Below are 71,141 nucleotides of genomic sequence, written 5' to 3'. Positions count from 1 at the left end.
TGTTCCGGGATTCCTCCGATGGCATTGTAGAGTACACCACATCAGTCATTGGCTTCATCAATAAGTGCATTGATGACGTCGTCCCCCAGTGACTGTACGTACATATCCCAACCAGAAGCCATGGATTACAGGCAACATCCGCACTGAGCTAAAGGCTGTAGCTGCCGCTTTCAAGGAGCGGGACTCTAACCCGGAAGCATTTAAGAAATCCCACTATGACGAACCATCAAACAGGCAAAACATAGTTCACCGGCTCTGACGCTCGTCGGATGTGGCAAGGCTTGCAAACCATTAGACTACAAAGGGAAGCACAGCCGAGAGCTGCACAGTGACACGAGCCTACCAGACGAGCTAAACTACTTCTATTCTCGCTTCGAGGCAAATAACGCTGAAGCATGCATGAGAGTACCAGCTGTTCTGGAAGACTGAGATCACACTCTCCGCAAGCGATGTGAGTAAGACCTTTAAACAGGTCAACATTCACAAGGCCGCAGGGCCAGAAGGATTACCAGAATGTGTACTGCACTGACCAACTGGCAAGTGTCTTCACTGACATTTTCAACCTCTCCCTGTCCGAAGAACCCTTTTGGACCCATTTTTTCTAAGAGTGTACTGGTGAATCACAAATATCATTGCTCAAGAAAAGACCATTGGTTCTCTGATACTTCTCATTATAGCTGTGCTGTAGTTTCAGAAAACATATAGAGAGCATTGTGGTGGAATTGAACCCCTAGTTATCTCCAGCAGCAGCTCCCTCACCGAGTCATGACAGCATAAATTACACAGGCTCCACCTTTCACCCAGACAGGCCCTTTGAAAGTGTTGCCCGGGCTTTGGTTTGCGTTGGCACAGTGAAACTACCTCCCTGGAAGACCGAGCGCGAGGGGACCGGGACGGCTGCCAATTTCACTCCCTTGTACAGCACAGCACAGCTCAGCATACACACACAGATATACACTAAGTGTACGAAACATTAGGAACACCTGCTCTTTCCCTGACATAGACAGGCCAGGTGAATCCAGGTGAAGGTTATGATCCCTTATTTGATGTCACTTTGTTAAATCCACTTCAAGCAGTGTAGTCGACGGGGAGGAGACAGGTTAAAGGATTTCAAGCCTTGAGACGTGGATTGTGTACGTGTGCCATTCACAGGGAGAATTGGTAAGACAACAGATTTATGGGGTAGTAATTGCACACCGGTTTGACTGTGTCAAGAACTGCCACGCTGATGGTTTTTAAACACTAACAGTTTCCCGTGTGTATCAAGAATGGTCCACCGCCCAAATGACAGCCAGCCAACTTAACACGACAATGGAAATGATTGGAGTCAACATGGGCCAGCATTCCTGTGGAACGCTTTGGACACCTTGTACAGCCCCGACGAATTGAAGCTGTTCTGAGGGCAAAAGGGATGCAAATCAATATTAGGTAGTTCTTAATGTTTTGTACACTCAGTGTACACACACACACACACACACACACACACACAGAAAAGCTCGAATAAAATCTAATTTGATTTGATCAGAAAAGGAGCCTCAGCAACAAAGGGGTTTTTCATTTTCAGCGTTTTTCTTGTGGGAGCAAATTCCACTGGCTTCTCTCTATTTCCTTGCCTTGTGTTATGAAACAAGAGTTGGCTTATTTTTTTCAGATCTCCACGAGGGCTAAGCCCCCCCCAAGCCTCGTAACACAAACCCCTTGCTTCAGTATTTACTTAGGGGGGTTTTATTAATGTAAAGGCCTCAGCATTTTAACCGTCTGTGAAAATCTAGATCAGCAGCGTAGTACTGTAATCACATGGATCTAACGAGGAGATGGAAGCCACATAAAACCTTTGAACTCATCATTAGTCAAAGATCCAGCAAACATTAAACAGGTAGAGAGAGAGAGAGAACAGAAAGACACAGAAAGACTGAACAATCATTACAAACCTGGCTGTTATGACAGGTTCTGGCATCTGCTGACAATATGTCAAATCAAATCCCTTCAATCCAATGATCTCTCGGAAGGATTTGTATGTATCGTTAGATACTACTGCACGTTTGGAGCTGGGATATGTGCTCCCCACCAATAACATCTGCTAAATATGTGTTCGCCACCAATAACATTTGATTTGAACAAAGTTCTGAAGAAACTGGTTGAGGTGAAACGGTGCGTGAGAGTGAGTGAGTGAGTAGAGAGAGAGAGAGAAGAGAGTGAGTGAGTGAGTGAGTGAGTGAGTGAGGAGAGAGGAGTGAGTGAGTGAGGAGAGAGGAGTGAGTGAGTGAGGAGAGAGTGAGAGGAGAGAGTGAGAGGAGAGAGTGAGGAGAGAGTGAGAGGAGAGAGTGAGGAGAGAGAGAGGAGAGAGTGAGGAGTGTGTGTGAGTGAGTAGAGAGAGAGTGAGGAGAGAGAGAGGAGAGAATGTGTGTGTGAGTAGAGAGAGAGAGTGAGGAGAGAGAGAGGAGTGTGTGTGAGGAGAGAGAGAGAGGAGAGAATGTGTGAGTGAGTAGAGAGAGAGAGTGGAGAGAGAGAGGAGTGTGTGTGAGTGAGTAGAGAGAGAGAGTGAGGAGAGAATGTGTGTGAGTGAGTAGAGAGAGAGAGTGAGGAGAGGAGTGTGTGTGAGTGAGTAGAGAGAGAGGAGTGAGTGAGTGAGGAGAGAGAGAGTGAGGAGAGAGTGAGAGGAGAGAGTGAGGAGTGTGTGTGAGTGAGTAGAGTGAGAGAGTGAGGAGAGAGAGAGGAGAGAATGTGTGTGTGTGTGCCATGATTCCTTTCTTCCAGTTGTCGACACCGCTTAGTTTATTTAACACATATATTTAAATGACAAGTTCAAGACAAACAAGCTAAAACTTGAACCTGTAGACATCCCGACTTCCCATCCCAGACAGTAGTTGACTGGAAGTCATCTATAAGAAGCCCAGCCCTGTATTACAGTAGCTATCCAAACAACACGCCTCCGTGCTCTGAACATTCACCAGTGTCTCAAAGTTCTAATGCGTAGAATACCAGAGCTGTTCACATTATAAATACCCAACTTATTATTCAAAAAGGGGTTTTACATTATCTGCACCCCAAATGGGACCCTATTCCCTATAATACAGCAAGTAGTGCACTACTTTTGATCCATTGAAATGGATGTAAACATCTATTTAAAAAAAATGTCTTCCTCAGCTGTGGAGAGGCAGGCGTGCATCGTGGTCTCTGTGAAGAGGACAAGAGAACAGAACATTAGAGGTTGTGCACTGCCCTGCAACAGACGCCAGGTCTGTTCGCTATGGTGTCAATAAACAAACAAACAAATATATTTTAAAAATACAGCAGGCTAGCTCTGTTCTTTTAGTTAGCATCCCTGAACTTTCAGAAGTGCTAGAAGCGTATAGCTTTATAAAAATATATGCTTTAATAAGTAAACTGTTATTTAAATATTCATACACAGGACTCATATATTATACAGCGCTAAGCTAAACCGCCTGACTCAAGTCATCTTACGTACCCTTGCTAAAACAGGAACTAGCTCACACAGCCAGCAATAAAACTACCCCCCTAAAACTATCCCCTCAGCTTGGGTGTCTCCCGACCCCAGGAAACAAAGACATTCCATCGCATGAACACATACACCCAGCCATAAAAAAACTGCCCCTCTACCTCACGAACCCCTGACACAAACATCTCCTAGTATAAACACATCTCCCCCCTCTACTGGTCGGGGGCTCAGAGAACAAGACTCTGTTCTGTACCAATGGGGCTCATGCTCTGGATTAGAGCAGGTCCGCCTCCAACTTTTTGGGACCAATCAGAAGACAGAAACGACAAGACTCTACCTACTTTATTCTATGTATAAAAATGAATGTAATCTTTGTATAAGGCCTCTTTTTCACCTGACTCCTTGCCGAGTTATATGAACTAGATCCGTGCACGTAAAACTGCGGGACAAGATATCTTTGACTCATTAAAACTGCCTTTTGTTACAACTGAAATCCACTCTGTCCAGCGTCCGTGATTTGGTCTCAACTCTCCAATATATAAGACACCATACATAACAAAACCCACAAACTACACATAAATACAATCTCAGTTCAGAAAAACAAGCTAAGCTAACTGTAGCGTATGGTGCGTTTACCATCACGTCGATGCCGAGGGAAGCTGGTCCCAGCACCAACTGGTATGCAGTACGACACAAAGTGCAAATGGCACCCCCATTTACTTTGTAGTGGACTAATTTAGAAGGCCCTATAAGGAAATAAGGTGCCATTTGAGACACATTCAATGAAGCAGCTGCTCATAAACATATTCTCACTTCAGATTGACAAGCTAAGCTAACTGTAGCGTACAGTGTGCTGCGTTCACTACCACTTTGACACTGAGGGAAGCAGCCGGCTACACACAGAACATCATAAAATGACAGACACAAGCCAACAAAAAGATCTGCCTCATTAAGCTCGACTGAAAATACATCAGGAGGATTGGATTGTAATACATCTGCATATTCATGGTGCTGCAGTCAGAACTGATTGTTTCCCCCACTGGGCCCACCCAGGCAGCATCGCAGAGGATACTGCAACGTCAAACCTCTTGTGCTAGGGAGCAGACGTGCGTGTGTTATATATATATATATAGATAGGAAGAGGAAGTGTGTACCACAGGTACCTCATTATGATACATACGTACGACTTTCAGGAGGTTGACGTCAATACCGGTGTTTCCACTGAACCGAGAACAAGCCTCATTAATCAACGTTGACTGTCAAGTCCTCGTTTCCTGACTGGTCGCTAACTCGCTAAGTCTAAAAACAGGTCAAAGGCGAAACTAATGGGAAAAACAAGCATCGCTTGACCAGGATATCAACGCTTTTAAACTAACCCTGTAACGAGCGTTGTTTCGTGGCCTACTGCACGTTAAGTCACGTGACTCAAAAAAAAATGCGTGTGTGTTTTTGATCTACTTGGTGTGTGTGTGTGTGTCCTTGACTGACAGAGTTAACGAGAGCAGCAGACCTGATGCGACCTCTGGCCACAGAATTAGAACACTACTAATAGTAATTTAATAGGATCACTATAGTCACTAGGTTGTGGTACTCGGACGTGTGACCTCCGACCCCACCAAATCTCCTCCCAGACTGGGACCCGGAGCGGTTCTTTAAAACGCTTTCCTTCCCTCTCACACCAACACATTCCAGACTCATCTGGACCAGCCCTGACGACAGCGGGTGTTTTTTTTTACCTCAGCACAGGGCAAGCAATTCTGCACAAATACATTACATCATGTATACGTTATATGTTATTATAACTAAAATGTCCTGTATATATTTCAAACTATTGAAGTGAACCTTTAATATCCCGGTGATTCCAACAGGTTGAATTAAGCGACGTGCAGTGCATACCACCATATCTCAAAGCCATCATACCCTTAGGAATTCAGGGAGGCAGTTCAAAGTGAACTAAGAGGTTTTACGTGATCAGAAGGGCTGAATCTGTGCATGAGTTGAGACTGTCTCTGGGGCTGGGCTCTCTGTGTGTGTGTGTGTTTTGCTGGGCTTGGTGTCCCTGTGGTTACTTCCTGCACAATGTGGAATGTTAGAGGAGTTTACAGGGAGCCCGAGGGAGACATTTCTTGTCCTGACAGACAGACAGACAGCACCACAGAGGGCGATATCCACAGTGACGTTCGTTACGCCCAGGATAAAACGTGTTCCTGACCTGACTCATAATGGGTGTTGTAATGTTACCTGCTGCGTCAACCTGAGGGCAGCTGACAACTGTAATAAATGAGGATTCACTGGTGAAGAACCTGACTGACATAGATCACAGCCACCCCCTGTCCCCTGTGATCTTTTAATGACACTTTATTAGACGGGGAAACAGGAAATACATGTTCCACATCAACACTTTACAGGAAGTACTGTACAGGTTCCTATTGTCCTGATCTGCTTCCCAAATTAAGCACTATGGGGCTCTGGTCAAAAAGTAGTGCACTACATAGAGAATAGGGGTTCCATTTGGACAAGCCGATACATTAAGTACAGCTACCTGTCATGCTGATAACACTGACAAGCAGATGTCAAAACAGAGTGAAATGGAAAATTAGTTTGACAACAATACACACTTTTCCATTAAACCCGAAGATTGATTACACTTCTGGAAAAATGTGACTTTATTTGGATGAGCCGAGTTGCTGTTAGACAAAACATACAACTTTATTCTACCGGCGGACAACTGAGAGTCCAACACATGACCTCAAATCAATAGGGTTTGTCTAATATGGGTTGGGCCATCCTGATATCTTTACCCCCAGGTGAATGGGATTGTGTTTATAAGGGTCTATATCCTGACATCTTTACCCCCAGGTGAATGGGACTGTGTTTACAAGGGCCTATCTCCTGATATCTTTACCCCCAGGTGAATGGGACTGTGTGTTTATAAGGGTCTATATCCTGACATCTTTACCCCCAGGTGAATGGGACTGTGTTTACAAGGGCCTATCTCCTGATATCTTTACCCCCAGGTGAATGGGACTGTGTGTTTATAAGGGTCTATATCCTGATATCTTTACCCCCAGGTGAATGGGACTGTGTTTACAAGGGCCTATATCCTGATATCTTTACCCCCAGGTAAATGGGACTGTGTTTACAAGGGCCTATATCCTGATATCTTTACCCCCAGGTGAATGGGACTGTGTTTACAAGGGTCTATATCCTGATATCTTTACCCCCAGGTGAATGGGACTGTGTTTATAAGGGCCAATACACTGCTGTTTAGCCCTGCAACCATGACAACTGGCATCTTGTCTAAAGAGCCAGCTAAGCTAGGGGGTTTGGCAGTGCAGGACCGAGGACCCAACCACAGAGACACTTTAGTCCACTTCCACAGCTGTCTGCTCTGGCAGCCCACGTAATCTTACCACACCTCCAGCCAACACAAAAAAAAGACGCTCTCTCGATCCAGTGATGGGTCAAACATGACAAAGAGCAGACATTGGGTATCTCTCAATCAATATATCACAAATTTGACCTTACTTCATTGTCTGTTGCTTCTCTTCTGGTTTCGACTGAGATCTTAGGAAGTCCTCTGGAACGGCACTTTAAAGGTTTTACTGACGAAGAGATAACAGAGTAAATGTGCCAGGTATAGACATGCCCTTCGTGGTGCTAAGTGTGGGTGTTTCAGTGGGTTGGCTTGGTTAAGGGAGAAACATTCCCAAGCACTGATAATTGGGCCCGGTAGTTAAAATAACACAGGAGACCAGCAGATCCAACCAAAAAGGGAGTTTCTGTAGCGACCGATTGTACGAGAATAAATACATGTCACATTAGCAGAAAGAGGGTGAATTAGTGAAACACACAAGACAACCTCACTTGCAGAAGATTATTAGACTCTTGGGAAAGATTAAAGTTGTGGTGTGGTTGAGGAACAGACTAGTTGTTGTGTTTTGCTTCAATATTATTGGTATGAATGATGAGTCTCCGTACACCAGTAGGCTTTTCTCACAGGGCAATTGGACATGTTTGAGCAATAATAATGTAAGCCTACAGGAAAAAGATATAACGCCTCATATTTGAGTACATAAAACAGGACACATTTTACACAACACTTTGAAGAGGTTTGTATAAGCAAACACTAAGATCATTTCATTTCAGTGGCTCAATATAGTTCAGGAGAATATACACTTCACCTACACTGACTGAAGGGGATTTAACAGGTGACATGAATAAGGGATCATAACTTTCACCCGGTCAGTCTGTCATGGAAAGAGCAGGTGTTCTTAATGTTTTGTACAGTCAGTGTAACTCAAGAGGATGTGGGCAACAATAACATGATCCTATAACCTTTTAAAATGACTAGATTTGCCTAAATTAAAAAGGCAGCAGAGTGTATCGCATACATTGGTCATCACTGTATTGCGATTTTGAATTCTAGTATTGGGGGGGCTTGACAACAATAATGTACTACTCCACTCAGAGAGAGAAGCATAAACATTCCATTAACTTCGACTGCTTCAGTGAGACCATCTTACCTGGTAGAGTTTCAGTACTGCCCAGCAGAGCATATATGCTGATAAGGTGAATTTAGCCATCCCGTATCACTCCGGTAGAGATGCATTAAAAACCTCTTCCAGATCTCCTCCAGCATTGTTTTCTGCTGTTGCCCCACTATCAGCTGACGAGTCGCCCTGGCAGTCAGACCACTTGAAGCGAGCGTTCTCACTGGTTGTGATCATCCATGTTCCTCGACCTGTCGTATTCTAGGACATTTTCAACAGTCTACTCTCGAGGCATCGTAGCCATCACCTGCCACCGATTCCCACGTTGTGCCCACACATGGAATGCAAGTTTCTAAATTGTCAACATGATTGTTGTAGCCTACTTAATTAGAAGCTGTTATCATACACAACGACAAACGTTCACCAAACCATACTTGTCTCCTTGTATGCAAAACCAGAATACAGTTACAAAATGTTCACCCCTATTCCCATCCATATGGAGCACGGCCGAACGGAGACAGTGGTGTACTGTTCATTACAGGGTACTCCGTTAACTAGTCCCCTGGGGGTAACTGCCCCGCCCATCTGTAACTCACATTAACAAGATGGCATCATATTATTTCCACAACACTTTCCCTGGCTGCCACTGCTCTTGCTCAACAAAAACATGTCCTCTGTGTCATCACAACTTTTGGAGATATAAATTGAATCAAAAAAAAATTTGGGGAAAAATTTGAGATATATTTATATATATGAAGTTAGAGCTATATGTTTCCTAAAAGTTTGTGGGGGTTTTAGGGGCCAAGATGAATTTCTTCAGCCTCCTGAGGTTGAAAAGGCAGTGTTGCGCCTTCTTCACCACACTGTGTGTGGGTGGACCATTTCAGATTGACACTGATGTGTACGCCGAGGAACTTGAAGCTTTCCACCTTTTCCAAGTCCACGATCAGCTTCTTCATTTTGTTAACATTGAGGGAGAGGTTATTTTCCTGGCACCACTCTCCCAGGGCCCTCACCTGCTCACTGTAGACCGTCTTCGTCATTGTTGGTAATCAGGCCTACTACTGTTAGTCCCTGGGAGCGGGCCGCGTCGGTGGCACTGTGTTATCCTCAAAGCAGGCGAAGAAGGTGTTCAGCTTGTCCGGGAGCAAGACGTCGGTGTCCGCGATGTGGCTGGTTTTCCCTTTGTAATCCAGGATGGTCTGTAGACCCTGCCACATTTGTCTTGTGTCTGAGCAATTGAATTGCGACTCCACTTTGTCTCTGTACTGATGTTTTGCCTGTTTGATTGCCTTACGGAGGGAATAACTTCACTGTTTGTATTCAGCCATTTTCCCAGTCACCTTGCCATGGTTAAATGAGGTGGTCCGCGCTTTCAGTTTTGCGCGAATGCTGCCATCTATCCACGGTTTCTGGTTTGGGTAGGTTTTAATAGTCACACCTTGGGAACAACATCCCCTATACACTTCCCGATGAACTCAGTCACGTGTGTAAGAATCAATGTTATTCTCAGAGGCTACCCGGAACGGGTTTGGCGACGACTATGAAGCGAGGGCCAGCCAACGAGAGTGTACAGGTCGCAGTGGTGGGTAGTATATGGGGCTTTGGTGACAAAAAGGATGGCACTGTGATAGACTGCATCCAATTTATTGAGTAGGGTATTGAAGGCTATTTTGTAAATGACATCACCGAAGTTGAGGATCGGTAGGATGGTCAGTTTTACGAGGGTATATTTGGCAGCATGAGTGAAGGATGCTTTGTTTCGAAATAGGAAGCCAATTCTAGATTTAACTTTGGATTGGAGATGTTTGATGTGAGTCTGGAAGGAGAGTTTACAGTCTAACCAGACGCCTAGCTATTTGTAGTTGTCCACATATTCTAAGTCAGAACCGTCCAGAGTAGTGATGTTGGACAGGCGGGCAGGTGCAGGTAGAAATCGGTTGAAGAGAATGCATTTAGTTTTACTTGTATTTAAGAGCAATTGGAGACCACGGAAGGAGAGTTGTATGGCATTGAAGCTCGCCTGGAGGGTTGTTAACACAGTGTCCAAAGAAGGGCTAGAAGTAGGCAGAATGGTGTCGTCTGCGTAGAGGTGGATCAGGGACTCACCAGCAGCAAAAGCAACATCATTGATGTATACAGAGAAGAGAGAAGAAATAAAGGTGATTTAAAAAATAAAACGTTTTAATTGTTGCCTTTACTAACTGGAAGCAGAGCCGATTGTGCTTTAATCACGAGACAGAGAGGCGCTCTTTTACTACTACAAATAAAAGACTCTGTTGCGTAAATTAGTTTTTAATCTTTGTTTGGAATCTGCATTCAATTGTTAGCGGAATCTACTTTGAGCGTATATAGAGGGGGTAGATGGGATGCCAAGGTAATTATTTACTTCAGGAATTAGTTCGATAACTTTTACAAAGTCGTCTATGACTTCTATCACAACAGATAAATCCATCAATGTGTTTTATAGCAAGATGCTTATTGGTCTAGTTTACAGTCTATATACATTATCAAGACCTTGCTGGTCGGAAAAGGAATTCTGATTATTCTGTGTGTGTTCCATGTTCTGTTATTTTGGATTGTTTTTAATCATTTTGAAGTGCCTTTGGTGTGAGAAAAGCGCTTTACAAATTAAATGAATTACTATTATAGATCATACAAGGGGCGGTAAGTAGCCTAGTGGTTAGAGCGTTGGACTAGTAACCAAAATGTTGCAAGATCGAATCCCCGGAGCTGACAAGGTAAAAATGTGTTGTTCTGCCCCTGAACAGGCAGTTGACCCATTGTTCCTAGGCCGAGAAAAGGTCAACAACATTAAAAACAAACGAGTAACACAATACAGGATTGTTAGAAGTCTCTAGAATTGTGAACCTTTAAAGCAGCATCACACTGTCACCTAGTGGATATGTAGTTGAATAAAAACAAGCTGTGTGCCAGAACGTTCTGGATATCAACTTCTATACCATTACTCGTGGATATATCCCGGTTCCCTCAAGTGTAACCAGAGTAGATATTTATTCAAATGTACTTATGTAGACCATGACAACGGAGTAGCAGAGGTCACCATCTGATGTAGTGTCCATATATCCGGCACAGTGAAAGCACGGACACATCTATGGACTATACACCCAGCGGGGAATGAACTCAACCAACTTTGTTTAACCTTGAAAAACATTAGGGCCTCCCGGGTGGCGTAGTGGTCTAAGGCCAACAGAGATTCTGGGTTCGAGTCCAGGCTCTGTCGCAGCCGGCCACGACCCGGGTGGCTCATGTGGCGGCGCACAATTGGCCCAGCATCGTCCGGGTTAGGGAGAGTTTGGCCGGCAGGGATATCTTTGTCTCAGCGCGAACTAGCGACTCCTGTGGCGAGCCGGGCACAGTGTACGCTGACCAGGTCGCCAAGTGTACGGTGTTTCCTCTGACACATTGGTGCGGCTGGCTTCAGGGTTAGATGGGCATTGTGTCAAGAAGCAGTGCAGCTTGGTTGTGTTGGGTTTTGGAGGACGCATGGCTCTCGACCTTGAAAAACATTTAAATCGACTTCCAAACTTTCCCGCGTTTCCACCACTGTCATTACAGACTGAGCAAGAATCTTTGTCTGTTTGGGGTGTCCTCAGGAACAGAACAGCCATATGTTTAATACCAGCGCTGAACATATAAAGTGAGGGGAAAAAAGTATTTGATCCCCTGCTGATTTTGTACGTTTGCCCACTGACAAAGAAATGATCGGTCTATAATTTTACTGGTAGGTTTATTTGAACAGTGAGAGACAGAATAACAACAACAAAAATCCAGAAAAACGCATGTAAAAAATGTTAAATTGATTTGCATTTTAATGAGGAAAATACATATTTGACCCCTCTGCAAAACATGACTTAGTACTTGGTGGGAAAACCCTTGTTGGCAATCAGAGGTCAGATGTTTCTTGTAGTTGGCCACCAGGTTTGCACACATCTCAGGAGGGATTTTGTCCCACTCCTCTTTGCAGATCTTCTCCAAGTCATTAAGGTTTCGAGGCTGACGTTTGGCAACTCGAACCTTCAACTCCCTCCACAGATTTTCTATGGGATTAAGGTCTGGAGACTGGCTAGGGCACTCCAGGACCTTAATGTGCTTCTTCTTGAGCCACTCCTTTGTTGCCTTGGCTGTGTGTTTTGGGTCATTGTCATGCTGGAATACCCATCCACGACCCATTTTCAATGCCCTGGCTGAGGGAAGGAGGTTCTCACCCAAGATTTGACGGTACATGGCCCCGCCCATCGTCCCTTTGATGTGGTGAAGTTGTCCTGTCCCCTTAGGAGAAAAACACCCCCAAAGCATAATGTTTCCACCTCCATGTTAGATGGTGGGGATGGTGTTCTTGGGGTCATAGGCAGCATTCCTCCTTCTCCAAACACGGCGAGTTGAGTTGATGCCAAAGAACTCCATTTTGGTCTCATCTGACCACAACACTTTCACCCAGTTGTCCTCTGAATCATTCAGATGTTCATTGGCAAACTTCAGACGGGCATGTATATGTGCTTTCTTGAGCAGGGGGACCTTGCGGGCGCTGCAGGATTTCAGTCCTTCACGGCGTAGTGTGTTACCAATTGTTTTCTTGGTGACTATGGTCCCAGCTGCCTTGAGATCATTGACAAGATCCTCCCGTGTAGTTCTGGGCTGATTCCTCACCGTTCTCATGATCATTGCAACCTCACGAGGTGAGATCTTGCATGGAGCCCCAGGCCAAAGGAGAGTGACAGTTATTTTGTGTTTCTTCCATTTGCAAATAATCACACCGTTGTCACTTTCTCACCAAGCTGCTTGGCGATGGTCTTGTAGCCCATTCCAGCCTTGTGTAGGTCTACAATCTTGTCCCTGACATCCTTGGAGAGCTCTTTGGTCTTGGCCATGGTGGAGAGTTTGGAATCTGATTGATTGATTGCTTCTGTGGACAAGTGTCTTTTATACAGGTAACAAACTGAGATTATGAGCACTCCCTTTAAGAGAGTGCTCCTAATCTCAGCTCGTTACCTGTATAAAAGACACCCGGGAGCCAGAGATCTTTCTGATTGAGAGGGGGTCAAATACTTATTTCCCTCATTAAAATGCAAATCAAATTTATAACATAGATTTTTGTTGTTGTTGTTATTCTGTCCCTCACTGTTCAAATAAACTCACCATTTAAAATTATAGACGGATCATTTCTGTGTCAGTGGGCAAACGTACAAAATCAGCAGGGGATCAAATACTTTTTTCCCCTCACTGTAGACTATACTACCTTACAGGAAAAAATATAGACTATACTACCTTACAGGAAAAAATATAGACATTAGGATTCCTGTGTGTCAGAAAAGACTGTTTGATCTATTATCTGTTGAACTTCTTAACAGAACTTAACAGGGGGGACTTCTACGACTTGTCTGAAAACGATTTGCGTTGCAAAAAGTTAAAGGACAAATTCTATTTTTTATTATGAATCCTTTTTATTAATTTGTGGAAAAAAAAGGAAAGGATATCATGAGGGGAATAAAAGACTACATCATCACACTGGGAGTGTGGTCTACTACAAGGATTAACCCCATTGGGCGGTGGAAGAGTGGGCAGGACACATATCCAGCTCATATTTTCTTATTATTCAGGTTAGATCCATTCTGGCAAAATGTATTTAGTCCCAACATGGCAACCCTGCTGGATCCATTTAGTCCCAACATGGAAAACCTGCTGGATCCATTGAGTACCAACATGGCAACACGGCTAGATCCCAGACACACATCACCTGGCAACCAGGCTGGATCCATCGAGACCCAACATGGAATACCCATTACTCCTCTTCATCATCCTCTTCTTCACAGGAACATTCAGGCAGGGAACGGAGCTGCCACTCCAGTTCATTCTTTTATTTATCCATCACGGGAGAGGGTGTGTGTAGTGGAGGTTGGGGGGGGGGAGGGTGTATAGGGGAGGTTGGGGGGGGAGGGTGTATAGGGGAGGTTGGGGGGGGAGGGTGTATAGGGGAGAGTGAACAGGGATGTGAGGGTGTATAGTGGAGGTTGGGGGGGGAGGGTGTATAGGGGAGAGTGAACAGGGATGTGATTTGTTAGTGTTTGCTCTTCTTTGATTTCTTGTGGGACCGATGCGGAGACCGTGATTTTGACCGTGACTTCTTAGCGGATTTCTTGGGTGTTCTGGAGCGCGATCTCCTGGAACGTTTGGGCGTGCGGGGTAAAGAGGGAGACCTGGGGAGAAAGCACACACACAGGAGAGTTAAGGAGAACTGGAGAACCAAGCTGTAACGGCCTTTAAGGACGTTTTCTGAAAGTTATCCACAAAGATAGAAGGATCAGATATTTGATTGGCAGTTGTTCTTCCTCTCAAAGTAAAAGGAAAAGCAGAACAACATACTTCTAGAAGAATGTTTTGAAGACGTCTAAATGCTTCCTGACCTTTTGGACAACTTCTTGCTGCTGGTGACGCGAGGGGAGTCTTTGTGGGAGGAGCGGGATCGTGACGACGCTACGTCCTTGGAGTAGGAGCGGTCCGAGCGTTCGGAACGTTCTGACCTCTCCGAGCGGGGGGACGGGGAGCGAGCCCGTCTGCTGCTGCTCCTCGGGGGGCTGCCGGGCGAGCCGCTGTGACGCCGTTTCTTAGCAACCACAGGAGACACACCGCGCCTGGCAGAGATGATGAAATTGACAGAATAATCGTTTTTTTTTGTTGTTGTCATAAAACGACTGGCTATCGGTTTTTTAATTTGAATCCCAGTGAGATATGAATCTCTGTCAAGGAAGCCCTGAACTGCCAGTCTTTTCAAGGATGCATATGAATGGTATTTAATCCCAATAGGGAGTGCTTTCCTAGGATCTGATAGGAACCCATCACATAGCGCTATCACTAAGTTTGCTCTTGCAATCCAACCATTATTCATTTTAGATTTGTATAGAAATGTTTTGTTTCATATTTCTCACCTCGTTTTATTTTTATTTCATTAAGCACTTTGAAAGGCATTTGTTGGAAGAAATGTGGTCTATAAATAAAGCTTGATTGATTAATAGAGCCACTAATGTCATTAAGTCTAATGAATGCATCATGAAGACTAGGAGGGACTAACCTGTCTCTCCTGGTCGGAGTAGACTCCTCCTTCTTGGCGTCTTTTAACCGAGCTTCGCTTTTCTCCTTATCCTTTTTCTCCCTCTCTTTCTCCCGCTCTTTCTCTCGTTCCAGTTTCTCCTTTTCTTTTTCCTGAAAGAAAAAAAAGAGGCTTTAAGTTATATTACTGAATGGAAAGCGACATGATCCATATTTTCCTTTATTCAGCTATGATAGTACACCCAGTAACAATTGGAACTGTTCTCCAGGGAGTACTGGGCTATTAAATATGTCAATATCTGAAGTATCCTCTAGGATATGTCCTTCAGATGTAAACTTCAGATCATTTGAGGTAAATAACAATGACCGTAATTAATGTAATAAATTACATTGGCAAACTATAGTACAGCTCCGAACTTGCATTCGTAAAGGATTCAGACCCCTTCCCCGTTTTCCACATTTTGTTACGTTACAACCTTATTCTAAAATGTATTAAATTTAAAAAAAAAATCCTCATCAATCTACACACAATATCCCATAATGACAAAGTGCAAATGGGTTTTTAGAAATTTGTGCAATATATAAAAAACATAAATACCTTATTTACACATATGGATTCAGACCCTTTGCATGAGACTCGGGTGCATCCTGTTTCCATTTATCATGCTTGAGATGTTTCTATAACTTGATTGGAGTCCACCTGGGATAAATTCAATTGATTGGATGGGATTTGGAAAGGCGCAGACCTGTCTACATAATAAGGTCCCACAGTTGACGGTGCATGTCAGAGAAAAAAAAAACAAGCAATCAGGTGGAAGGAATTGTCCGTAGAGCTGCGTGACAGGATTGCGTCGAGACACAGATCTGGGGAAGGGGGTACCAAAACATTTCTGCAGCATTGAAGGTCACGGAGATAACAGGGCCTCTATCATTCTTAAATTGAAGAAGTTTGGAACCGCCAAGGCTCTTCCTAGAGCTGGCCACCCGGCCAAACTGAGCAATCAGGGGAGCAATCTGACAGAGCTCCAGAGTTCCTGTGTGGAGATGAGAGAACCTTCCAGAAGGACAACCATCTCTGCAGCACTCCACCAATCAGGCCTTTATGGTAGAGTGGTCAGACGGAAGGCACTCCTCAGTAAAAGGCACATGACAGCCTGCTTGGAGTTCACCAAAAGGCACCTTTAGACTATCAGACCATGAGAAACAAGTTTCTCTGGTCTGGTAAAACCAAGATTGAACTCTTGGCCTGAATGCCAAGCATCACGTCTGAAAGAAACCTGGCACAGTCCCTACGGGGAAGCATGGTAGCAGCATCATGCAGTTGGGATGTTTTTCGGCGGCAGGGACTAGGAGACTCTAGTCAGGATCGAGGGGAAGATGAACCGAGCACAGAGAGATCCTTGATGAAAACCTGCTCCAGAGTGCTCAGGACCTAAGACTGGGGCGAAGGTTCACCTTCCAACAGGAAACGACTCTAAGCACACAGGGAAGACAACGCAGGAGTGGCTTCGGGACAAGTCTCTGAATGTCCTTGAGTGGACCTGAAAATAGCTGTGCAACGACGCTCCCCATCCAACCTGACAGAGCTTGAGAGGATCTGCAGAGAAGAATGGAAGAAACTCCCCAAATACAGGTGTGCCAAGCTTGTAGCGTCATACCCAAGAAGACTCCAGGCTGTAATCACTGCCAAAGGTGCTTCAACAAAGTACTGAGTAAAGGGTCTGAATACTTATGTAAATGTGATTTCATTTGTTCAAAATATAACTGTAGGAAAAAAATACAGACCTGTTTTTGCTTAGTTGTTATGGGGTATTGCGTGTAGATTTATGGAGGAAAAAAGCAATGTGATCAATTTTAGAATAAAGCTGTAACGTAACAAATTGTGTAAAAAGTCAAGGGGGTCTGAATACTTTCAGAATGTACAGTATGTTCCGTCAGGAACCAAGAGGATTTGGTTCATAGGTAATACCTTGTGTAACAGTTTGGTTCATAGGTAATACCTTGTGTAACAGTTTGGTTCATAGGTAATACCTTGTGTAACAGTTTGGTTCATAGGTAATACCTTGTGTAACAGTTTGGTTCATAGGTAATACCTTGTGTAACAGTTTGGTTCATAGGTAATACCTTGTGTAACAGTTTGGTTCATAGGTAATACCTTGTGTAACAGTTTGGTTCATAGGTAATACCTTGTGTAACAGTTTGGTTCATAGGTAATACCTTGTGTAACAGTTTGGTTCATAGGTAATACCTTGTGTAACAGTTTGGTTCATAGGTAATACCTTGTGTAACAGTTTGTCTCTGTAGTGTTCCACCTGTTCTTGGAGACTCTGGCCAGACTTCTTGGGCCTTTTCCCAGACTCCAGCTCGTCCTGGAACTTCATCACTTTGACCTGAAGAAGAAAACATATTATTTTTTACATGTAGAAGAAAAAGGGTCAACTTACATGATGTGGCCATTGAACACATGGAGGAAACCAAATGTCTTGGTTTCCTTACTATACTATTAAAATGAACAACTCCGAGCCTCATGTGAGTTGTACTTGTTTGTCTGTATATTTCTGTTTATCTGATAATAATAATATTATATGCCATTTAACAGACACAGTCAAGCGCAAATGTGTTATTATATATTTACATATGGGTGGTCCCAGGAATCGAACCCACTATCCGTGTGCTCCACCAACTGAGCTCCAGTAAATTGCTGCCATGTTTACCTCTATCTCCCGTAGCTTGGTGCGTCTGTCCTCATTCATCTCAGAGTGCTTGGTTTTGGAGTCCAAGTCGTCTCTGATGGGGTTAGAGTAACTGGGAGGCTCCTCTGAACGAGAACTCTTGGTGTCCTCATCATCACTGTCGTCCTCGTCCTTATTCTCCTCCTCTGGCTGCTCAAAGATCTCCCACTTTGAGGTGGTCACGGCTGAGGAGGAAACAAATACACAATTAAAACAAAATCATAGCTTGATAGAAATTGCCACAAAAAAACAGGTTCAGGATACTTTCAAGAGGAATCCTAGCTTGGTAGAAAGTGGAATCCTAGCTTGGTAGAAAGTGAAATCCTAGCTTGGTAGAAAGTAGCCTATTCAAGTGGAATCCTAGCTTGGTAGACAGTAGCCTATTCAAGTGGAATCTTAGCTTGGTAGACAGTAGCCTGCAGTCGTGGTCTCACCCTGTGCCTCCAGCTCAGATTCGTCCACTGCTTCCCATTTTGAAGGCGCTACTTTAAAGGATTTGGCCGCAGCACGATCCACTGAAAGACAAGGAGGTTGATTAGAAAACTGTCCTGTTGACGTTCGGGTTAAGTCCATTGACCTCTTCCAAGGTAAGGAAACAAATATGAAGTCTCCCTTTAATAATCAACGTGTCCGTATGTGGATGTGTAAAGGTTCAATGGTCACCCACAGGGCAGTCCGTCTATGTCCTCCTCCGGGGCTTTGATGGGCACTCCATCCAGATCATCCAGCCCCAGGGAAGCTCCGTCTAGAGGGGCGCCGGCCACCACGGCAGCCCCGTCCAGTCCTATAGGAACCCCATCTACGTCCTCCAGTGGGGCCCCATCCATGTCCTCCCCAATGGGGGCCCCGTCAATGTCCTCCACTGGCTCATTCTGGGCCAACAGACTAGGGGCCAGATGTTCAAACTGCAGTTTCTGTAGTGAGGAGAAGTGGAGCGGTTTAGGGATTAAAACATAAAAGAAGCTTCCAGAAGTTATTAGTGCTGAGTGGATGACATTACACATCACCAACATTATCAAATCGTAACATTTCCAATAGTCACACAATATTGTCAAACCACGGCAACATTTTCAAATCGTAACATTTCCAATAGTCACACAATATTGTCAAACCACGGCAACATTTTCAAATCGTAGCTACGTAATAATAAGATTAGCAAGCATTCGTTAGCAGAACCATGAGAAAGAGGACAAGACGGGGAAGGTAGGCTAGCTGACCTCTACTGTGATGGGAGTGGAAGCCGCCTCCTCAGCTGACAAGTTGACTAGACCCAGGAAGACGTTCTGTAGCTTGATGAGGAAGGGATCTGGGTACACGGCCCAGTCCTCCCACGCACGGAAACACGACATCACTCGTTGCTGTGGACCAAGAGAAAATACTACTTTAGAAATTTGAAACGGTAAAACCCTGTCTAGAAGCAAACCCTATAGCCCCTAAAACCCAGGTCCTACACCCTAGCCTAGGCCCTGTGTAGTTCTGAAAGATAGGTGTAGGTAACATGATTAAAACTGAGAGGAAAAATGGATACAATTGAATATACCTTAAAGTTCTCTGACTGGAGATGACCCTGTGTCGACTTGTATGTTGCATTGAGGTCCGAGAAGACCTGGCAGAGCTTGGCCTCAAAGCTGTGTGAGGGACACGTTCAGCATATTAACTTGTGTTGGAAAACACCAATATATACACTGCAAAGTTATGCAAACCAAAAGCAAGCAAAGGTCCTTGACACCCACAGTCACAAGCAAACATCACAACCACCGAACCCAAACTCAACTACTTACTATTTTCTGTAGTACGACGCGTTGGCTACTTTAGCAGACGAGTTGTACAGCACATCAGACACAAGATATAAACGTGCAATCTGAAAAAAACAAGGAATAATAAATCAAAAACAACATTTCAGACAAACTGGCCAGTCCTCCCTGATTTAAACGAAATAACTACGATAAAGAGGACTCATTTTACGGCACGTTTTACACAAGCCACTCGAGGCTCTTTCAGAAAACCAAACACCACGAGGCAAGAAAGGGAGTTACAAAGAAACAAACCTGGGCGAACGCAAATAACAAAGTTGTGCCTACGACTTTATATAGTATCTTTATATACCCATTTACATGGAAATTCATTTTGGTGAGGTAAGCATACAAAACAATCTAATATACATGCAATAGAAAAAGGGAAGATGTCTATTTCACATAGTATGTCACCTAACAGACGCCAGGATTTCATCCTGTTTACCTTCTTGGGGAGTGGTGTCTTGAGGATGGAGAGAGACTCTGTGACACACTCTACGATCTCCTCTGCAGCCTCGGCATGACTCAGACAGAACAACATGGCCTCTGCTATGTCACCCTTCCTAGGAGTCAGACCTCTCAACAGCTCTTCTAGCTGATCACGCTCTCTGGGGGGGGGGTAAGTAGTTCAACATCATTTTTTATGTTTAAAGTTAGTAGCCTTGTCCGACCCCGAATGACGCGCAGAGGAGTCTATCTCCTGTTTCTGTAGTGTGAGGCAACGTGATGTACCAGTACACCCACTGGACAGGACACTAGTCTATCTCCTGTTTCTGCAGTGTGAGGCAGCGTGATGTACAGGACACCCCCTGGACAGGACACTAGTCTATCTCAGTGTCTTTAGTGTCAAGGTGCGAGTAACTTCAACCACATGCTATTGTGCACAGCACATTTAAGCCTGGTACATCAAGAAACTGAAAGTTAGCCTTAGTGAACATTGAATTATATGGGACTGACCTACTGAGTAAATCATTTGTCATAATAACATTTTTGCGAATCACATGACTGCAAGGCATGGCTCTATGCTTGTGGTGTGCTTGCGTACGGGGAGGGGGTTGTGGGAGATGATTGGTTGGTAGAATAAGCTGATTAAGCCAATGCCTATGTGCCGGGAGTTTCTCCAGGTCTTTCTGTGTGGACTAACGAAGGTTGACTCGTTGCTTCAACAGATTCTTTGTGCATTTGTTCATTAGAGAATACCAATATGTTAATGACATTACAAACACGGAACATACTCCTCTTTTAAGCATCCTTTCTTCCCAGGTTCCTCCTCTTCCTCCTCTGGCTCCTCCCCCTCTTCAAAGTTGCCGTGTAGGTAGGGGTTGAGGGGAGGAGGGCGCCACAACGAGCCGTTCTTGAACATGCGGAATTCGTCCGTCCGCCATTTTGTTGGTGCTTCTCCCTGTGGGGGGGGGGGTTAGGACATCATTCACATTAGATTAGACAACAAGGACATTGTTCAGGGTATCAAACAGTACCGGGTTGAACAATTCCTCTTCTTCCTCCTTTTCAATGTGACAATATTAAGAGGACAGGCATGTTTGACCTAACCAATCATGAGGGGACAGACATGTTTGACCTAACCAATCATGAGGGGACAGACATGTGTGACCTAACCAATCATGAGAGGACAGACATGTGTGACCTAACCAATCATGAGAGGACAGACATGTGTGACCTAACCAGTCATGTGTGGACAGACATGTTTGACCTAACCAATCATGAGGGGACAGACATGTTTGACCTAACCAATCATGAGAGGACAGACACGTTTGACCTAACCAATCATGAGAGGAGAGACACGTTTGACCTAACCAATCATTTAAAGGCAGCAAGGTAAAAAAATCTGTCGTTTTGCCCCTGAACAGGCAGTTAACCCACTATTCCTAGGCCGTCTTAGAAAATAAGATTTTATTCTTAATGAATTGATTTGTCTAGTTAAATAAAGTTTTTATTTTTTTTAAAAGGACAGACATCAGAGTGATAAAGGAGAAGGTAAAAGGGGAGGATGTGATGCAGGAGAAGGGGGCTGGTCCGTACTGACCTGTAGTATGGAATAGAGTTTCCAACGGTAGTAGACGTGTGCTGGGCTCTGGTTCTCAAACAGAAACCTGCCCAACAGAGGCAACACAATGACTAACAAGTCAACTTGTTGACAAACAAAATACACTATGGTACATGACATAATCAAACCGGTGATCATAGGAGACACAGAAACATACCGGTACATGGGATTGCTGAGCTCTCGATTCATGATCATGGCTTCGAACATGGGGCCCTCACGCACCACAAACTCGATCATTCGGTGGATGAGAGAGAGCAAATTCCTAGAAGAAAAACACAGTTAAAACAAAACGGATTCAGAGCAGACGACCCTTCTTCTCCGGAGGCCTGTCTGTCTGCTTGTGAGACCTAGAAACAGCCTCTGGGCTACACACTATCACAACACATCCAGATGTACTAGACCAGGGTTTCACAAACTCGGTCCTGGAGACCCCCCTAAGGGGTGCACGGTTTGTTTTACTCCAGCTGATTCAAATCATCAAAGCTTTGAGTTCATTACCTGAATCAGCTGTGTAGTGCCCCCAAAACGTGCACACCTTGGGGGTCTCCAGGACTGAGTTTTGGGAAACGCTGTACTAGACAATTCAACTTTAATTATTTTTTACATTGTATTGTTTGACTACATGAACTAATCTAATGTGTAAGAATGATGAAAGAAACATCTTCCTAAATGTTTGACCGTAGCATTTCTGATATGATAAAAATACCTTCAAATCAATGTTAAGAGCCATTAACAGTCTAAAAACAAAACACTAGTTATTACTTCTACTAGTTACATAAGCATGCATGGGCCTTTATGAAATCAATATAACAGGCAATGCTAACTACCATCTCCCCACAGTAAAGACTAGAAGGAAGGGAGGACAGAGAAGCTGGATAATAATACAAGTGTGATAGAGAGGTTTGAGTGACTCTTTATTGAGTGACGTATCAGCCAATACAGTGCCTGTCAAATCCACCCTGAACTCCTGACTGGCTGGCTGACTGACTGGAAGAACCAAAGCAGTACAGGATTGTTGGCCTGAATAGGCTACATAACAAAAAGACCCTCTATTGGTCATTATGAGTCACTAGTTAATGATGTATGAATAAATACCAATGTGTAAATGGGTGAATTAGGCCTTAGAGTGATCTAATATTGGTGCATGTTGGACAAATTAGTGGCCAACAAAAAAACACAGGATGTCTTTAATTTATTTGTAGACAACACAAATCACATTGATGAGATAGTATTTTAGCTGATCCTACCAATGCATGGTGGGTAAAATTCTGTATACTTTCCCAATCCATCCCATGATGCTTTCAGGTCCCTCGCTGCCGCAGACAGTTCAACTTGTTCTGCTCACCAAGGCCAATGTCAAAGGTCACTGAGACTAATGGGAGGTTTGGATTGGATGTCTGAGCTGGGGCCAGGTGTTGCTGAGCCCGTGATTGGATGACAGAGGCCAAGGGGGCGTGTCGGTGGGAGTGAGCAATAGTCAGAGGGCAGGACCGGTCACTCTAAAGAACCCAACTACTACCAGAATAGTATGGTATGTACGTCATGTGAGAGTGTAATATGTAGCTAGCGTCATAACATGGATATTATTAGCCTATGCATGCGAGTGGTGATATAGTGTCGTGAAAATGCTTTTGATGTCCTCTATACCATCAAACAAGTAATGGCATGGTGGTTCACGGACTGTATTGATGTTTGCAGGGAGAGTTGGATAAATGTGTGAGGAGAACAGCATATGGACACTGTGGTGGCAGGAAGCCAATGGTGTGCTGTAGGAATGAGCATCTTGCAGTCTGCTAGCATTAAACCTGATGGGGCTCTTTGGCTACGTCTGCTAGCATTAAACCTGATGGGGCTCTTTGGCTACGTCTGCTAGCATTAAACCTGATGGGACTATAAGGCTACGTCTGCTAGCATTAAACCTGATGGGGCTCTTTGGCTACGTCTGCTAGCATTAAACCTGATGGGACTATAAGGCTACGTCTGCTAGCATTAAACTTGATGGGACTATAAGGCTACGTCTGCTAGCATTAAACCTGATGGGACTATAAGGCTACGTCGGCTAGCATTAAACCTGATGGGACTATAAGGCTACGTCGGCTAGCATTAAACCTGATGGGACTATAAGGCTACGTCTGCTAGCATTAAACCTGATGGGACTATAAGGCTACGTCTGCTAGCATTAAACCTGATGGGACTATAAGGCTACGTCTGCTAGCATTAAACCTGATGGGACTATAAGGCTACGTCTGCTAGCATTAAACGTGATGGGACTATAAGGCTACGTCTGCTAGCATTAAACCTGATGGGACTATAAGGCTATGTCTGCTAGCATTAAACCTGATGGGACTATAAGGCTACGTCTGCTAGCATTAAACCTGATGGGACTATAAGGCTACGTCTGCTAGTATTAAACCTGATGGGAATATAAGGATACGTCTACTAGCATTAAACGTGATGGGACTATAAGGCTACGTCTGCTAGCATTAAACCTGATGGGACTATAAGGCTACGTCTGCTAGCATTAAACCTGATGGGACTATAAGGCTATGTCTGCTAGCATTAAACCTGATGGGACTATAAGGCTACGTCTGCTAGCATTAAACCTGATGGGACTATAAGGCTACGTCTGCTAGCATTAAACCTGATGGGACTATAAGGCTACGTCTGCTAGCATTAAACCTGATGGGACTATAAGGCTACGTCTGCTAGCATTAAACCTGATGGGACTATAAGGCTACGTCTGCTAGCATTAAACCTGATGGGACTATAAGGCTACGTCTGCTAGCATTAAACCTGATGGGACTATAAGGCTACGTCTGCTAGCATTAAACCTGATGGGACTATAAGGCTACGTCTGCTAGCATTAAACCTGATGGGACTATAAGGCTATGTCTGCTAGCATTAAACCTGATGGGACTATAAGGCTACGTCTGCTAGCATTAAACCTGTTGGGGTCATAAGCCTACTTGTGCTTGCCTCAACCATTGCTCACCCATACTGAACGACCCCCGTAGCATGCAGAGATGTAATTGATCAAACTTAAAAAATGTGGGTTTATTCATTACGGGTTGTTTTTATACGTTTTTACACCAATTTTAAAAAGTAAAAACATGTACCTTTCTGTTGGGATAACCACTTTGACTATGGCTTGGGACAGAGTCTGTATATGAAGTCACATCAGATAATAAACATAGAATATGTAAGTATTATTAAAAAGGCAACAGGTGAAAGATATGAATATAAAAATGCATTATAAACTGCATCATATGAAAAACAACTTTCCTTTTTTACTGCTGTCAATTTTTACTAAAAAAAGGTCAAATGAATAAAGTTCTTAAAATTCCCACACAACTTACCACTGCGCTTTTTATTTAGACTAAACACACACACACCTCTCTATACAGCCATTGTTCCTGTACTGTCATCTTAAATGACTTTCCTTCTAGCCCAGCTAGGAAAACAGAAGTTCAAAATCTCACCTCAATAAAAGTAGACATTTTAAAAATTGGAACAAACCTAAGACTAGTAGACGATATGCCCCCCAAAACAACGTCACTGGCTGGCCAATGGCCTAAGTAGGCCAATAGGTCTACCAAAACACTTCTAAAACACTGGTACACAACAGGCCTAATACAGCAACATCCCAGACACGGCGAATTACCTTGTCGAATTCCTCCTTGTTCTTGGGCGGAGGGAGCAGGACGGCGTTGGGGTTCTTCAGCCTCTCGCGGGTCTGTGCGTTGAAGGGTAGGCCGGAGGGGGGCGGAGGGAGGGTGTTCTCCACCATGGACGGGGGGATGTAGATTGGGTGAGGTGGGATGGGTACACCTTTACCCCAGCCCAGCTTCATCTCAAAGTTCATCATCATCTTCCCTGGATGCAGCACAAAAATATTCTCTTAAAAATTAAAACACTAGTAACCTTCCACCACATCTGATCTTGTGAGCAATTCTACCAAATCAGCTGCTGTTTCCAATATGCCATGGTCATGTTGTATGATACAAGGAACCACTTCACAAAATAACCATTATTATCACTGGCATTGACAATGGAAGGCTGCTGATCCCAAGCATCATATGTCCTTCCGTTCTGGCCTTGAGCAAGACACTTAACCCCGTCAACCCTCCATCTGGAGAGCTACTGGGGGTGCAGGCTTTTGATCAAACCCTGCTCAAACACAGAGTCAGCTTATCAAGGTCCTGTTGAGCAGCTGATTTATATATATATTTTTTTACAATGTGGTATGTTCGAGCAGGGATGGAGTAAAACCCTGCATGCTCAGCAGCTCTCCTGGACTCTCCAGGAGGAGGGTTGGCCACCCTGCATGCTCAGCAGCTCTCCTGGACTCTCCAGGAGGAGGGTAGGCCACCCTGCATGCTCAGCAGCTCTCCAGGAGGAGGGTTGGCCACCCTGCAACATTGCAATTACCACCAAATACATTGTCTTTATAAAAATAATTCAAAAATATTTCAATGAAGCAGGCTAAGGTGGGTGAAGTGTAATAACGAAGATGTTTATCTATTTGTAAGGTTAAAATATTCCGTGTTCAGGGGAGATCATGACAGCATAGGAGTTAATTGTCAATTAGGCTATTCTAAGAATGTTTTTAATTTTTTTATTACTTTGTCAGAATTACATGGTCAGTATTGAATAGAGTAGAATCCTAGCCAATTATGATCGCTTGAGAGACAGTTCTACAACCGGAGTATGCAACATTGGTTTTGTCAACTGCGTACCCGTATCAACTGCGTGTTGGCCATCTGTTATTTTAGGACATGGGACATGACAATAATGCATGCTAATAGCTAACTAGCCAGATAGACAATTCTAAATGTATTGTGGTTTGGCTGGTTATCTAGTGAGTCTGTTGTGTATCATCATTTTAAAGAAATAATTGATCTGCTGCACAATGCCTCTCTCTCCTCTAGCTACAGGCCCACTGACACAAACGCAGGTGATGCACACAGCATGACTTTTCAAGGATTTTAATTGCTGACCAAAAACGTGCTATGACTGGGCAAATAACTCGCTAGCAATTATCAACAACAAATGCGCTTCGATCTCAAAAACGCATCTTGCGACTGCATGATTGAAAGACAGCTCGTGCCTGTCAATGCAAGGCCTACAATCGTTATACTGTGATGCACTCTGCAGCGATTGGGAGGAAAGTGAGCAAAACGCTGCATCAAGAGGACGCTTTGATCCAATTATGATCGGAGCCTAATTATTTGATATTGTGATTTTTTGCATGATTTGTTTTACTTGTCCAACCGGACAAAATAAAATCTATAATCTGCTTGTCCAACCGGACAAAATTAAATCTAGAATCTGCTTGTCCAATAAAATGTTTTTACTTGCCCCCACGGGGCAAGAGGACAAGCGTTAATGTTGACAAGGTTTTTGATCCATTATCAGTTTTCATATCATAACCATTGAACTCTTAACTGTTTTAAATGTCACCATTGGCCACATGGTGAAATTCCTGAGCGGTTTCCTTCCTCTCCGGCAACTGAGTTAGGAGGGACACCTGTATTTTTAGGTGTATTGATACACCATCCAAACCTTAATTAATAACTTCACCATGCTCAAAGGGATATTCAGTGACAGATAATTGTATGTTTGGGGTACAGAGATGGGGTATTCAATGCAACTTACTTTGTGATTTGTTAAGTACATTTTCACTCCCAAACGTATTTAGGTTTGCCTTAACAAAGGGATTGATGACTTATTGACTCAAGATATTTCATCTATAATTTTTTTTAACAACTTGTAAAACTGTATAGAAACATAATTCCACGTTGACATTATGGGGTATTGTGTGTAGGCCAGTGTCGTGACACAAACCCTTAATTTAGTCCATTTTATATTCAGGCTGTAAAACAACAAAATATGGAAAAAGTCAAAAGGGGGGTGAATACATGTGATACCCGTTGGTGTCCTCTACAACTCCCATGTCCCAGAGTGCAAAAGGAAAGCCCAGGAGGCAGTACATGTAGAGGACACCAACAGGTATCACAACTCCCACGTCCCACAGTGCAAAAGGAAAGCCCAGGAGGCAGTACATGTGATACCTGCTGGTGTCCTCTACAACTCCCATGTCCCAGAGTGCAAAAGGAAAGCCCAGGAAGCAGTACATGTGATACCTGTTGGTGTCCTCTACAACTCCCATGTCCCACAGTGCAAAAGGAAAGCCCAGGAGGCAGTACATGTGATACCTGCTGGTGTCCTCTACAACTCCCATGTCCCAGAGTGCAAAAGGAAAGCCCAGAAGGCAGTACATGTGATACCTGCTGGTGTCCTCCACAACTCCCATGTCCCACAGTGCAAAAGGAAAGCCCAGGAGGCAGTACATGTGATACCTGTTGGTGTACTCTACAACTCCCATGTCCCACAGTGCAAAAGGAAAGCCCAGGAGGCAGCACATGTGATACCTGCTGGTGTCCTCTACAACTCCCATGTCCCAGAGTACAAAAGCAAAGCCCAGGAGGCAGTACATGTGATACCTGCGGGTGTCCTCTACAACTCCCATGTCCCAGAGTGCAAAAGGAAAGCCCAGGAGGCAGTACATGTGATACCTGCTGGTGTCCTCTACAACTCCCATGTCCCAGAGTGCAAAAGCAAAGCCCAGGAGGCAGTACATGTGATACCTGCGGGTGTCCTCTACAACTCCCATGTCCCAGAGTGCAAAAGGAAAGCCCAGGAGGCAGTACATGTGATACCTGCTGGTGTCCTCTACAACTCCCATGTCCCAGAGTGCAAAAGCAAAGCCCAGGAGGCAGTACATGTGATACCTGCTGGTGTCCTCTACAACTCCCATGTCCCACAGTGCACAAGCAAAGCCCAGGAGGCAGTACATGTGATACCTGCTGGTGTCCTCTACAACTCCCATGTCCCACAGTGCAAAAGGAAAGCCCAGGAGGCAGTACATGTGATACCTGCTGGTGTCCTCTACAACTCCCATGTCCCAGAGTGCAAAAGGAAAGCCCAGGAGGCAGTACATGTGATACCTGCTGGTGTCCTCTACAACTCCCATGTCCCAGAGTGCAAAAGGAAAGCCCAGGAAGCAGTACATGTGATACCTGCTGGTGTCCTCTACAACTCCCATGTCCCACAGTTCAAAAGGAAAGCCCAGGAGGCAGTACATGTAGAAGACACCAGCAGGTATCACAACTCCCATGTCCCACAGTGCAAAAGCAAAGCCCAGGAAGCAGAAGCGTTAATTGATGTAATGTAAGTGAAGTAGCATTGTGTGTCAGTGGTGTGATGATAACTAAAGCTTTAATACCGTTGAGGTTCTTCAGAGCTCTCTCCGCATCCCTCCGATTCATAAAGGCAACAAAGCCACAGTTCCTCTCCCTGGCCCTCTCCTCGTCCGTCCGCGGCCACATGATCTTCACGCTGGCTAGAGGGCCATAACGCCCAAACTCCTGACACAGCATCTCCTCGTTCATCTATACAGCAACCAGAAGAACACAGAGGGGGAGGCAGGGAATTGTTGTTATTGGTGTCATTTTACATTGGAATATCCTCAGTAATACAATATATTAGTAGCAATTCAGTTACTAAAATATTAAATTAGGAATATAATACATTCATACAACACATTTAGAAGCCATTTCTAAACCACAAAAAAGGTTTACCTGTGGGTTGATGTTTCCGAGATATAAGTTAGTCGTAGAGGGGTCTCCAACGTCATGGGAACCAGGTGCAGAGTCGTCCAGAACTGCAGAGAGAGCAGAGCAGACCTTCTATAATAGATCAACTTAGTGAGACGTAGATATTAAAAGCAACCCACGGTATTAAGTTATCACATTACCACTGGATGGACGGTTTCTTCTTGAAGAAACATCCACTAAAAAGAGCAGAAAAGCAGGATAAATGTTGTTTCCCAGCGAAGTGGAAATGGGGTGGGAGGAGGACGGGGGCAGTTGGCACGAGGGGCGTGGAGGAGGGGGGGGCAGTCAGTAGGAGGAGGGGGGGGGGCAGTTGGCACGAGGGGCGTGGAGGAGGGGGGGGGGGCAGTCAGTAGGAGGAGGAGGAGGAGGGGGAACGAGAGTCATCAGGAGGAGGGGGGGGACAGTCAGCAGGAGGAGGGGGGGGGACAGTCAGTAGGAGGAGGACGGGGGCAGTTGGCACGAGGGGCGTGGAGGAGGACGGGGGCAGTTGGCACGAGGGGCGTGGAGGAGGACGGGGGCAGTTGGCACGAGGGGCGTGGAGGAGGACGGGGGCAGTTGGCACGAGGGGCGTGGAGGAGGACGGGGGCAGTTGGCACGAGGGGCGTGGAGGAGGACGGGGGCAGTTGGCACGAGGGGCGTGGAGGAGGACGGGGCAGTTGGCACGAGGGGCGTGGAGGAGGGGGGGGGCAGTCAGTAGGAGGAGGGGGGCAGTTGGCACGAGGGGCGTGGAGGAGGGGGGGGGGCAGTCAGTAGGAGGAGGAGGAGGGGGAACGAGAGTCAGCAGGAGGAGGGGGGGGACAGTCAGTAGGAGGAGGACGGGGGCAGTTGGCACGAGGGGCGTGGAGGAGGACGGGGGCAGTTGGCACGAGGGGCGTGGAGGAGGACGGGGGCAGTTGGCACGAGGGGCGTGGAGGAGGACGGGGGCAGTTGGCACGAGAGGCGTGGAGGAGGACGGGGCAGTTGGCACGAGGGGCGTGGAGGAGGGGGGGGGCAGTCAGTAGGAGGAGGAGGAGGGGGGCAGTTGGCACGAGGGGCGTGGAGGAGGGGGGGGGGCAGTCAGTAGGAGGAGGAGGAGGGGGGCAGTTGGCACGAGGGGCGTGGAGGAGGGGGGGGGAAGTCAGTAGGAGGAGGACGGGGGCAGTTGGCACGAGGGGCGTGGAGGAGGGGGGGGGCAGTCAGGAGGAGGAGGGGGGCAGTTGGCACGAGGGGCGTGGAGGAGGGGGGGGGGCAGTCAGTAGGAGGAGGACGGGGGCAGTTGGCACGAGGGGCGTGGAGGAGGGGGGGGGGGGGCAGTCAGTAGGAGGAGGACGGGGGCAGTTGGCACGAGGGGCGTGGAGGAGGGGGGGGGGCAGTCAGTAGGAGGAGGACGGGGGCAGTTGGCACGAGGGGCGTGGAGGAGGGGGGGGGGCAGTCAGTAGGAGGAGGACGGGGGCAGTTGGCACGAGGGGCGTGGAGGAGGGGGGGCAGTCAGTAGGAGGAAGACGGGGGCAGTTGGCACGAGGGGCGTGGAGGAGGGGGGGGACAGTCAGTAGGAGGAGGACGGGGGCAGTTGGCACGAGGGGCGTGGAGGAGGAGGACGGGGCAGTCAGTAGGAGGAGGACGGGGGCAGTTGGCACGAGGGGCGTGGAGGAGGACGGGGGCAGTTGGCACGAGGGGCGTGGAGGAGGACGGGGGGCAGTTGGCACGAGGGGCGTGGAGGAGGACGGGGGCAGTTGGCACGAGAGGCGTGGAGGAGGACGGGGCAGTTGGCACGAGGGGCGTGGAGGAGGGGGGGGGCAGTCAGTAGGAGGAGGAGGAGGGGGGCAGTTGGCACGAGGGGCGTGGAGGAGGGGGGGGGGGGGGGGGGGGAGTCAGTAGGAGGAGGACGGGGGCAGTTGGCACGAGGGGCGTGGAGGAGGGGGGGGGCAGTCAGTAGGAGGAGGAGGAGGGGGGCAGTTGGCACGAGGGGCGTGGAGGAGGGGGGGGGCAGTCAGTAGGAGGAGGACGGGGGCAGTTGGCACGAGGGGCGTGGAGGAGTGGGGGGGCAGTCGGGTAGGAGGAGGACGGGGGCAGTTGGCACGAGGGGCGTGGAGGAGGACGGGGGCAGTTGGCACGAGGGGCGTGGAGGAGGACGGGGCAGTTGGCACGAGGGGCGTGGAGGAGGGGGGGGGCAGTCAGTAGGAGGAGGAGGAGGGGGGCAGTTGGCACGAGGGGCGTGGAGGAGGGGGGGGGCAGTCAGTAGGAGGAGGAGGAGGGGGAACGAGAGTCAGCAGGAGGAGGGGGGGGACAGTCAGCAGGAGGAGGGGGGGGACAGTCAGTAGGAGGAGGACGGGGGCAGTTGGCACGAGGGGCGTGGAGGAGGACAGGGGCAGTTGGCACGAGGGGCGTGGAGGAGGACGGGGGCAGTTGGCACGAGGGGCGTGGAGGAGGACGGGGCAGTTGGCACGAGAGGCGTGGAGGAGGACGGGGCAGTTGGCACGAGGGGCGTGGAGGAGGGGGGGGGCAGTCAGTAGGAGGAGGAGGAGGGGGGCAGTTGGCACGAGGGGCGTGGAGGAGGGGGGGGGGCAGTCAGTAGGAGGAGGACGGGGGCAGTTGGCACGAGGGGCGTGGAGGAGGGGGGGGGGCAGTCAGTAGGAGGAGGACGGGGGCAGTTGGCACGAGGGGCGTGGAGGAGGGGGGGGGCAGTCAGTAGGAGGAGGACGGGGGGACAGTCAGTAGGAGGAGGAGGAGGGGGAACGAGTCAGCAGGAGGAGGGGGGGGCAGTCAGTAGGAGGAGGAGGAGGGGGAACGAGTCAGCAGGAGGAGGGGGGGGGGACAGTCAGCAGGAGGAGGGGGGGGGCAGTCAGTAGGAGGAGGACGGGGGCAGTTGGCACGAGGGGCGTGGAGGAGGGGGGGGCAGTCAGTAGGAGGAGGACGGGGGCAGTTGGCACGAGGGGCGTGGAGGAGGGGGGGGGGCAGTCAGTAGGAGGAGGACGGGGGCAGTTGGCACGAGGGGCGTGGAGGGGGGGGGGGCAGTCAGTAGGAGGAGGACGGGGGCAGTTGGCACGAGGGGCGTGGAGGAGGGGGGGGCAGTCAGTAGGAGGAGGAGGAGGGGGAACGAGTCAGCAGGAGGAGGGGGGGGACAGTCAGCAGGAGGAGGGGGGGGGCAGTCAGTAGGAGGAGGAGGAGGGGGAACGAGTCAGCAGGAGGAGGGGGGGGGGACAGTCAGCAGGAGGAGGGGGGGGACAGTCAGCAGGAGGAGGGGGGGGGACAGTCAGTAGGAGGAGGACGGGGGCAGTTGGCACGAGGGGCGTGGAGGAGGACGGGGGCAGTTGGCACGAGGGGCGTGGAGGAGGACGGGGGCAGTCAGTAGGAGGAGGACGGGGGCAGTTGGCACGAGGGGCGTGGAGGAGGGGGGGGGGGGGCAGTCAGTAGGAGGAGGGGGGGGACAGTCAGCAGGAGGAGGGGGGGGACAGTCAGTAGGAGGAGGACGGGGGCAGTTGGCACGAGGGGCGTGGAGGAGGGGGGGGGGCAGTCAGTAGGAGGAGGACGGGGGCAGTTGGCACGAGGGGCGTGGAGGAGGGGGGGGGGCAGTCAGTAGGAGGAGGACGGGGGCAGTTGGCACGAGGGGCGTGGAGGAGGGGGGGGGGCAGTCAGTAGGAGGAGGACGGGGGCAGTTGGCACGAGGGGCGTGGAGGAGGGGGGGGGACAGTCAGTAGGAGGAGGAGGAGGGGGGAACGAGTCAGCAGGAGGAGGGGGGGGACAGTCAGCAGGAGGAGGGGGGGGGGACAGTCAGCAGGAGGAGGAGGAGGGGGAACGAGTCAGCAGGGAGGGGGGGGACAGTCAGCAGGAGGAGGGGGGGGCAGTCAGTAGGAGGAGGAGGAGGGGGGAACGAGTCAGCAGGAGGAAGGGGGGGGGGACAGTCAGTAGGAGGAGGACGGGGGCAGTTGGCACGAGGGGCGTGGAGGAGGGGGGGGGCAGTCAGTAGGAGGAGGACGGGGGCAGTTGGCACGAGGGGCGTGGAGGAGGGGGGGGGGGCAGTCAGTAGGGAGGAGGAGGAGGGGGAACGAGTCAGCAGGAGGAGGGGGGGGACAGTCAGCAGGAGGAGGGGGGGGACAGTCAGTAGGAGGAGGAGGGGGGAACGAGTCAGCAGGAGGAGGGGGGGGACAGTCAGCAGGAGGAGGGGGGGGGCAGTCAGTAGGAGGAGGGGGCAGTTGGCACGAGGGGCGTGGAGGAGGGGGGGGGGCAGTCAGTAGGAGGAGGACGGGGGCAGTTGGCACGAGGGGCGTGGAGGAGGGGGGGGGGGGCCAGTCAGTAGGAGGAGGACGGGGGGCAGTTGGCACGAGGGGCGTGGAGGAGGGGGGGGGGGCAGTCAGTAGGAGGAGGACGGGGGGCAGTTGGCACGAGGGGCGTGGAGGAGGGGGGGGGGCCAGTCAGTAGGAGGAGGACGGGGGCAGTTGGCACGAGGGGCGTGGAGGAGGGGGGGGGGGCAGTCAGTAGGAGGAGGACGGGGGCAGTTGGCACGAGGGGCGTGGAGGAGGGGGGGGCAGTCAGTAGGAGGAGGACGGGGGGCAGTTGGCACGAGGGGCGTGGAGGAGGGGGGCAGTCAGTAGGAGGAGGACGGGGGCAGTTGGCACGAGGGGCGTGGAGGAGGGGGGGGGGGGCAGTCAGTAGGAGGAGGACGGGGGCAGTTGGCACGAGGGGCGTGGAGGAGGGGGGGGGGCAGTCAGTAGGAGGAGGACGGGGGCAGTTGGCACGAGGGGCGTGGAGGAGGGGGGGGGCAGTCAGTAGGAGGAGGAGGAGGGGGGGGGCAGTCAGTAGGAGGAGGACGGGGGCAGTTGGCACGAGGGGCGTGGAGGAGGGGGGGGGCAGTCAGTAGGAGGAGGAGGAGGGGGGGGGGACAGTCAGTAGGAGGAGGAGGAGGGGGGGGGCAGTCAGTAGGAGGAGGACGGGGGCAGTTGGCACGAGGGGCGTGGAGGAGGGGGGGGGGCAGTCAGTAGGAGGAGGACGGGGGCAGTTGGCACGAGGGGCGTGGAGGAGGGGGGGGGGCAGTCAGTAGGAGGAGGAGGAGGGGGAACGAGAGTCAGTAGGAGGGGGGGGGACAGTCAGCAGGAGGAGGGGGGGGACAGTCAGCAGGAGGAGGAGGGGGGACAGTCAGCAGGAGGAGGGGGAACGAGAGTCAGTAGGAGGAGGGGGGGGACAGTCAGCAGGAGGAGGGGGGGACAGTCAGCAGGAGGAGGGGGAACGAGAGTCAGTAGAAGGGGGGACAGTCAGTAGGAGGAGGGGGAACGAGAGTCAGTAGGAGGGGGGGGACAGTCAGCAGGAGGAGGGGGGGCAGTCAGTAGGAGGAGGGGGAACGAGAGTCAGTAGGAGGGGGGGACAGTCAGCAGGAGGAGGGGGGACGAGAGTCAGTAGGAGGAGGGGGGACAGTCAGCAGGAGGAGGAGGGGGGACAGTCAGTAGGAGGAGGAGGGGGGACAGTCAGTAGGAGGAGGAGGGGGGACAGTCAGTAGGAGGAGGAGGGGGGACAGTCAGTAGGAGGAGGGACAGTCAGTAGGAGGAGGGACAGTCAGTAGGAGGAGGGGGGGGGACAGTCAGTAGGAGGAGGGGGGGACAGTCAGTAGGAGGAGGAGGGGGGACAGTCAGTAGGAGGAGGAGGGGGGACAGTCAGTAGGAGGAGGGACAGTCAGTAGGAGGAGGGGGGGGGACAGTCAGTAGGAGGAGGGGGGGACAGTCAGTAGGAGGAGGGGGGGACCGTCAGTAGGAGGAGGAGGGGGGACAGTCAGTAGGAGGAGGAGGGGGGACAGTCAGCAGGAGGAGGAGGGGGGGACGAGAGTCAGTATGAGGAGGAGGAGGGGGGACGAGAGTCAGTATGAGGAGGAGGAGGGGGGACGAGAGTCAGTATGAGGAGGAGGAGGGGGGACGAGAGTCAGTATGAGGAGGAGGAGGGGGGATGAGAGTCAGTATGGGGAGGAGGAGGGGGGACGAGAGTCAGTATGAGGAGGAGGGACGAGTCAGTATGAGGAGGGGGGACAGTCAGTATGAGGAGGAGGAGGGGGGACAGTCAGTATGAGGAGGAGGGACGAGAGTCAGTATGAGGAGGAGGGACGAGAGTCAGTATGAGGAGGAGGAGGGGGACAGGGTAGTAGGAAGAGGGGGACGAGAGTCAGTATGAGGAGGAGGGACGAGAGTCAGTATGAGGAGGAGAAGGGGGAACGACAGTCAATATGGGGAGGAGGGACGAGAGTCAGTATGAGGAGGGGGGGGGGCAGTCAGCAGGAGGGGGACAGTCAGTATGAGGAGGAGAAGGGGGGACGACAGTCAATATAAGGAGGGGGACGACAGTCAGTATGGGGAGGAGGGGGGACGAGAGTCAGTATGAGGAGGGGGGACGACAGTCAGCATGGGGAGGAGGGGGGACGACAGTCAGCATGGGGAGGAGGGGGGACGACAGTCAGCATGGGGAGGAGGGGGGACGACAGTCAGCATGGGGAGGAGGGGGGACGACAGTCAGCATGGGGAGGAGGGGGGACGACAGTCAGTATGGGGAGGAGGGGGGACGACAGTCAGTATGGGGAGGAGGGGGGACGACAGTCAGTATGGGGAGGAGGGGGGGACGACAGTCAGTATGGGGAGGAGGGGGGACGACAGTCAGTAGGAGGGGGGACGACAGTCAGTAGGAGGGGGGACGACAGTCAGTAGGAGGGGGGACGACAGTCAGTAGGAGGGGGGACGACAGTCAGTATGGGGAGGAGGGGGGACGACAGTCAGTAGGAGGGGGGACGACAGTCAGTAGGAGGGGGGACGACAGTCAGTAGGAGGGGGGACGACAGTCAGTAGGAGGGGGGACGACAGTCAGTAGGAGGGGGGACGACAGTTTGTAGGAGGGGGGACGACAGTCAGTATGAGAAGGAGGGGGGACGACAGTCAGTAGGAGGAGGGGGGACGACAGTCAGTATGAGGAGGAGGGGGTACGACAGTCAGTATGAGGAGGAGGGGGGTACGACAGTCAGTATGAGGAGGAGGGGGGACGACAGTCAGTATGGGGAGGAGGGGGGACGACAGTCAGTATGGGGAGGAGGGGGGACGACAGTCAGTATGGGGAGGAGGGGGGACGACAGTCAGTATGGGGAGGAGGGGGGACGACAGTCAGTATGGGGAGGAGGGGGGGACGACAGTCAGTATGGGGAGGAGGGGGGACGACAGTCAGTATGGGGAGGAGGGGGGACGACAGTCAGTATGGGGAGGAGGGGGGACGACAGTCAGTAGGAGGAGGGGGGACGACAGTCAGTAGGAGGGGGGACGACAGTCAGTAGGAGGGGGGACGACAGTCAGTAGGAGGGGGGACGACAGTCAGTATGAGGAGGAGGGGGGACGACAGACAGTATGAGGAGGAGGGGGGACGACAGACAGTATGAGGAGGGGGGACGACAGACAGTATGAGGAGGAGGGGGGACGACAGACAGTATGAGGAGGAGGGGGGACGACAGACAGTATGGGGAGGAGGGGGGACGACAGTCAGTATGGGGAGGAGGGGGGACGACAGTCAGTAGGAGGAGGAGGGGGGACGACAGTCAGTAGGAGGAGGGGGGACGACAGTCAGTAGGAGGAGGGGGGACGGCAGTCAGTAGGAGGGGGGACGACAGTCAGTATGAGGAGGAGGGGGGGACGACAGTCAGTATGGGGAGGAGGGGGGACGACAGTCAGTATGAGGAGGAGGGGGGACGACAGTCAGTATGGGGAGGAGGGGGGACGACAGTCAGTATGGGGAGGAGGGGGGACGACAGTCAGTATGGGGAGGAGGGGGGACGACAGTCAGTATGGGGAGGAGGGGGGACGACAGTCAGTATGGGGAGGAGGGGGGACGACAGTCAGTAGGAGGAGGGGGGACGACAGTCAGTAGGAGGGGGGACGACAGTCAGTATGAGAAGGAGGGGGGACGACAGACAGTATGAGGAGGAGGGGGGGACGACAGACAGTATGAGGAGGGGGGACGACAGACAGTATGAGGAGGAGGGGGGACGACAGTCAGTATGAGGAGGAGGGGGGACGACAGTCAGTATGAGGAGGAGGGGGGACAACAGTCAGTATGAGGAGGAGGGGGGACGACAGTCAGTATGAGGAGGAGGGGGGACGACAGTCAGTATGAGGAGGAGGGGGGACGACAGTCAGTATGAGGAGGAGGGGGGACGACAGTCAGTATGGGGAGGAGGGGGGACGACAGTCAGTATGAGGAGGAGGGGGGACGACAGTCAGTATGAGGAGGAGGGAGGACAGGAGTCAGTATGAGGAGGAGGACGAGGGAGGACAGGAGTCAGTATGAGGAGGAGGACAGGAGTCAGTATGAGGAGGAGGAGGGGGGACAACAGTCAGTATGAGGAGTAAGGACGACAGTCAGTATGAGGAGGGGGGACGACAGTCAGTATAAGGAGGAGGAGGAGGGAGGACGAGAGTCAGTATAAGGAGGAGGAGGAGGGAGGACGAGAGTCAGTATAAGGAGGAGGAGGAGGGAGGACGAGAGTCAGTATGGGAAGGAGGGGGGACGAGTCAGTATGGGGGGAGGATGGGGGGACGAGAGTCCGTATGGGGGGGAAGATGGGGGGACGAGAGTCAGTAGGAGGAGGGGGGACGACAGTCAGTAGGAGGAGGGGGGACGACAGTCAGTAGGAGGGGGGACGACAGTCAGTAGGAGGGGGGACGACAGTCAGTAGGAGGGGGGACGACAGTCAGTATGAGGAGGAGGGGGGACGACAGACAGTATGGGGAGGAGGGGGGACGACAGACAGTATGAGGAGGAGGGGGGACGACAGACAGTATGGGGAGGAGGGGGGGACGACAGTCAGTATGAGGAGGAGGGGGGACGACAGTCAGTATGAGGAGGAGGGGGGACGACAGTCAGTATGAGGAGGAGGGGGGACGACAGTCAGTATGGGGAGGAGGGGGGACGATAGTCAGTATGAGGAGGAGGGGGGACGACAGTCAGTATGAGGAGGAGGGAGGACAGGAGTCAGTATGAGGAGGAGGACGAGGGAGGACAGGAGTCAGTATGAGGAGGAGGACGAGGGAGGACAGGAGTCAGTATGAGGAGGAGGAGGGGGGACGACAGTCAGTATGAGGAGTAAGGACGACAGTCAGTATGAGGAGGGGGGACGACAGTCAGTATAAGGAGGAGGAGGAGGGAGGACGAGAGTCAGTATAAGGAGGAGGAGGAGGGAGGACGAGAGTCAGTATAAGGAGGAGGAGGAGGGAGGACGAGAGTCAGTATGGGAAGGAGGGGGGACGAGTCAGTATGGGGGGGAGGATGGGGGGACGAGAGTCCGTATGGGGGGGAGGATGGGGGGACGAGAGTCCGTATGGGGGGGAGGATGGGGGGACGAGAGTCCGTATGGGGGGGGAGGATGGGGGGACGAGAGTCCGTATGGGGGGGAGGATGGGGGGACGAGAGTCCGTATGGGGGGGAGGATGGGGGGACGAGAGTCCGTATGGGGGAGGAGGAGGGGGGACGATAGTCAGTATGGGGGAGGAGGAGGGGGGACGAGAGTCAGTATGGGGGAGGAGGAGGGGGGACGAGAGTCAGTATGGGGAGGAGGAGGGGGGACGAGAGTCAGTATGGAGGAGGAGGGGGGACGAGAGTCAGTATGGGGGAGGAGGAGGGGGGGACGAGAGTCAGTATGGGGGAGCGAGAGTCAGTTTGAGGAGGAGGGGGGACGACAGTCAGTATGAGGAGGAGGGGGACGACAGTCAGTATGAGGAGGAGGAGGGGGACGAGAGTCAGTATTAGGAGGAGGATGAACAAGAGTCAGTATGAGGAGGAGTAGGGGGGACGAGAGTCAGTATGAGGAGTAGGGGGGACGAGAGTCAGTATGGGGGGGGGGGGGTTTGAGACAGTCAGTATGGGGGGGATTCAAGACTGTCAGTATGGGGGGATTCGAGACAGTGTGTGTGTGTGTGTGTGTGTGTGGACGGGGGGGGGGGGGGGGGTTCTAGGCAGTCAGTGAGGGGGGGGGGGGGGTTCTAGGCAGTCAGCCAAAGGGTCTGAGAGGCGGGGGCCAGTCAGCCAAGGGTCTATATGTATTTTATATGGTCTAGCGGTTTCGTAGCCTGAAATCTTAACCGACATGCTCTGTTTGACCATTGAAACAGAGCAAATGAGTTTGGACTCCAGCCTAACCTTACCCTGTCAGTGGTCATACAGCAGACACTTACTTGAGGAGCGTTTTCCCTCCATCCCAGAGAGAGGTTCGAATCGACTGACTCTGCCTTTTATCTTGTGTCTTTCATCTCTCTCCTCCTGTATTCTGACAGATACAGACAAAGAATATGATGTTATGCAATCTAATTCAATAAACAAGCACAGTCGTGGCCAAAAGTTTTGAGAATGACAAATATTAATTTTCACAAAGTTTGCTGCTTCAGTCTCTTTAGATATTTTTGTCAGATGTTACTATGGAATACTGAAGTATAATTACAAGCATTTCATACGTGTCAAAGGCTTTTATTGACAATTACATGAAGTTGATGCAAAGAGTCAATATTTGCAGTGTTGACCCTTCTTTTTCAAGACCTCTGCAATCCACCCTGGCATGCTGTCAATTAACTTCTGGGCCACATCCTGACTGATGGCAGCCCATTCTTGCATAATCAATGCTTCGTGTGCCTAAATTTGTGGGGTTTTGTTTGTCCACCCGCCTCTTGAGGATTGACCACAAGTTCTCAATGGGATTAAGGTCTGGGGAGTTTCCTGGCCATGGACCCAACATATCGATGTTTTGTTCCCCAAGCCACTTAGTTATCACTTTTGCCTCATGGCAAGGTGTCATCATGCTGGAAAAGGCATTGTTCGTCACCAAACTGTTCCTGGATGGTTGGGAGAAGTTGCTCTCTGAGGATGTGTTGGTACCATTCTTTATTCATGGCTGTGTTCTTAGGCAAAGTTGCGAGTGATCCCACTCCCTTGGCTGAGAAGCAAACCCACACATGAATGGTCTCAAAATGCTTTACTGTTGGCATGATACAGGACTGATGGTAGCGATCAACTTTTCTTCTCCGGACAAGTTTTTTTCCAGATGCCCCAAACAATCGGAAAGGGGATTCCTCAGAGAAAATGACTTTACCCCAGTCCTCAGCAGTCCAATCCCTGTACCTGTTGCAGAATATCAGTCTGTCCCCTGATGTTTTTCCTGGAGAGAAGTGGCTTCTTTGCTGCCCTTCTTGACACCAGGCCATCCTCCAAAAGTCTTCGCCTCACTGTGCGTGCAGATGCACTCACACCTGCCTGCTGCCATTCCTGAGCAAGCTCTGTACTGGTGGTGCCCCGATCCCGCAGCTGAATCAACTTTAGGAGATGGTCCTGGCGCTTGCTGGACTTTCTTGGGCGCCCTGAAGCCTTCCTCACAATTGAATTACTCTCCTAGAAGTCCTTGATGATCCGATAAATGGTTGATTTAGGTGCAATCTTACTGTCAGGAATATCCTTGCCTGTGAAGCCCTTTTTGTGCAAAGCAATGATGACGGCACTTGTTTCCTTGCAGGTAACCATGTTTAACTTCTTGGATATAGGGGGCGCTCTTTTAATTTATGGATAAAAAAACGTGCCCGTTTTAAGCGCAATATTTTGTCAGGAAAAGATGCTCGACTATGCATATAATTGGCAGCTTTGGAAAGAAAACATTCTAAGGTTTCCAAAACTGCAAAGATATTATCTGTGAGTGCCACAGAACTCATGCTACAGGCGAAACCAAGATGATACTTTAACCAGGAAATGGGCAGAATTTTCGAAGCTCTGTTTTCTATTGTCTCCTTATATGACTGTGAATGCGCCGGGAATGAGCCTGCCCTTCCTATCGTTTCTCCAAGGTGTCTGCAGCATTGTGACGTATTTGTAGGCATATCATTGGAAGATTGGCCATAAGAGACTACATTTACCACGGGTCCGCCCGGTGGCCTTTGTATAAATTGGTGCGTAATCTTCAGCCGCAGGCATTTTCTCCTGGGATTCAGAGGGGAAAGCACACTTCCACGAACGATATATCATCCAAGAGATATGTGAAAAACACCTTGAGGATTGGTTCTAAACAACGTTTGCCATGTTTCAGTCGATATTATGGAGTTAATTTCAAAAAAGTTTGGAGTTTCGAAGACTGAATTTTCGGGTTTTTTTGGTAGCCAAACGTGACGCACCAAACGGAGCAATTTCTCCTAAACAAATCATCTTTCAGGAAAAACGGAGCATTTGCTATCTAACTGAGAGTCTCCTCATTGAAAACATCTGAAGTTCTTCAAAGGTAATGATTGTATTTGAATGATTTTCTGGTTTTTGTGAGAATGTTGCCTGCTAATGCTAACGCTAAATGCTACGCTAGCTAGCTACTGTTACACAAATGATTGTTTTCCTATGGTTGAGAGGCATATTTTGAAAATCTGAGATGACAGTGTTGTTAACAAAAGGCTAAGCTTGAGAGCTAGCATATTAATTTCATTTAATTTGCGATTTTCATGAATAGTTAAACGTTGCGTTATGGTAATGAGCTTGAGGCTGTATTCACGATCCCGGATGGCTCGAGGCAACAGGTTAACAGAGGAAGAACAATGATTCCAAGCACCACCGTCCTTTTGAAGCTTCCAGTCTGTTATTCGAACTCAATCAGCATGACAGAGTGATCTCCAGCCTTGTCCTCGTCAACACTCACACCTGTTTTAACGAGAGAGTCACTGACATGATGTCAGCTGGTCCTTTTGTGACAGGGCTGAAATGCAGTGGAGATGTTTTTTGGGGATTCAGTTCATTTGCATGGCAAAGGGGGACTTTGCAATTAATTGCAATTCATCTGATCACTCTTCATAACATTCTTGAGTATATGCACATTGCCATCATACAAACTGAGGCAGCAGACTGTGAAAATTTATATTTGTGTCATTCTCAAAACTTTTGGCCACGACTGTACATTGTGATGACCCTCCCACTATGTCTGCCAAATTCTTTCTCTTTGCTCATAGGATGTCGGTGGGCCGGAGCCGGGAGGGTCGTCAGCGACATGGGACACACCTGGGCTTGGGTGTTTCCCAGAATAAATACACCTCGTCCCCATTCACTGAGGAGACCTCTCTCCATGCAGACACACTGATGTTTTTGTGGCTGTTTTGACACACTGCGTTTTTGTGGCTGTTTTGTTTGCTTGCGTTGGCACCTTTTTAACACCCCTCATTATCACGTTTATACACACAAACACTCACTTACACCACTGATTACTGACACCATTGTTAATTGTATTTAGTTTACTTTAGTTAATAATTATTTTGTTATTCCTTATCTCCACGTTGTCTCCCTTTTCGTGACAACATGGAGCAAAAGACGAGGGATGTGAAATTGCTTACTGTTTCAGTTCTTCTTTAAAGAGCTCTAGGTTGCTTTTCTTCTTTCCCTTTTCAGTTGTTTTCTTCAGTGTCTGAAAAGTATTTTTTTTAAGTTTATTTTTCTTCATTTTGAGCCAGTAAAAGGACTACCTATTTTGGTTAATAAATGCTTGTTGCAATAATACATACATGTTTTTTTTGAGCCAGTAAAAGGACTACCTATTTTGGTTAATAAATGCTTGTTGCAATAATACATACATGTTTTTTATCTAATGTTAAAAACTGTGGAGGGATATCCAAAGGCAGGAAGCTGCTTTTCGCTGGTGCTGCTGCTGCTGTTGTTTCGAAGCGAGACTTGGGTTTATACAGCTTGCCCTTCTTGTCATCGGAAGCAGCCTCCTCTGTAGGAAAAAGCATACAGTATGTCAACACGAGATAGTCGTTTTTTTTTTATTACTAGAATGTACAATACCTCACAACTGTATTTATCGAATACACAGAGACAATGGAAAATGGTCATTTGATTCCCCAACGTACAGTTAAAGTCGGAAGTTTACATACATACAGGTGTGAGTCATTATAACTTGTTTTTCAACCACTACACACATTTCTTGTTAACACGTAACCATCTGTCTTCACTAGGTTATGTGGGTCGTTAGCGTCCCACCTCGTCAACAGCCAGTGAAACTGCAGGGCGCCAAATTCAAAACAACAGAAATCCGATAATTAAAATTCCTCAAACATACAACTATTTTACACCATTTTAAAAGATACACTTGTTGTAAATCCAGCCACAGTGTCCGAATTCAAAAAGGCTTTACGACGAAAGCAAACCAAACGATTATGTTGGGTCAGAGCCAAGTCACAGAAAAACACAACCATTTTTCCAGGCAAAGAGAGGAGTCACAAAAAGCAGAAAGAGAGATACAAATAATCACTAACCTTTGATCATCTTCATCAGATGACACTCATAAGACTTCATGTTACACAATACATGTATGTTTTGTTTGGTAAAGTTCATATTCATATCCAAAAATCTCAGTTTACATTGGCGCAGTAGTTCCAAAACATCCGGTGATTTTCCAGAGAGCCACATCAATTTACAGAAATACTCATAATAAACATTGATAAAAGATACAACTGTTTTGCATGGAATTTTAGGTCCACTTCTCCTTAATGCAACCGCTGTGTCAGATTTCAAAAAAGCTTTACGGAAAAAGCAAACCATGCAATAATCTGAGTACAGCGCTCAGACAACAAATCAAGCCAAACAGATATCCGCCATGTTGGAGTCAACAGAAGTCAGAAATAGCATTAGAAATATTCACTTACCTTTGATGATCTTCATCAGAATGCACTCCCAGGAATCCCAGTTGCACAATACATTTTTGTTTTGTTTGATAATGTCCATCATTTATGTCCAAATACCTCCTTTTTGTTCACGCATTTAGCCCAATAATCCAAATTCATGACACGTCACTAGAAGCAGAAAGTTCCGTTACAGTCCGTAGAAACATGTCAAACGATGTATAGAATCAATCTTTAGGATGTTTTTTAACATAAATCTTCAATAATGTTCCAACAGGAGAATTCCTTTGTCTGTAGAATTGCAATGGAGCGCAAGCTAACTCTCACGTGAACAAGCCTGGCCAGCTCGTTCCTCTCTGACAGACCTGTGACTCATTCCCCTCTCATTAGCCCACACTTCAGAGTCGAAGCCTCAAACAAGGTTCTAAAGACTGTTGCCATCTAGTGGCCTTAGGAAGTGCAATATGACCCCATAGACACGGTGCATTCGATAGGCCAAGAGTTGAAAAACTACAAACCTCAGATTTCCCACTTCTTGGTTGGATTTTTCTCAGGTTTTTGTCTGCCATATGAGTTCTGTTATACTCACAGACATACTTCAAACAGCTTTAGAAACTTCTGAGTATTTTCTATCCAAATCTACTAAATATGCGCATATTCTAGCTTTTATGGCTGAGTAGCAGGCAGTTTAATTTGGGCACGCTATTCATCCAAAATGCCCAATGCTGTCCACTACCCTAGAGAAGTTATTTCACTTAAAATTAACTGTATCACAATTCCAGTGGATCAGAAGTTTACATACACTAAGTTGACTGTGCCTTTAAACAGCTTGGAAAATTCCAGAAAATTATGTCATGGCTTGAGAAGCTTCGAATTGGTTAATTGACATAATTTGAGTCAATTGGAGTTGTACTTGTGGATGTATTTCAAGGCCTACCTTCAAACTCAGTGCCTCTTTGCTTGACATCATGGGAAAATCAAAAGAAATCAGCCAAGAACGCAGAATTTTTTTGTAAACCTTCACAAGTCTGCTTCATCATTGGGAGCAATTTCCAAACCCCTGAAGTTACCACGTTCATCTGTACAAACAATAGCACGCAAGTATAAACACCATGGGATCACGCAGCCGTTATACCACTCATGAAGGAGATGCGTTCTGTCTCCTAGAGATGAACGTACTTTGGATGCGAAAAGTGCAAATCAATCCCAGAACAGCAAAGGTCCTTGTGAAGATGCTGGAGGAAACAGGTACAAACGTATCTATATCCACAGTAAAACAAGTCATATATCAACATAACCTGAAAGGCCGCTCAGCAAGGAAGAAGTCACTGCTCCAAAAGCGCCATAAAAAAGACAGACTACGGTTTGCAACTGCACATGGGGGCAAAGATCGTACTTTTTGGAGAAATGTCCTCTGGTCTGATGAAACAAAAATAGAACTGTTTGGCCATAATGACCATCATTATGTTTGGAGGAAAAAGGGGGATGCTTGCAAGCTAAAGAACACCATCCCAACCGTGAAGCACAGGGGTGGCAGCATCATGTTGTGGGGGTGCTTTGCTGCAGGAGGGACTGGTGAACTTCACAAATGAAATGGCATCATGAGGAAGGAAAATTATGTGGATATATTGAATCAACATTTCAAGACATCAGTAAGGAAGTTAAAGCTTGCTCGCAAATGGGTCTTCCAAATGGACAATGACCCCAAGAATACTTCCAAAGTTGTGGCAAACTGGCTTAAGGACAACAAAGTCAAGGTATTTGAGTGGCCATCACAAAGCCCTGACCTCAATCGTACAGAAAATGTGTGGGCAGAACTGAAAAAGCGTGTGAGCAAGGAAAAAAACTCACCAAACTTATTGTGGGAAGCTTGTGGAAGGCTACCCAAAACGTTTGACCGTAGTTAAACAATTTAAAGGCAATGCTACCAAATACTAATTGAGGGTATGTAAACTTCTGACCCACTGGGAATGTGATTAATGAAATAAAAGCTGAAATAAATCATTCTCTCTACTATTATTCTGACATTTCACATTCTTAAAATAAAGTGGTGATTCTAACTGACTTAAAACAGTGAATTTTTACTGGGATTAAATGTCAGGAATTGTGAAAATCTGAGTTTAAATGTATTTGGCTGAGGTGTATGTAAACATCTGACATCAACTGTATCTACACATTTAATATTTAGCTAAAAAATATCCCTTATAGTTTTGTGCAGTTTGAGTTGGTTCTACTTACCTTTAGTTGCATTAGCAATGCCTCCCCGGACAAAGGCCTTGACCTTGCCCTCTCCTCCCTCGAACGCAGCCAGGAACTCTTCATAGATCTCTGCAGCTGCCCGCTCATCCTCCTGCCAAGGACCAGACCATCAACATCTCTCACAACAATACCAGAGCACTTGTCCAATAATAAATACTTATTGTATTTTCTGCTGCAAAAACGTTTTACTACTGTTTTCTCTAATATACACGACACTGATTCAACAATCTAATTTAAACACAAACAGTTAAGGTAGGAATCCACTTTGGAATGATCAAGTTTATCGAAAATGCAAGGTGCATTAGGATGTTGCCCAAAACAAACACGAGGGCATATCCAGATTTCAATTTGATCCCTTGTTTGGGCCACAACTTGTAACTTGTAACATGGAATACATTTTTGACACTCATATTTACCTTTTTTTTAATTTCCTCTTGTTCCTTCTTGCTTAGGGTCCTCTTGGGCACGACCGTTTTGCCAATGCTGAAGGACTTCAACTTGCTCTCTAGTAGCGCCTACAAATATAAATAAAGACAACTTCGATAGCTAAAGAATTGAATACACTCACATGTCTCATTACAATAACAATTAAGAGATTACTCATTTGTGCATTTTCCTTGAGGTTGCACGCTGACCTGACAGACACAGTTGTGAAACAGCCAGCTTACAGTATGTATGCTAACTGGTGAAATGACAGGTTGTTGCTAGCTAGCTGCTAGCTAATAGCCAATTGGCTATTTCCTAATACTGTGGATAGTATTGATGTGTTGTTGAATTGGAATGATCGAAATGTTGAGTTTGTCAGTAGCTTAGCTAACTAAGGTAATTATCACAGCCTGTCAGGAGGCCTACGGCGGGTCCAATGATTTCTGTCCACCAACTACAGCCTCAAAACGGCAAAGGACTAGTGGAGGCTATTGTTAGCTAGCCAGTATTTATTTATTCACCACGCTGGTGCAACAACCAAAAACAAGCACCAACTCACAGCAACTAGCTAAATGGAGCCAAATGCTATAATAGTAATCAGCTAACTCGGTAAACACATGGCGAAATCAGTCCAATGTTTGAAAACAGGAAAAATACCGGTGTATCAGGCCCTTATAGTAGCTAGCTAGCTAGCGTTAATTAGCTAAGTGGTCGTTTCGTACACAAACGCCCTTTATAATTAGGAACACGTATGGCAATAACTGCACAACGTTTATAACCACACAAACTACAATAGACCGTTCGTATAGAGTTGAATTGCCAATGCATCAAGTAAATGTCGATTAATAAATTCACCTTTGCGCTAGATTTCTGCGAACCACCTGGCGTTCGGTCCGCCATCTTGGTTGTGCTAACGCTAATCAATTACCGATTTTGGGATACGTTTTTTTTTTTTAACTAGTCCAAAATAGTCGAATAAAGAAATATCGATGACTGTTTGCATGGCTTTGTTGTGGTTTGAATGGCCTACTACCTAAATGGTGGCCTTGCAATAATACGCTTCTGGATAAAAAAAAACTACAACAACTAGAACTGTTAATTAATCATCCAACTGTAAATCACAGTCGTGATTTCTTTTTTGTAGGGTTGGTGCCTACTCCATATTTAAATGCAGTGGTGTAAAGTACTTAAGTATATTTTAGCAATTACAATTACTTTTGATACTTACGTATAATTAAAACCCAATACTTTTAGACTTTTACTCAAGTAGTATTTTACTTGGTGACCTTCACCTTTACTTTAGTAATTTTCTATTAAGTTATCTTTACTTTTACTCAAGTATGATAGCTGAGTATTTTATTCACCACGGTTTAAATTGCATTACCCAACTTGTCTGTTGACGACCTGTTGACACATGGCTTTTCAAGCCAAAATCACACATTCAGACAACCTGAAAACATGTATTTGAGAAGCGATGCTTCATTTGCTACACCAGATGGAGCCATTTATAGCCAACCCTCTGTGTGTGTGTGTGTGTGTGTGTGTGTGTGTGTGTGTGTGTGTGTGTGTGTGTGTGTGTGTGTGTGTGTGTGTGTGTGTGTGTGTGTGTGTGTGTGTGTGTGTGTGCGTGTTAAAAGATCTAAAATTTGACCAACTTTTATCTAGCTCTAATTGTGAGAATTAGAGTTAGAATTACATTCAAGATTAGGGTTCGTTTTAGGGTTAGGAGCTAGGGTTCGTTTTAGGGTTAGGAGCTAGGGTTCATTTTAGGGTTAGGTTTAGGGTTAAGGTTAGGGTTAGGGTTAATGTTAGGGTTAGGGTTCAAGTTAGGGTTAGTGTTAAAGTTAAGGTTTTAAAAACAATAACAGATCAGAGGCAGTAGGGATGACCAGGGATGTTCTCTGTTTAGTGAGTCCACCAGATCAGAGGCAGTAGGGATGACCAGGGATGTTCTCTGTTTAGTGAGTCCTCCAGATCAGAGGCAGTAGGGATGACCAGGGATGTTCTCTGTTTAGTGAGTCCACCAGATCAGAGGCAGTAGGGATGACCAGGGATGTTCTCTGTTTAGTGAGTCCTCCAGATCAGAGGCAGTAGGGATGACCAGGGATGTTCTCTGTTTAGTGAGTCCTCCAGATCAGAGGCAGTAGGGATGACCAGAGATGTTCTCTGTTTAGTGAGTCCTCCAGATCAGAGGCAGTAGGGACGACCAGGGATGTTCTCTGTTTAGTGAGTCCTCCAGATTAGAGGCAGTAGGGATGACCAGAGATGTTCTCTGTTTAGTGAGTCCTCCAGATCAGAGGCAGTAGGGACGACCAGGGATGTTCTCTGTTTAGTGAGTCCTCCAGATCAGAGGCAATAGGGATGACCAGGGATGTTCTCTGTTTAGTGCGTTCACCAGATCAGAGGCAGTAGGGATGACCAGGGATGTTCTCTGTTTAGTGAATCCTCCAGATCAGAGGCAGTAGGGATGACCAGGGATGTTCTCTGTTTAGTGAGTCCTCTAGATTAGAGGCAGTAGAGATGACCAGGGATGTTCTCTTGATAAGTGTGTAAATTTGACCATTTTCCTGTCAAAATGCTTATTTTATTTATTTTTATTTAACCTTTATTTAACCTGGCATCATAATTTGCAAATAAATTCATAACAAATCCTACAATGTGATTTTCTGGATTTTTTTCCCTCATTTTGTCAATCATAGCTGAAGGGTACCTATGATGAAACTTACAGGCCTCTCTCATCTTTTTAAGTGGGAGAACTTGAACAATTGGTGGCTGACTAAATACTTTTTTGCCCCACGGTATATAAATTGAGCACACAGCCATGCAATCTCCATAGGCAACATTGCCAGTAGAAAGGTGTTACTGAAGGGCTCAGTGACGTTCATAGGATGCCACCTTTCCAACACGTCAGTTCATCAGCTTTCTGCCCTGCTAGAGCTGCCCCGGTCAACTGCAAATTGTGAATTGAAAACATCTAGGAGAAACAACGGCTCAGCTGTGAAGTGGTAGGCCACACAAGCTCATAGAACGGGACCGCCGAGTGCTGTAAAACGTAGCATGTAAAAATGGTCTGTCCTCGGTTGCAACACCCACTACTGAGTTCCAAACTGCCTCTGGAAGCAACTGTGTTTGTTGGGAGATTCATGAAATGGATATCCATGGCCGAGCAGCCGCATACAAGCCTAAGATCACCATGTGCAATGACAAGTGCCGGATGGTGTGGCATAAACCTCGCCGCCATTGGACTCTGGAGCAGTGGAAACGCTTTCTCTGGAGTGATGAATCACGCTTCACATTCTGGCAGTCCAGCAGACAAATGTAGATTTGGTGGATGCCAGGAAAACGCTACCTGTCCCAATGCATTGTGCCAACTGTAAAATTTGGTGGAGGAATAATGGTATGGGGCTATTTTTCATGGTTTGGGCTAGGCCCCTTACTTTTAGTGAAGGGAAAGCTTAATGCTATGGCATACAATAACATTCTAGACGATTCTGTGCTTCCAACTTTGTGGCAACAGTTTGGGTAAGGCCCTTTCCTGTTTCAGCATGACAATGCCCCCGAGGTCCATACAGAAATGGTTTGTCGAGATTGGTGTGGAACAACTTGACTGGCCTGCACAGAGCCCTGATCTCAAACCCATCAAACACCTTTGGGATGAATATGAACACCGACTGCGAGCCAGGCATAATCGCCCAACATCAGTGCCCGACCACACTAGGGCTCTTGTGGCTGAATGGAAGCAAGTCCCTGCAGCAATGTTGCAACATCTAGTGGATGGCCTTTCCAGAAGAGAGGAGGCTGTTATAGTAGCCAAGGGGGGGAACGACTCCATATTAATACCCATGAATTTGGAATGAGATGTTTGATGAGCGGGTGTCCACATACTTTTGGTCATGTAGTGTAGTTGGGGTGAATGATTGAGGTAATATGTACATGTAGGTAGGGTGAAAGCAGAAAGTCCATGTACCCATTTGATTAATAACTATTCAGCAGTCTTATTTATGGCTTCAGGAGCATTTTGGTCCCAGAATTGATGCTCTGGTACCGCTTGCCATGCGGTAGCAGAGAGAACAGACTAAGACTTGGGTGGATTCTGGCAATTTTTAGGGTCTTCAATTTTTTATAGGCTTTTTTAGGGCCTTCAATTTTGAGATGCTTTTTTAGGACCTTCCTCTGGTATAGAGGATACATATGGTGTACTGTTCGTATGGTGCATAAGGGCACATTTTGGAATATGTACTGTAAATACTGTAACATACAGGGCATTCAGAAAGTATTCAGACCCCTTCACTTTTCCCACATTTTATTCCACTACAGACTTATTCTAAAATTGTTTTTTTTTTTTAATAAAAAATCTTCATCAATCTACACACACCCCATAATCACAATTCAAAAACAGGTTTTAATTTTTTTTGCACAAATGTATTAAAATTATAAACCAGAAATACCTTATTTACACAAGTATTCAGACCCTGTGCTATGAGACTCAAAATGGAGCTCAGGTACATCCTGATTCCATTGATCATCCTTGAGATGTTTCTACAACTTGATTCGTGTCCACCTGTTGAAAATTCAATTGACTGGACATGATTTGGAAAGGCACACACCTGTCTATATAAGTTCCCACAGTTGACAGTGCATGTCAGAGCAAAAACCAAGCCATGAGATCAAAGGAATTGTCCGTAGAGCTCCTAGCTCCTGGGGAAGGTTACCAAAAAATGTCTGCATTGAAGGTTCTCAAGAACACAGTGGCCTCCGGCATTTTTAAATGGAAGAAGTTTGGAACCACCAAGACTCTTCCTAGTGCTGGCCGCCCAGCCAAATTGAGCAATTGGAGGAGAAGGGCGTTTGTCAGGGAGGTGACCAAGAACCTGATGGTCACTCTGACAGAGCTCCAGAGTTCCTCTGTGGAGATGGGAGAACCTACCAGAAGGACAACCATCTCTGCAGCACTCCACCAATCAGGCCTCTATGGTAGAGTGGACAGACGGAAGCCACTCCTCAGTAAAGGCACATGACAGCCCGCTTGGAGTTTGCATACTGGTGGCAGCATCATGCTGTGGGGAGGGACTGGGAGACTAGTCAGGATCGAGGGAAAAATGAATGGAGCAAAGTAATAACCTGCTCCAGAGCACTCAGGACCTCAGATTGGGGTCAAGGTTCACCTTCCAACAGGACAACGACCCTAAGCACACAGCCAAGACAACGCAGGAGTGGCTTCAGGACAAGTCTTTGAATGTCCTTGAGTGGCCCAACCAGAGACGGGGCTTGAAACCGAATAAACATCTCTGGAGAGACCTGAAAATAGCTGTGCAACGACACTCCCCATCCAACCTGACAGAGCTTGAGATGATCTGCAGAGAAAAATGGGAGAAACTAGCCAAATACAGGAGTGCCAAGCATGTAGCATCATACCCAAGAAGACTTGAGGCTGTAATCGCTGCCAAAGGTTTTCAACAAAGTACTGAGTTAAGGGTCTGAATACTTGGGTAAATGTGATATTCCAGTTTTCCATTTGAATAAATTAGCAACATTTTCTAAAAACCTGTTTAACTTTGTCAAATTGATGAGGGAAATAAACATTTCATCCACTTTCAAATAAGGCTCTAACATAACAAAATGTGTAAAAAGTGATGTGTAAAAAGCCTACTGTAAGAGTCTTATCAAAAAACATTAAAAAAGACTTATAGACTATTTTAATTGTTTAGGCATATTTTGCATTGATGTATTCAATTATTCACGTTTGTTTAAACGCATGTCATTCTGAAGACCACATAGAAACAGTCTATTTTCAAAGTGCATACATTTTGTTCATGTGGAACTCTGTTCCCTGGACAAATCTTTCACTAAGGATATTCACATTATTCTATCGAAGGTAAAGTTATTATGCCAGGTGTGGTCTTACATTAAAGCACGAGTCCCCATTCCCCCATACTCCTCCCACCCCAATACTTCCAGTGCGTCTTTGATCCCAGGTTTTGGAAAAAGGCAGCTGCCTGCCGATTGCTCCCTCCTACCACCAGAACAAATGCTATATTCAGTCTGTGTTCCAGCTTGCAGCCTGCGAAACTCCCTCCACGAACTTCCCTGGGTACTTTTCCCCACCGCTTGAGCCACTGAATGTCATTCATGCCACGGAGCCAAAACAGGCGAACTGGTGCCTGGTCCGTTCACCCGACAATGTGGAGAATATGCAGTATTTTTTGCGCTTGGGGTGTCCTGTCTTTGACAGAGGTCTGCGCGCAGTCTCTACTGGGGTCACGACGGAGGTAGGTTACCTTTTCCCTTCACTTTAATCTAACAATCTCTAGTTTTTTGGGCTCTGTGTTAAGCTATTGGTCAGGAAATACAACTGTGTAGCACTAGCCTACTGTACAAAGCCTTATCACGAGTTGTCAATGATACGTTAGTCTACAGCACAATGCTGAAGGAACCGCATCAATCATCATCATCATTTATCATCATCACCACCCGGGAGTTATTATTTTGGAGGAATCTGCAGTGTGCGCTGTAGGCATAAGGACGCACACAGGCGCATTGCCGAGAAAATCCCATAGTAAACACCAACAACACCTTTACGCTTAGGTTTTTTTCTCCTTTCAAAGATTCCCTGATAGACATTTGTATTAGAATGAGAAGTTGTCACAAATATTTTTTCTCATGTTTCCAGACCAACGTTTACATGCGGAGGCAATATAACGGAGGATTCTGGGGTCGTTGGGAGCCTCGGTTATCCAGGGGTGTATCCCCCAAATACCAAATGTGTTTGGAGAATCACGGTGAGCCAAACATACTTGTAGCCTACTGTGAATACATGATTCTTGTTTAACAGTTATCAACTTAGTGTCTTCCTAATTAGCTACTGAAGGCTATTGCTTTACCAGTGCCATGTCAGACAGAACGAGAAGCAATATCAGTGAACTAAAATGATTCTTGTAATACACTTCAATGGTATACCAATCCACAAATCTTAACTGTGTAATTGGTAGTCTGGTATTTGGCTAGTGGCTACAGCACCCCCTCAGGCACTTTGAGCTGCCTGCTTGGTATTTTCAACATGCAGTCTGGTCACATGGCTGGAATGAATGGTAAATCAAGGAAATAATCACCAACAACAGCAAAGTCCTGTAATTAAAGAAAAACGGTATGTTTCTTACTTGTTAATAACATGTGTATCCCTGCTAGATTTAGACTTTGAATGATTTGACTGTTGATTGCAGTTTGGTGTTTTTAAAAGGGGAAGAGTTTCATATAGGTTCATTCATTGCATATCAGAGGGAGATCTGTTTCCTATTATATTGAGTTGTCAGATAGGCCCCTTATGTGATTGTATAGATTGTACTGTATACTGTATGTGATTGTATAGATTGTACTGTATATTGAATAGATTGTACTGTATACTGTATGTGATTGTATAGATTGTACTGTATATTGAATAGATTGTACTGTATACTGTATGTGATTGTATAGATTGTACTGTATACTGTATGTGATTGTATAGATTGTACTGTATACTGTATGTGATTGTATAGATTGTACTGTATACTGTGTGTGATTGTATAGATTGTACTGTATACTGTGTGTGATTGTATGTTGTCTCAGGTCCCTGAGGGTAAAGTGGTGGTCCTGTCCTTCCGCTTCATTGACCTGGAGAGTGACAACCTGTGTCGCTATGACTACGTAGATGTGTACAGCGGCCATGCGAGTGGCCAGAGGCTGGGTCGCTTCTGTGGGACCTTCAGGCCAGGCGCCTTGGTCTCCACCGGCAACAAGATGCTAATTCAGATGGTGTCTGATGCCAACACGGCTGGGAGTGGCTTCCTGGCGGTGTACTCGGCTGCCGAGCCGCACGAGAGAGGTAAGCAGAATAGAATATAGACGAAGAATAGAATAATACTATACTCATTTTTAAGGGTTTACGTGTCTTACTCAAGCGCACAGTGGCAGGAGACGGATCTAGGATGCTATAGGGGAGTCTATTTAGACTTGAGATTGTCACCGGTTGTCTAGGCTACGTCCCGGGCCAGGAACCACTGTGTGGGTTGAAGAGGGGCTGTGCCATCTCTAAGCTGTTGTAGCCCTAGGTGTAGTGTGTAGGGAACACTGTAGTCATCTGTATCCAGCCCCTACCCAAGCATGTTCAGCAGAGCCTTAGACGCTGAGTCCTAGCCGTGACTCTTCTCTGACACATCGTGACACATCGTAAAGACATCCGATGTCAGTGAGTGTTTGTGTGTTTAGGGCCAAAGGTCACATTTTAACAAGCTAATTAACGTGCCTCTTAACCTCCTCTAGCTTGCCCCTAGTAATGATACAATACCCAGATGGAGATATCTGAGAGGGGAATTGTTTACATCTGAGAACGAAAAAGGCAGTTGTAGCTTGATAAATCACTCCCAACGGATAGCAGGTGGGTGGAAGGAACAGTGGAACTTGGTAATATAAAGTTCAGACTTCTTATGTAGTTTAAGACGAGACCTATTGACTTAAAGCTCGAGGACGAGGTGAATGAAAAACAGGAACGTCTCGACACATTCCACAGTAGGACGAGGAATTTGTCACGGCTTGTTTTTTCCCGGACAGAGTGTTCTAGAGGCAGACGGGTCAGCGCCGTCCCGTCCTCTTCTCACCAGGTGACGTCTCCCGGAATTAGTTTGTGGAATTTTAATGGTTGGTTGTATACCTTCTCTCTTGTCTCCGTACCTCTACAGTAGCTGACAGCTAGAATGTTTCTGGGTCTGTCAGTTTAGATAGACTGGTGTTCTTCACACACCTGATGCTGGAACAGATGGACTGTGGTTGCTCTGTCTGTCTCCCCGTTCCTGGGAGTGGTTAAAACTGAAAAGCACCACACAGCCCTCTTCCATTGGTTCAATGTCTATTTTAGTTACTCAGACAAATAGCACTCGCCGTCGTCTGCCAGCCATGAGTATGGGAGCTCAGCTGTAGTGGAAACACTGTTAGTCACTAAACTGCATGTTACAGGAGATCCAACTGTGTTTTTTTATAGATCCACAGATCTCTTGCCAGTCCAAAGCAGCTTGTGTGGTAGGCTGACGTGTTCTTTCTCCGATGTGTGATGGCTTGCCTAGCATGTAGACTTCCTGTTAACAACACATTCCAGCAGGGGACCAAGGCATAGAGACAGACAACTGTCTTTTTTTAGTTACTCGTAAATCACAAAGGAAGCAAGAGATAAGAGTTAGCCTACTGATTAGAACATTCTAGGTCTCATTCTAGAATTATTTCATGTACAACATTCCGTCCTGTGACGTTAAAGAGGAAGAGATATTTTGCACAATAAGGAACGATTTTCAGTAGTTCTTTAAAGGAACAGCATATGTAGCAGTACTATCTGCCAGGGACTATAACTAAACATTGTGGTTTGACTTTGCACCCATCAGGGGACCAGTACTGTGGAGGTCATCTGGATAAACCATTCGGGTCAATTAAAACCCCTAACTGGCCTGAGAAGGACTACCCTGCTGGGGTCACCTGCTCATGGCACATAGTGGCTCCTAAGAACCAGGTGAGTGTTACTACCAGATGCCTCAGCAGTAGTTAATTGGGGATCCTAACAAATACTACTACTACTCACAGTTCAACATGACGAATGACACCACTGAGAGTGATTGAGATCGTTTGAGGTTTTCACATCATTGCTTTGTGGTTTTCTCATGTTTAGTGCTGCATAGTGTAATACACCTTTAGAATGCGGGATGAAAGTAATGTGTTCTATGTAACCTGGGTTCTATGTAACCTGGGTTCTATGTAACCTGGGTTCTATGTAACCTGGGTTCTATGTAACCTGGGTTCTATGTAACCTGGGTTCTATGTAACCTGGGTTCTATGTAACCCGTGTTCTATGTAACCTGTGTTCTATGTAACCTGTCCACTAACACAGATCATTGAGGTGAAGTTTGAGAAGTTCGATGTGGAAAGAGACAACTACTGTCGCTACGACTACGTGGCCATTTTCAACGGGGCAGAGGTCAACGATGCCAAGAGGATCGGGAAGTACTGTGGCGATAGCCCCCCAGCGTACGTCACACACCTGTTTATACTATGCATTTATCTTGCTAATGTAGCTACCGCTTATCGTTTTCATCTTGATCAACAAATCAATTCACATTTGATTTGTCACATGCACCAAATACATCAGGTGTAGACTTTACCGTGAAATGCTTACGAGCCCTTTCCCTACAATGCAGAGTTAAAAAGTAAGACAAAAACTACCCCCAAAAATAAAAAGGAAACAGTAAGAGAATAAAATAACAATAATGAGACTATATAGAAGGTGTACCAGTACTGAGTCAATGTGCAGGGGTACCAGGTAGTAATGAGACTATATACAAGGAGTACCAGTACTGAGTCAATGTGCAGGGGTACCAGGTAGTAATGAGACTATACAAGGAGTACCAGTACTGAGTCAATGTGCAGGGGTACCAGGTAGTAATGAGACTATATACAAGGTGTACCAGTACTGAGTCAATGTGCAGGGGTACCAGGTAGTAATGAGACTATATACAAGGTGTACCAGTACTGAGTCAATGTGCAGAGGTACCAGGTAGTAATGAGACTATATACAAGGTGTACCAGTACTGAGTCAATGTGCAGGGGTACCAGGTAGTAATGAGACTATACAAGGAGTACCGGTACTGAGTCAATGTGCAGGGGTACCAGGTAGTAATGAGACTATACAAGGAGTACCGGTACTGAGTCAATGTGCAGGGGTACCAGGTAGTAATGAGACTATATACAAGGAGTACCAGTACTGAGTCAATGTGCAGGGGTACCAGGTAGTAATGAGACTATATAGAAGGAGTACCAGTACTGAGTCAATGTGCAGGGGTACCAGGTAGTAATGAGACTATATAGAAGGTGTACCAGTACTGAGTCAATGTGCAGGGGTACCAGGTAGTAATGGGACTATATACAAAGTGTACCAGTACTGAGTCAATGTGCAGGGGTACCAGGTAGTAATGAGACTATATACAAGGAGTACTAGTACTGAGTCAATGTGCAGGGGTATGAGGTCTTTGAGGTAATTGAGGTAATATTCCCATGTAGGTGGGTGTAAAAGTGACTAGGCAATCAGGGTAGATGGTAAACAGGATAGATTATAAACCTACAAATGCCTGATTTACCGAAAAACCTATGCACAATGTATTCATTAGCCTATGTGATCTCTCTCTCTCTCTCTCTCTTCCCCCCCTTCAGTCCAGTATTCTCTGAAGGTAACCAGCTCCTGATCCAGTTCCTCTCAGACCTCAGTTTGACTGCAGATGGGTTCATCGGCCACTACAAGTTCAGACCTAAGAAGTTACCCACCACCCCGGTACCACTGACCACCACAACCCCAGCTGCTACCACCAGACCCATACGTAGGTAGCTCTCTTTCCTCTGTTTAATCCAAGCAGGAGATATATTTACTCTTGTCCATCACATTAAAGTCTTGTTGTTACAATATAAAAAGCTTTTAGCACTACAGAATTCCAATTCAGAATCATCATCATCTTCATCATCATCATTATCTTCTTCAGGCCACACATGTGGCTTGAAGTTCTACTGTGGCATTAGCCTGGTCCCAGGTCAGATCTGGTAAAGCGGCGTTTACTGGTTCTAACAGCAGACCTATAAGCTTGCTGCCAGCTCTTAGCAAACTGTTGGAAAAAATTGTGTTTGACCAAATACAATGCTATTTCTCTGTAAACAAATTAACAACAGACTTTCAGCATGCTTATAGAGAAATTGATAATAAGAAGATTGTAGGAGCTGTACTGTTAGATTTCAGTGCAGCCTATAACCTGCTGTTGAAAAAAACATGTGTTATGGCTTTTCAACCTCTGCCATATTGTGTATTCAGAGCTATCTATCTAATATAACTTAAATGGTTTTATTTAATGGGAGCTTCTCTAATGTCAAACATGTAAAGTGTGGTGTCCCGCAGGGCAGCTCACGAGGCCCTCTGCTCTTTTCTATTTTTACCAATGACCTGCCACTGGCATTAAACAAAGCATGGGTGTCCATGTATGCTGATGATTCAACCATATACGCATCAGAAACCACAGCTAATGAAGTCGCTGAAACCCTTAACAATCTCATATTGCTCAAATAAACAGCAAATCTAGTTTCAAAAAACAGATAAAGCAACACCTCACGGCACAACGCCTCTCCCCTATTGGACCTAGATATCTTGTGTGTATGTATTGATATGTAGGCTACATGTGTCCTTGAGCTGTTCTTGTCTATTAATGTTCTGTATTATGTCATGTTTTCTGTGGACCCCAGAAAGAGTAGCTGAAGCATTTACCAAAAATCGAATGTGGTATTAGCCTGGTCCCTGGTATCCTGGGGTAAGGAATGATAGTTACTAGTTGAAGTATCCTGAGGTAAGGAATGATAGTTACTAGTTGAAGTATCCTGAGGTAAGGAATGATAGTTACTGGTTGAAGTATCCTGGGCTAAGGAATGATAGTTACCAGTTGAAGTATCCTGGGTTAAGGAATGATAGTTACTAGTTGAAGTATCCTGGGTTAAGGAATGATAGTTACCAGTTGAAGTATCCTGGGTTAAGGAATGATGGTTACTAGTTGAAGTATCCTGGGGTAAGGAATGTTTTTTTGGGCGCACACACAACCCTTTGTTTTTCCTTCACTGAGGCCAGTACTCACAATATCAAATCCCTAGTCAGATGATCGCCTTGGCAGCCCTCCACCATGATGTAATCTGGGCCCTGTGATGACCGCCTCAGATTGTCTTATCTTTCAGACGTTTTGTTCTCCACCAGTAAAAACAACATTTGGACAGTGGTTGGAGAGTAATTTTCTAGTCTTCCCGATACCACTACCATAGTAGCTTTGATTGTAAAAACAGATGGTAGCCAGCAGTAACCAATTTTTGTTTGATTTTTTATTTAACTAGGCAAGGCATAATAACAAATTCTTATATATGACAATGGCCTTGTTCAGGGGCAGAACAACAGATTTTTACCTTGTCAGCTTGGGGATTTGATCTAGCAAATGTTTGGTTATGAGTCCAATAGCTCTAACCACTAGGCTACCTGCTGGGGCAGCACACCTATACTTTGAACATGAACAGTACATCATTATTTGATTGTTTTTATTCATATTATTATTCATATTTTTAGCTCCTTGGGTGTAAGAAAAGTGTTTTTCAAATTAAATGTATTATTATTATAAATATTATTAATATGAATATCATGTGGGGCAGCAGGTAGCCAAGTGGTTAGAGCGTTGGGCCACTAAACTAAAGGTTGCTTGATCAAATCTCCAAGCTGACAAGGTCAAAATCTGTCTTTCTGCCCCAGAACAAGGCAAGGCCGTCATTGTAAATACGAATTTGTTCTTAACTTAATAAAGTTTTAAAATAATAATGTGATCTGTTATGTAGGATTCAGTGGTGGTCGGTGCCGTTTTAAGGTGAGGGAGGATTAAACATTTTTAATCAACATCGCCTTACAGCATATTGGATGACTGTCATTCATATTCCATTCACCCAGCTCAATGAAACACTGATAGGTTTAGGCTACTACATGATACTCAAATTTCCCCTATACCCATCATGAGGTTGCTACAACCTAGCCAATGAATGAAAGTTTACAACGTAGGTGCACACAGGTCGAGAGAATGTTGAGTAATCAAGGTAATAGACAGTGACACATTCAATACTGCCTTGTACACTCTTGCCTGCATCTAGCTGATCTAAGGTGTAATCATTAGTCCAACAGTTGCAAACAAGAATTTCTATTGGATAAATTCAGGTATGTTTATCCCCATTTCATTCCGTTTAAGAAACGTTTTTCAACAGAATCAGGGCAATGATTACACCCTTGATCACATGCAAACACAGTTCACTTTCATAGCAGCCACATACAAACAGCTGGTTGTATATATATAATTCCTTCTCGCATCTATCTACACGCTCTCCTCCTCTCACCTTTTCCCTTCGCTTGTGGACTTCAGTGCACAACACATCAGCTGTCTGTGAACAGGCAAAAAAAACGTTCCAAGTCAAACCTTCATATCATGACCGCTACACACAGCCACCATCGTTGACACATTTATTATTGAAGTCAGTGTACCCAGAGGAGGACAGAAGCTAGCTGTCCTCCGGCAACACCAAGGTGCTACCTTACAGACTGCTGTTAATTAAAGGCTACTGTATACCTTCATCGCAAAATAGTGTGTTTTAATCAATTATTTGGTGACTTGAATATATTTAACTGTAGTTTTAGCTCAAAATGTTTCACCATTTAAGATGGTCCTCCCTTTCCTCCTCTGTCCTTCTCTCGGGAGCCTCCACTGGTAGGATTCGAAGTTACTTACAGTTTTCAATGGGACGTGTTTATACTAATTAATTAGCCTATGTTTGATTTCAATGGTTAAATAAAATCAACCTAAATCCTACTTGCTAGCATCACCCGAATGTGGAAGAATGTGAATTAAGGGACTGTGTTCTCTTTTTCTCCTCTATGTCTCCCCAGCTCTGAAGTACTCTGTAGGTCTGTGCCAGCAGAAATGCAAAAGAAGTGGAACCGTTGAGAGCAACTACTGTACCAGTGACTTCGGTAAGAGAAATACTATTTTCCCTCAGCTAATGCTACATCTGTTACTATGGCTGCCCTACCTAAAGCTGCCAGTACTACTGTCACAAATACTTAGCAGGAACAAACAATAACAGGTCAACAGTGTGTGTGTGTATGTGTGTGTGTGTGTGTGTGTCAGTCAAATCAAATCAAATTTATTTTATTTGTCACATGCGTGGAATAGTGTAGACCTTACCGTGAAATGCTTACTTACAAGCCCTTAACTCTCAGTGCAGTTCAAGAAAAGTTAAGAAAATATTTACCAAATAAACTAAAGTAAAAAAAGAATAAAGGTAACACAATAAAACAACAATAACGAGGCTATATACAGTGGGTACAGGTACCGAGTCAATGTGCGGGGGTACAGGTACTGAGTCAATGTGCGGGGGTACAGGTTAGTCGAGGTCATTTGTACATGTATGCAGTGGTAAGGTGACTATGCATAGATAATAAACAGAGGGTAGTAGCAATGGGGGGGTGACAGAAAATCCTCCCAACATTAATTAATCCCACATTAACATTAATCCCAGTCCATATGAACCATCCCTCCCACAACAAGCCCATGTTGTCATGGTCCCCTCCATCATGACACACTACCCATGGCCTTCTGGGTTGTTTCAGCGCGTCACAGACTCCTTGAGTGTCTTCTGAGAGGGCAGTGAATTTGCGTGGGACAGACACAGTTCTCTTCTCACCGAGTAAACTGAAGGAAAACTGTTGCTAACAGAAAGTGTTAATTCGGCCAACATTCTCCAACATACTCCAACATACTCCATGACCTCAGTTTGCTGCCACGTCCTTCAGACTACCTCTATTCGTTACTTTTTCTCTGAACAGATTGTTGATGGAATGAGGCAGGTATTTTATTCATGCATTTTTTTTCTCAGGGAGATTAGGTCAGATATTTGCTATGGGAAAAGGGTTCTGGCTCACTGGCTGTCAGTGAAGCCCAGTAATGTGGCGTTGGTGGAAAATGTTATTGTATAATACATTGGCAGACAAGCTGCAGTCATATCAAGCCAAGAGCGTTACACCACACGTTCTAATGACTAGGCTAGACACAAAAGGACCTATCGGACAACTCGACTGACACGTCTTTTCCTTCCTGTATACACATGGTTTTCGTTATGTCCTATTCAACCAGTACATTTTGATGAAAGCCCCCACGGCAGGAAACGTCCCAGCATCACAGTATTCGCATTGAAAGATATTCAATCTTGATCAAGGCTCACACAGAGCCGACTCACACAGAGCCGGCTCACAGAGAGCCGGCTCACAGAGAGCCGGCTCACAGAGAGCCGGCTCACACAGAGCCGGCTCACACAGAGCCGGCTCACACAGAGCCGACAGGACTTAATATTGTCGAGTTCTGCTCCACCATTTCATGACGATAACACAGTTTTCAGACTATAAATCGAAAGCAGGTTTTGTTGAGCGCCTGTGGTTCTGTTCAGCACACCAATCCCAGCCCTATTAGCTCCCTGTGGTTCTGTTCAGCACACCAATCTCAGCCCTCTAAACTCCCTGTGGTTCTGTTCAGCACACCAATCCCAGCCCTCTAAACTCCCTGTGGTTCTGTTCAGCACACCAATCCCAGCCCTCTAAACTCCATGTTGTTCTGTTCAGCACACCAATCTCAGCACTCTTAGCTCCCTGTGGTTCTGTTCAGCACACCAATCTCAGCACTCTTAGCTCCCTGTGGTTCTGTTCAGCACACCAATCTCAGCACTCTTAGCTCCCTGTGGTTCTGTTCAGCACACCAATCTCAGCACTCTTAGCTCCCTGTGGTTCTGTTCAGCACACCAATCCCAGCCCTCTAAACTCCCTGTGGTTCTGTTCAGCACACCAATCCCAGCCCTCTAAACTCCCTGTGGTTCCGTTCAGCACACCAATCCCAGCCCTCTAAACTCCATGTTGTTCTGTTCAGCACACCAATCTCAGCACTCTTAGCTCCCTGTGGTTCTGTTCAGCACACCAATCCCAGCCCTCCAAACTCCCTGTGGTTCTGTTCAGCACACCAATCACAGCCCTTCAAACTCCCTGTGGTTCTGTTCAGCACACCAATCCCAGCCCTCTAAACTCCCTGTGGTTCTGTTCAGCACACCAATCCCAGCCCTCTAAACTCCCCATGTTTCTGTGACAGTGATAACAGGAACTGTCATCACGGCGGTGGTGCGAGGAGGCAGCGTGTACGCCACCATCTCCATCATCAACGTCTACAAAGAAAGCAACCTGGCCATCCAGCAGGCCGGCAAAACCATGAGCACCAAGATCATCGTCCTCTGCAAGAAGTGTCCGTTCATCAGACGAGGTGTGTAGTCGTACAACAACGGGCCACAGCTCTGGTCCAGTGTGTTATGTGTGGTTCGAACGGTTTTATATGGTCTATGGGCTTGAAGAACGCTCAAACTGCCCGTATAGCCCAGGACCAGAGCTATGTGGACCACTACTAGGGGACTCACTCTCCCCTGGATAAATTCATCAGTTTGACTTGGTTTAGTAACAGACATTCACCATTATATGCATGATAGCACCAGGTATTAGTCCATGATAGACATTTACCATGATATGCATGATAGCACCAGGTATTAGTCCATGATAGACATTCACCATGATATGCATGATAGCATCAGGTATTAGTCCACGATAGACATTCACCATGATATGCATGATAGCACCAGGTATTAGTCCACGATAGACATTCACCATGATATGCATGATAGCACCAGGTATTAGTCATTCACCATGATATACATTATGGTGTGCGGGTCAGCTGTTTGGTCACCCGCACCAACCCGCAATTGGTAATAACCTATCCGCAACTACATGAGAGAAAGTGTCAAATCTGAGGCTCACACCCGCCCCTAACCTAACTAATATAGAAAACGTGCTGTAGGCTACAGTCAGAGAAGATAATTTTTTTTGCCTCATAAACATAGGTTTCTGCTTATAATTTCGGACATTTTGGTATTTATTAGTCAAGTTGTTTATAATTCGATACATAGCGCCTCTCTTCTGTCGTTATATGTTGCCCTACAAACGAAATAATCCGTGCTCACCAAAATAATGTCACAAATCGATTGAATGAATGCTTCAATCTAGTTGACATTGGTACAGTTTTTTCTCTGTTGCCTCTGCTTCTTTCTCATAGCAATGACGTTTAGGGACCGGGGAGAAAATGCAATATCTCAACAACAACAGAAAAAGGGGAAATGACATCAGTTTGACCAGTTGTCAGGAAATAGAAAGCTGTGGAAACGACCCAACATGTTCCCGATAAGATTTCAGTTCAGCTTGGATGAATATTTAATGTGGTGGAAATACTATCAGCTTTATTGATGCTGATAATCACAGCAGCTCTACAGACGGTATCTAACTGAGCATTCTCATTCTATCAAGATGCTGAAAGGAAGAATCATATTTCTCCACTCTTGTTCCTGAGACAAAATGTAGCTTACAATTGGTGTATCGTTTGCTTAATTCTGCAGGAGTTCATATTGAGGCTATGTGAGAGGTTATAGACCTACAATCAGTGTCCAGATTTCAGTTTCCATTCAACCCATCTGAACTGTAGGCTACAGTTGCCTTGATGTGCCAAAGGCCTGTTTGAAGTTCCTGTCTAGTGACTGTGCCTCACATCATCGCACATAACATAGCCGTCACTGCTATGATCATCTTTTACCACTTCACCAAATAATTCCCAAACATTACTTTTCTGACCTTCCTTTGTCTTTATTGTCAACTCTCTATTTCACAGCTTTTCCTCCTATTGAATTAAACTCCGACGTTGTCCCTTTTGCCTCTGTGGATCGATGTAAACTTTTTTTTCTGCCTGTTCCCAAAGCATTAGGTGATTGGTGTACAGTTAAGACCTAATGGTTAAAGGTTAGGATAACACAGGGACGCCAGATAACGTAAATAATGAAAGAAAAAACACAATATAGCCTGTAGATATAATTAGCAAATTTTTTAAAATGCATTTTCTCTATTCTCATGATGGCACCATGCAACCAATGTGTTTTTCTTTCAGTTCAAATTCTATCGTTGAGTAATTCTCACACAGTTTCACGTGACTTTGAAGTGTGGCACTGAGTGTGAAAAATGCATGTAACAGAGGCGTGTCCCAAATATACAAGATACTTAAGAAACAGTGGAGGCTGCTGAGGGGAGGACGGCTCAAAATAGTGGCTGGAATGGAGCGAATGCAATGGCATCAAACATATGAAAACCATGGAAACCTTATGTTTGAAGTATTTGATACCATTCCACTGATTCCACTCCAACCATTACCACGAGCCCCGTCCTCCCCAAATAAAGTTCCACCATTCTCCTGTAATAGGAACGGTAGACCCCAGTTGCAGGTGTTTCCACAGACTATCCTATCTTGTGTATGGCTCTGAATTAGCTTCCATTGCTGTATTCCACCTTCAAACTCATCTGAAGGAGTTTGAGGTAAGCGGCAAAACTCACTGTCGGAATAAGATCTATACCTTCCCTCAGCCGTTGATCCATAATGTGAATATATATACCCACAAACAGTATATGGAGAAAGGGGGGATACCTAGTCAGTTGTACAACTGAATGCCTTCGACTGTAATGTGTCTTCCGCATTTAACCCAACCCCTCTGATATCTTAACAGGAAACTGCCTTGCTCAGGTGCAGAACAACAGATTTTTACCTTGTCACAGCTCAGGGATTCAATCCAGCAACCTTTCGGTTACTGGTCCAATGCTCTAACCACTAAGCTACCTGCTGGTTACTGGCCCAACGCTCTAACCACTAGGCTACCTGCTGGTTACTGGCCCAACGCTCTAACCACTAGGCTACCTGCTGGTTACTGGCCCAACGCTCTAACCACTAGGCTACCTGCTGGTTACTGGCCCAACGCTCTAACCACTAGGCTACCTGCTGGTTACTGGCCCAACGCTCTAACCACTAGGCTACCTGCTGGTTACTGGCCCAACGCTCTAACCACTAGGCTATCTGAATAGACGCCGATGTGCTACCTTCCTGAATGCCTCAGCCGTTCCGCCAGTGCATTCAGCCTCTGTCTTTGTGATCTCACTAGGCCTCAACTACATCTTCATGGGCTCAGCGGACGAGGATGGGAAGGGGAAGATCGCCCCACATCACTTCGTTATGGCCTTCAAGGCCAAGAACCAGAGGGGCCTCAACGTACTGAGGACCAAACGCTGCTAAGATCAGCTACATGCTGCCTGAGACTCCAGCCCCCCCCCCCCCCCCCCCCCACCACCATGTAACGCCATTCTCGTTAGTCTCCGCCCAGCATACCCTGGCTCCGCCCCTCATCACCTCTCATCCGTTACCACAGGACTAGTCTACAGATCTCAGGCTGTGATTGGCTGTTTGTTTCTCTTTCTTTTCCCATGCTGTTTTCCTCTCCCCTGAGCTGGACCTGTGTTGAGCACAATGTGAAGATGTGAGTGTAATAATTGAAGGAGGAGAGGAAGAGAGAGTACCAGTTGGAACGAAACAGGAGAAAATGTTTTGTAATATGCTAATACCTAAGTTAGTTCCCTTTTTTTTCTATAAAAAAAAAAAACATACACATTTTCTGACGTTTCAAGGCCACTAAAAACCGCCAAATGTCACGATGAGTGTTGGCTTGGATCAAACATGGGGTTTGGTTACAGGAAGTACATTATTGAGGACTGGGTGTTGTAGTTTTAAGGACAGTGTTTACTAACTGCTCTTTATCCTCCATGTTCACTGTGGATATGGGAGGTATGTTATGTGGGGTCGAAAAGTGCAATAGTTTAATATATACTATTCCCAATGGAATGATTTGGTGTCAAACTGGTGTTCTGTTTAGTACTGTCACTTATTAGCCAAAGCGTTTACGATGAATGGATACAACACAGCACTCCCTCTCATTATGTCAGCTTGGTTTTTGTTGCCTTGCATTCAAATGTAATGTTTGTAATAAAAAAGTGGAGATGTGAACTTAAAGGTTAATTCCTCTCAAAAACGACATTTTAGTGTTTGTTTCATTAGTCCATTGTTGATATAGTCCCAAAATATCATTTTTTAAAAATAACTTTTTCAAGATATATAACTTTCAAAATACCGAAATACAACCGGTATGATGCATTTTGCCAAAAGATCGTTTTTGGGTGGAGTTTACCTTTCATCAATATAAAGTATTTTCATATGAAACAATTAGTAAATGTTATTTATATTTTATTATTTCCATCTGACCAAATAAAAAATAAAACTGAAGTTTATTATTATGTGATTCTTCATATGGAATGTCATCTTTAATTAATTGACCAGTAGTAACTTGTCATGTTAACATTGTATATATGAAGATAAATAACCCTTATATCTGGTCTACATAGAGTTAGTGGTAACTTTGGCCAGGTGTAGAGGCAGCTGTTGGTCGGGCTGAATGCTCCATTGAGCACTGGGAATGATCAGGTGTGGAGACAGCTGTTGGTAAGGCTGAATGCTCTGTGTTAACCAGGGATATGCTGGAGCTGAACAGTGAGAAACACTCTCAGATGCCACTATTAGAACCAACTCTTTCCTCCTCACAGCCAGCTCTCTGTGAGAAAATAATCTTCTGTTTTCAAGTATGTTTCCAAGCGTGGGATGCAACTCAATATTTAGTCTCTAATCGTTTCTCACTGCCAAGGTACAAAAAAAGCAGAGGCGGGACCAAGTCACTATTATTCGAGTCACAAGCAGGTCTCAAGTAATGAGGTCAAAGTCTCAAGTCGAGTCCCAAATAGAACGGTTCGAGTCCCAAATAGAACGGGTCGAGTCTCAAATAGAACGGGTCGAGTCCCAAATAGAACGGGTCGAGTCTCAAATAGAACGGGTCGAGTCCCAAATAGAACGGGTCGAGTCCCAAATAGAACGGGTCGAGTCTCGAGTCAAGTCCATGTCGTGACTCAACTAGAACGCACGAGTTCTCTTTCATGTCCAGTCTCAAGCCAAGTATTTTTGTTGTTGTTTTATCTGTACAGACAATGACTTGTTCAACTGTTGGGTTCCTTGTCAATCATTTTGCTTATTGGTGAAATCAGCAATCAGACAATATATTTAAGTAAATCAATCTAAAACCTTTATTAATGCAATTGCAGACAGAAGTTCACAACAGGAACATAGCACGCATGTTTCAGAGTAAGTTCTGCAACATAAAAAAGGTCCAAGTTGTTTTAATATGCTTGCAGTCAACCCCTAGTGTTGTAACTGCCTACATCAACACCTTCTACTCATAAGACCAAGCCCATGCATATTCAGTAATACAAACTTGCAGGAGAGAACAATAGTTCAAGTGTTTTCTAAGGGCTCAGCAGTAATTTTCCACTCTCCAAGTTGCTTTATAGTGGTATGTCTGACTTGTCTCTTATCTCTTTACTCCCCTGCAGGGTTCTGTGTCTATTAATCTCTTTTAGCCTTGAGGCGGTTTCTCACAGACACCCTGTTGTCTGCAATAACTCACACATCTCTCAGACCGTTTCGTATAAGAAGTAGAGACTAGAAAAGAACTGTCGAACAATATTAAACCGTATAATGCATACAGTGCCTTGCGAAAGTATTCGGCCCCCTTGAACTTTGCGACCTTTTGCCACATTTCAGGCTTCAAACATAAAGATATAAAACTGTATTTTTTTGTGAAGAATCAACAACAAGTGGGACACAATCATGAAGTGGAACGATATTTCAAACTTTTTTAACAAATCAAAAACTGAAAAATTGGTCGTGCAAAATTATTCAGCCCCTTTACTTTCAGTGCAGCAAACTCTCTCCAGAAGTTCAGTGAGGATCTCTGAATGATCCAATGTTGACTTAAATGACTAATGATGATAAATACAATCCACCTGTGTGTAATCAAGTCTCCGTATAAATGCACCTGCACTGTGATAGTCTCAGAGGTCCGTTAAAAGCGCAGAGAGCATCATGAAGAACAAGGAACACACCAGGCAGGTCCGAGATACTGTTGTGAAGAAGTTTAAAGCCGGATTTGGATACAAAAAGATTTCCCAAGCTTTAAACATCCCAAGGAGCACTGTGCAAGCGATAATATTGAAATGGAAGGAGTATCAGACCACTGCAAATCTACCAAGACCTGGCCGTCCCTCTAAACTTTCAGCTCATACAAGGAGAAGACTGATCAGAGATGCAGCCAAGAGGCCCATGATCACTCTGGATGAACTGCAGAGATCTACAGCTGAGGTGGGAGACTCTGTCCATAGGACAACAATCAGTCGTATATTGCACAAATCTGGCCTTTATGGAAGAGTGGCAAGAAGAAAGCCATTTCTTAAAGATATCCATAAAAGTGTCGTTTAAAGTTTGCCACAAGCCACCTGGGAGACACACCAAACATGTGGAAGAAGGTGCTCTGGTCAGATGAAACCAAAATTGAACTTTTTGGCAACAATGCAAAACGTTATGTTTGGCGTAAAAGCAACACAGCTCATCACCCTGAACACACCATCCCCACTGTCAAACATGGTGGTGGCAGCATCATGGTTTGGGCCTGCTTTTCTTCAGCAGGGACAGGGAAGATGGTTAAAATTGATGGGAAGATGGATGGAGCCAAATACAGGACCATTCTGGAAGAAAACCTGATGGAGTCTGCAAAAGACCTGAGACTGGGACGGAGATTTGTCTTCCAACAAGACAATGATCCAAAACATAAAGCAAAATCTACAATGGAATGGTTCAAAAATAAACATATCCAGGTGTTAGAATGGCTATGGATATGGATATGTTGAAAAAATAATATAATGGATAATGGATATGTTAAAAAAGTTTATAATATCCAATAAATGTTGTTCCACTTCATGATTGTGTCCCACTTGTGGTTGATTCTTCACAAAAAAATACAGTTTTATATCTTTATGTTTGAAGCCTGAAATGTGGCAAAAGGTCGCAAAGTTCAAGGGGGCCGAATACTTTCGCAAGGCACTGTATATATAGCTAATCTGTAGTCCAGGACCCTATAAATGTAGTGAGGGAGGGGTCTTATAGCCCTTTCCCTTCTATTAATACAACATAAGCATAATCAATTATTATAATACATCAATCGTTTGGTGCAGCCCCTATCATGAACTAAAAATCTTGTCATATTTATTGAGGCTACCAGACATGCCTTTCATTATTTTGTCTACAACACATTTTGTTTATGTACCCTAATAATAATTGTAACAACAAATTCCAAATGCAAGCTTCATAAGTAAATGATCAATTTCAAGCAATTTGTACATAGCAAAAGACAAGTAGGTCTATGCTAGTAATTGTTGCCTGATTCCCCATCGCTGGTGAGCTTTCAAAATAAACAGCTCATATTCTTGATGACCAAACTGCATATTCGTTTATGGCAATCCTCTCTCACCTGTTTCTATGGCAATCCTCTCTCACCTGTTTCTATGGCAATCCTCTCTCACCTGTTTCTATGGCAATCCTCTCTCACCTGTTTCTATGGCAATCCTCTCTCACCTGTTTCTATGGCAATCCTCTCTCACCTGTTTCTATGGCAATCCTCTCTCACCTGTTTCTATGGCAATCCTCTCTCACCTGTTTCTATGGCAATCTTCTCTCACCTGTTTCTATGGCAATCTTCTCTCACCTGTTTCTATGGCAATCCTCTCTCACCTGTTTCTATGGCAATCCTCTCTCACCTGTTTCTATGGCAATCTTCTCTCACCTGTTTCTATGGCAATCCTCTCTCACCTGTTTCTATAGCAATCCTCTCTCACCTGTTTCTATGGCAATCCTCTCTCACCTGTTTCTATGGCAATCCTCTCTCACCTGTTTCTATGGCAATCCTCTCTCACCTGTTTCTATGGCAATCCTCTCTCACCTGTTTCTATGGCAATCTTCTCTCACCTGTTTCTATGGCAATCCTCTCTCACCTGTTTCTATAGCAATCCTCTCTCACCTGTTTCTATGGCAATCCTCTCTCACCTG

The 71,141-nt window shown here is 46.4% G+C and overlaps 2 protein-coding genes and 1 long non-coding RNA gene across 8 annotated transcripts; 1 reads left to right on the top strand and 2 right to left on the bottom strand.

The window, feature by feature from the left end:
- Positions 1–2,757: 2,757 nt before the first annotated feature.
- LOC116376153 (uncharacterized) lies at positions 2,758–4,926 on the bottom strand. Of its 2 annotated transcripts, none has more exons than XR_004211539.1 (2): positions 4,641–4,926; positions 2,758–3,177 (listed from the first exon to the last, which is right to left on the bottom strand). It is a non-coding gene; the product is annotated as an uncharacterized LOC116376153 (long non-coding RNA). The 2 variants fall into 2 exon arrangements; XR_004211538.1 differs by lacking the exon at positions 4,641–4,926 and adding an exon at positions 4,097–4,409.
- Positions 4,927–13,381: 8,455 nt separating this feature from the next.
- Positions 13,382–47,566, bottom strand: LOC109899193 (U2 snRNP-associated SURP motif-containing protein). 5 transcript variants are annotated; one of them, XM_031836393.1, is made up of 25 exons: positions 47,446–47,566; positions 46,581–46,679; positions 46,144–46,255; positions 42,856–42,998; positions 42,619–42,689; positions 39,451–39,542; positions 29,428–29,463; positions 29,252–29,334; positions 28,897–29,062; positions 25,273–25,484; positions 24,728–24,771; positions 21,769–21,873; positions 21,591–21,657; positions 20,782–20,948; positions 19,992–20,154; positions 19,535–19,614; positions 19,294–19,381; positions 18,971–19,111; positions 18,421–18,667; positions 18,188–18,268; positions 17,736–17,938; positions 17,301–17,411; positions 15,044–15,174; positions 14,379–14,606; positions 13,382–14,171 (listed from the first exon to the last, which is right to left on the bottom strand). In XM_031836393.1, exons 1-25 carry the CDS (start codon positions 47,488–47,490, stop codon positions 14,033–14,035), a joined length of 3,054 nt encoding a protein of 1,017 aa, XP_031692253.1. In that variant the 5' UTR covers positions 47,491–47,566; the 3' UTR covers positions 13,382–14,032. The 5 variants fall into 5 exon arrangements, with proteins under 5 accessions (XP_031692253.1, XP_031692254.1, XP_031692256.1 ...); XM_031836394.1 differs by lacking the exon at positions 29,428–29,463; XM_031836396.1 differs by lacking the exon at positions 24,728–24,771 and having other exon boundaries at positions 47,446–47,499.
- Positions 47,567–52,529: 4,963 nt separating this feature from the next.
- On the top strand, positions 52,530–67,439 carry LOC109881097 (procollagen C-endopeptidase enhancer 2). The gene is made up of 9 exons (XM_031836392.1): positions 52,530–52,859; positions 53,261–53,369; positions 54,193–54,448; positions 55,995–56,119; positions 56,495–56,631; positions 57,811–57,974; positions 61,097–61,180; positions 63,342–63,509; positions 66,268–67,439. The coding sequence occupies exons 1-9, from the start codon at positions 52,711–52,713 to the stop codon at positions 66,396–66,398; spliced, it is 1,323 nt and encodes a 440-aa protein (XP_031692252.1). The 5' UTR covers positions 52,530–52,710; the 3' UTR covers positions 66,399–67,439.
- Positions 67,440–71,141: the final 3,702 nt, after the last annotated feature.

This window comes from Oncorhynchus kisutch, linkage group LG11 (genome assembly GCF_002021735.2).
Source record: "Oncorhynchus kisutch isolate 150728-3 linkage group LG11, Okis_V2, whole genome shotgun sequence".
In the NCBI taxonomy this organism is placed as follows: Eukaryota; Metazoa; Chordata; class Actinopteri; order Salmoniformes; family Salmonidae; genus Oncorhynchus; species Oncorhynchus kisutch.
Note: the sequence above shows the minus strand (reverse complement) of the source record. Positions and strands in the feature narration are given on the sequence as shown.

Bases quoted from the DNA above. Each gene is read 5' to 3' on its own strand.
- LOC109899193 (XM_031836393.1), bottom strand. From the start codon at position 47,490: ATGGCGGACCGAACGCCAGGTGGTTCGCAGAAATCTAGCGCAAAG. The intron at 46,256-46,580 runs GTAAATATGAGT...GGTCCTTGGCAG, and splicing joins AAGAGGAAATTAAAAAAAAG to GAGGATGAGCGGGCAGCTGC. The intron at 20,949-21,590 runs GTCAGTACGGAC...CCCCCCCCACAG, and splicing joins AACTCTATTCCATACTACAG to GGAGAAGCACCAACAAAATG.
- LOC109881097 (XM_031836392.1), top strand. From the start codon at position 52,711: ATGTCATTCATGCCACGGAGCCAAAACAGGCGAACTGGTGCCTGGTCC. The intron at 56,632-57,810 runs GTACGTCACACA...CCCCCCCTTCAG, and splicing joins TGTGGCGATAGCCCCCCAGC to TCCAGTATTCTCTGAAGGTA. The intron at 63,510-66,267 runs GTGTGTAGTCGT...TGATCTCACTAG, and splicing joins GTGTCCGTTCATCAGACGAG to GCCTCAACTACATCTTCATG.